Source organism: Ammodytes marinus (assembly GCF_949987685.1).
Source record: "Ammodytes marinus genome assembly, chromosome: 18".
Lineage (NCBI taxonomy): Eukaryota > Metazoa > Chordata > Actinopteri > Uranoscopiformes > Ammodytidae > Ammodytes > Ammodytes marinus.
In genome coordinates this window covers 17,851,930-17,923,438 of record NC_137222.1, presented here as the reverse complement: position 1 = coordinate 17,923,438, position 71,509 = coordinate 17,851,930, and the positions used below count along the sequence as shown (strand labels likewise).

Here is a 71,509-nt window from a genome sequence, read left to right as displayed (position 1 = left end):
ACTTGACATACCCTAAAAGTGCAAATATCTTATATTTCTTGGAGAGCTCTTAACTTTGGAATGCAGCAGTCATGTTCATCAGGGGTCCTTTACTGTTCTTAAAGATTTGAACAAAATGGCACCTTGAATGATGGTTACACCACTTGACAATTCAGGACATTCGCTCGCTCCCCAAATTATTAGAACAAATATGAAAGTTGTATTTAAATATAATTTATATACTCATAATGACCTCCATTTTAGGATAATGCCAAAATAGTTTATAGGATGTTATATTGAGAAATTCACTGTATTTAAGCAAGTTACATTTTGTGGTACGAAGTTTTGACGGTTACACCACTTAGACATTTTTGCCTTTTATCTCAAAATATTCTCTCAAAATTTAATAAAACCAAAAACTTTCTAATAGGGTCTCTAGAAATGAATATGTTACAGTAATGTGTAAGCTTTTTTTTTGTTTCCACATTTTCAAATTTAATTTAACCTTACGGACACAAAAAAATGGGCGTCACGTCATTGACCCATATATAAGTTAAAAATGTTACAATATTCACCTGCAGTGACTCCAAGGCTCCTCTGCCGGTCGAGTTTCGAAGGAATTTTGGACACTGAGTACATTTCAACAGCGACTTCTTTTCGGTATGCTGTAAAGATGAAATAAATATTCAAACTTTGGCTTTATCCAACATCTACATTATTTGCTTTTGAAGGGACTCAAATGTATATACTGTATATTAATACATTTGATTATGTATGAACAAAATTGTAACACAAAAAAAGCTATAAATGTTACAAAATTCACCTGCAGTGTCTCTAACGCTGTTGATTTTTACATCTTCCTCCATGATCGGGCATAATCGCTTCTTACCATAGTTATCTGGTCGGAATAAAACAAAAAATGCACATTTAAATGTTGCATATTTATTCAAATATTTCAGAAAAAAAACGTAATACAAAGAAAGAATTGCTTCAATGTGGGTAACCAACTGGCAAAGTTTCATGATGATATCGTTAAGTGTTTCATGTCTCTAATTATGCTTTCTATTTTGTGTAACATCATTATTTTCTGTATGATGTTTTTTTTCTTTTACATGTTGGAAATACATTTTAATCAAATCAAATTAAGTAAGAAAAATGAACCATATTTACCTGTGCCGTCTAGCCATTCAGCTCTCAGGGCTTCTATGGTGGATTTCAAAGCCTTGATGATGTCTTTTAGAATCATCTTGCACGGTGTGCATCTAGCGAAGTCGAAGCAGGTCGTGGAGGCTCCATCCAATGAGGATTGAATGGCTTTAGATATCACAGAGTTCACCTCTTCTGTGATGGATCTTACAAGGTTCTCTGTGTATTCCGGTTCCATGAAGACGGATGGCTCGCTGATAACCACCTCAAAGAAAGCCGTGCCGAAGGAGCCTTTCAAACTCTGTTTCATGGTGTCTTCAGAGATGTGCAGCCTCTCCCTGAGGAACTGAGAAGGGGACGTGTGTCCAAACTTCTTGGTCCCACAACACCTCTGGGCAGAGTGAGGACTTTTCCTCGGGGTGAAGTGAGCCGATTTGTTGATGGCTGAGGACAGATTAAGACAGACTCTTCCAAGGACGAAACCAACCGCCTGCATTAACATTTTGGCCAGTTTGACATCCACGTCCCTGTGGCAATACCCTTGGTTTATGTCCATTCGCTGCCTAAATAAGAAACAAGAGTGAAACAAAAGTGTTAACACCAAAACAAACACACACAAATGAACATTCCCAACTTGTCAAATACTGAAGCTTTGCCAGTGGCCCTACGCTTAGATGATGAGGCTCTTTGCCTAGAATCAGTTTTTGAGGTGTGCGACTGTTCCATAGATGTAATGGTTAAGTTGATGAATGGCTAGTTATCTCAACAGAAGATAATTAGTTAGTTTCAGCTTCAAAACCCCCAAAATATACTGCAACTAGTTGCCTTAAAAATTTGAATTCTCTCCACTTTTTCATCTTCACAGTTTACCATTCATTGTACAAAACGTTTGAACCATAAACTTATATTGTTCTTGTCTTTTTCCACTAACCAGAGCATCAGTATTTGATAAATTGCGAATGAGAATGTGTGGGAAATTCAAGCTTCTGTAAGATTTTTTAGTAAGAAACATTTGTTAACGTACTTCACAGTCAGGTGGCTGAAGAATCCCTGGACGATTGAGCAGAGGTTGTTCTTCAGGCCGGAGAACTGGGCTACTGCTGTTTCTCCATCGTTCTCTCTGAAACTTTCCCAGGGTGTTTCTCTGTGGCGGAGCAGCTCTGTCTGAATGGCCGGGGACATTGCTGGTACTTCTTCAGTTATGAAGTCCTCCTCTTCAATATCCACTAACACTAGCGCTTTGGGGTTCAGGTCTGCTTCTTCAGCGGCCATATTGTCCTCATTGTCAACTGACGAGGTGGGAGATGTCTCCTTTGGACCGGTTGTCTCATTCAGGGACTCAGTTTGGAACAGAGTCTGAATATGGTGGAAAAAGATTTTAAAACCATTTAGAAATTAGGGTTTGGCTATTGGCAATATGATACACATCATGATACAGTGCAGTATTGCATTATACTTTACCTCATTGTCCTCATTACCAACTGAAGGAGTCGGAGATGTTGCCTCACAACCAGATGTTTCCATAGTGTCGTCAAAATTAACATCATCATCCGTGAGCATCTGAGAAGCTTCAAGCTCATCTTCCGGGCTTTCTTTGCTGGAGACCTTGATCTGAATCACTCCAGTAAAAGTGTGGAACGGTATCTGAATATAGTGGAAAGAGAATTAAAATACCATCAAGAAATTGTTTGATAAGTAACCACTGAAGTAAATTGTTATTTGTTTATTAATAAATATACTGCTAATATTGTAATTTATTATTTTTTATATATTATTACAAATGTATGTTATTTTATTTAGTTTAATTTTTTTATATTATTTTATTTAATTTATTTTTTTAATTTATTTTTTAATTTTTATTCATTTAACTACAATTTAAAATTCACAAACCTCTTGTGGCTTAGGGGACAAGCCGGTGGCGGAAAAAGTTGAGCGGACTGCTTCGGTCTCTGGTGTGACGTCATCGTCCTGGTTACCACAATCAACGATCTCCAGACGGTCTGATTTGGTTTCATCCAATGAGACGCGAGGAGACGTAACTGCAGGACAGGGAGACACAGTTATAGGAGCAGCCGGGACCACACATTGTCTTACCTGTTCCTTCACATCTGCAGAGGAGGGTTCACTCTCCACTAGGACTTCTAACTCGTTGTCAATGTTGTCTGCACTTCCAGTGACATATTCAATCTGTTAGAAAGAAAGTGCTGAACTGTTAGATATACTTTTCACTATATATGATCGCACCAAAAAATATATATTATTTGTGCTATTAAGGCAGCACTAACAGACAATTTAATTTGAATGAATACAGGTTTACACAGTTAACTAAAGTAAAAGTCTCAATACCAGACGGTCAGAGTCAAGAGCGCTTTGAGGCTCCTCTTCCTCCTCTTCCTCCATGATGGAGCTCAGGTGGTTACAATGACGGCTATCTGGTGAGGAATCTTTATTAGATTCTTCATAGACCATGAGGATAGCAGACAGGTAACCCTCTGCTCTGGTGGCCTTCTTAGGGACAGACCTCCTGGTTTTCCTGCTGGAGGCTCTGGAGATTGGTTCACTGTCTCTTAGGCGTTCTGCCTCAGTGTCCGTTACCTCTTCAGTCTGATGGGAAAAGTGGCAAACTGTTAGATATCATTTTTATATAGATAGATCAAATCTCATATGTAAACTCTTGTTTTTTTTTCAAATCTCAAGTGTATATTTAGTATAAAGAAGCCTAAAATGGAAAAAGTTAAGTAAACTAGGCTACAAGAAAAGCTAAATCTTACTGAAGTACTTTTGTGTTTTTTGAAACTCAAATTCTGAGAAATAACTAATAACTGAAGCTCAAAAATCTATGTAATGCCATAAAAGGCACATTATTTCCGTTATATATTTAGTGTACTAGATCTATAAAGTAGTCTAAAATAAAAATACTCAAGTAAAGTACAAAAAACTAAATTGTACAGCACTTATAGGCCTATACATGTAAAGTAAATGTAGTTAGTTGGTTGATTAATACTGTACCTCTGTCAGTTGAGACATCTTATGGTTCTTCTCCAATATCTTTCTTTGTAATGATGACATCTTTGTCTTCAGTTTTGTTGATAACTCGATAAGTTTTGGGAACTTTTGGTTTCTGTGACTTATCACTTCAGTGTCCAGGACTGCAATGAAGCTTTTATTCCCTCAAAATGATGACATCACAGAGTTCTATTCTTTAATATGTCATGTTCTAAATAAGTCTGTTGCATTTTTCCCTTGTTTGTGTGTGTTCTAGAATACCAGTATTCTAATTTATGCAAATTATGTTATGATTTAAAATGGTTGTTTTTCACTTTCCCTGTATGTGTGTGTTCTAGAATACACAGTCACACACAAACATGGCTTCCTTTACTTGTGAGGACCTTAATTGACATACAGCTCTGGAAAAAAATAACAGACCACTCCAAATGTTCAGTGTATCTTGTTTTACTATGTATAGGCACATGTTTGAGTAGAATGGACATTTTGGTTTTATTATAAAAACTACTGAGAACATTTCTACCAAATTCCCTCCAAAAATATTTTCATTAAAGGGTAACTGCACCCCCTGTTTGAACTACTGCACGATTTTGAAAAATGCTTTCAGACCATGGATTCTGAATTCCGTTTGAGAACCTTTGTTTTTAAACATTCCGACATCAGCCTTTTCAATAAGTAATGTAGAGATGAAGATTTAAGAAAAGTATAATGTATAATGCATTCCTAAGCCCCAGCCCATACCCCACCCCAAACTCCTAACCTTTAGCTTATAACCCACGAAAAAAATTCCGTCGCGTACACGGTTAGACATTTTTGTAAACGTTCATACCCCTAGTTGGAATCGACATTTAGCAAATCAACCATTAGGGGGCAGCAGCGCCGCTCAGAGTAAAAAGTTTCTCAAATAGGAAGAAGAAGAGTCAAACAGTGAATTAACTGGAATAAATATTTTATAATAGGTCCATGGAAGAAACAGCTTTAGCAATATACATAGGCCTACTACCGTATCGATGGAAGAGGCTATTACATTAATCACAACATGTCAAACAAACTAGTCTCGTACGGACCTCCGGCACTTCTCTATTGCTGCCGTCTAGCTGACATTCTTCCCCATGTGATCCCCGCTTGTGCTGCTCGGTTGTAGTTGTACAGTATGTCCTTGTGCCCCGGCCGTGTGATTTCATAGATAGATAAATGTGTATGTAATTTCGTACCAACTCACAAAAACCTCTCCTCAAAAGTTAAGACATTTTCTAAAGTATTATGTCTTTTGTTTGTGTTTGTAAACAAATGTACAGTAAGTGAAAGTGAACTGTTGGCTCTGCGACCCCCGTGATCTTCGGTAGTAATGCTCCGTTCTGTCCGTTTGGTACGCATCCGCAAGCTTGCAGGATATGTGCAGAAATACGAACGTAATGTACACAGAGTAGGGACAGAAGTAACGTAGAGCATAAATGAGCCTTTACCATACATGGAACAATCCGGATTCTCTACGTAACGAATCCCAGAAATTTGAACAAGTGAATCGCGACTGGCTGCCCTAGTGTTTAGCGCTCTGCACAGCCACCCCAGGCGGTCAGCAGGGAATACGTCTAAATGCATGTAAGTCGTTAAGTTTGACACTTTAGTATGGTTAAACATGACTATAAATCATTAGGTAATAAAAGTAAAAAAAACATTATAGAGCCTCTTTAAACCACATGAGGCGCAAAAAGACAGTCTGTATCTCTTGCGCGGCACCAAAGAGATGGTATATAATTGTTTTTTAGAATGTTTGACAACTTATGCCAGAGACGTAAGCCAAAGTTTGAATCAGAAATGTTCTAACGGTCGTCCCAATGCATTTTAGAACGGAGAACAATCGCATAACAACTTAAGCCAAAGTTCTAATAGTCCAGGCATTATATAACCTGACCTCTCAAAAATTGCAACATAAACCATTCCAACTGTTTTTGACTCATGAATATGTAATAAATAACATACTAAAAGTCTTAAGGAATCCAAGTGGTGGAAAGTTATTTTCTAAGGAGTTTCTTAACCATACCTTTATGTCAATTTTCAGCTTCCTAAAGTACTGTTTTATGGTAGAGGGGATATGTGCAAAATTGTTAACCTTTTCAGAAAAGCTTGAAACTTGGTACACTTATACAGTTTGGGGCTCTGAACATTTTCAGATATTAAGCCATTGTAAAATCGAATCATGGTTGCCATGGCGACCATTTTACTTTCCGCCATAGCCTAATTATGCATTTTTCATCATAACTCCTGAACCAAACATAATACCACATAACTAGTGATGTCTAACCCTATGTTTTCATGGTCAGGGATTACTATGATACCACACAACATCAGAAACAGTTAAGGTTGGGCGTCCTTAGCTCAGTTGGTAGGGCGTCCCCCCCCCCCCCCGGGCCGGGCCCAGCAGCAGATCCGGGTTTGATTCCCGCCCACGGTCGTTCTCTGCATGTCACTCCCCTCTCTGCCCCATTTCACCTCTGTCTCTCTGCACTATCAATAAAGCATAACAATGCCCAAGAAATATCTTAAAAAAAACACATACATGTATTTGTAGAGAGAATAACTATTTTATCAACCAGGGATTTGCAGGGACAGTTGAGGGAGCAAGGGCTTATTATTTTACAATAGTAGCACGTACATTTCTGACTTAGCCCAGCATACCTACCAATTTATTTTGAATACCCACTCACACAATTGTTTAACAGATCAGCAGATCTCTACAAAATAATCAGTTCACACAGAGACATTGTTCTTCTTTAGTATCCACTAATGCAATCTAAAAGTGTTTTCACAATTTGCACGTTTTCTATGCTACTAGTTTCTGGTATAAGATACATTTACACTAATTGACTGCACCAAATATTGCACTCTTTTGTATTTCTGCACATGACAATAAATAATTTTAAATATTTTGGTGGTATTGTTGAAATAAATAACGCTTAAAAATTAACATCAACAACAAATTCTTCACACAAAAAAGAAAAAAAAGGCGGTTCTCTACATGAATAACCAAACCAACCTACCCTTCAAAACTATAAAGTTGGCCTATATTTGGTTGCAACATTTAGGCTTAGTTCATTCTGCTCTCATCACTGCAAAATTACTGAAAACATTACTGAAATCATTACAAAAAAGTTCTTAATCTTTGAACACAAATCTGTTCCTTCAGTTATTTCCAACTTCTTTGTGCCTTGTATCTTTCTTTGCATTAAGAACTTTTTAAGGTCTATTTTAATTTTTAATTTTTAGAAACAATACAGAAAGCAGGACCTTGGTGGTTACAATGATTAAAACAGGATGATGCTGCTCGTCAGCTTCATTGTGGTATCACTCGGCTGGTTGGTCAATTGGCCAGGTTTCTGAAAAACTGGTCAGACCTGGCTGGCTGTGTCAACCTGAAGACTTATGTCAAAGCCTTTAGAAGTTATAGTCCCCAAAGGGAAATTCTTTTTCACAAAAATGTACGTTATTGGGACAGAGAATTTAAACCTGTTTGTAGACTCAGGACAATGACATAGTAACTAGCCTGTCCTGTTCATAAGAATGTAGAAGAACTACAAAAGGTACCCAACCTGTTTTTTCATGGGGTACAAATACTTTTCACATCCACACCCAGACACAAGTAGCTTTTCTACTGCTTTTTAAATGGCCTTAAGCGGAGCCGCGGCTCTGTGTAAACACCCAACTTTGAATAGATATTGACATAAATATCTAGAAATCTAAAAATAAAGGTTATCTAGGTAGGTTCTTGGCTTCCAAAGACCATGGGCCCCCCAAGTGGCTGGGCCCTAGAAAGCTTTCACACTTTCTACCCCTTATGGGCGGCCCTGTCTGCACATACTGTAGATGTGAGCTGATTTTGTGTAGAGATTATGCCCTGATACTGCCATGAAAGGAAGCATTTCTGATATTGTTTCAAGGTAAAGTTCCCAATTCTCAGAAACTTGCTAAATATGTCTACCAATGGATTTTAAGGATTCAGATTTGCATTTGAGAAGTCATCTTATTCTGAGAATCACATCAGTATGGCAAGCCTTCTCTGCAGACATCGTCTATCAGCTTTGCATAGACTGCAGCAACTTAATTGACACCAGAGTTTTATAAACGATCTCCAGCAGGTATCATCTGCTGATGACATCTCTTCATCATAGTATTTTGGATCTCCTTGCAGCTAATGGGGAGTTACAACAAGTGCATCAGGCAGAATCAGGCAATTAAGGACTCTTTCAATACAAATCCCATCCAAACATCTTCCCTGTCATAATGTGCACAACGGCTGCATAGAAAATCATTATCACTTCCTCTTCCCAGCATCAACCATAACATGCCCAATGGACCCCAACAACTCATATCAGTGTGGAAGCCCCCAAGTCACTAACCTCTGGCTCAGCTGCTTTCATAAGAAAATGCCTTCCACCAGTGGTTGATAAAATTTGATGATTGGGGTGGAATTGTGGCAGTGGGCATGTTCACATAGGAACTTACATGCGGAGCAGATGCATGTAGGGTCACTACGTCTCATATCAACCAATGGGGTAAACACAAAGGATGTTTACCCCGGGTGATTGCCATGCTGTGCACATTGCATCATACTAGACCATGCTGGCCTTTGTGAGACAAACAGGATGGCAGTTTTCCATATGAGTTCCAGGTCTGCTGTCGGGTCATATGGTTCTGATCTCTCTCTCTAACTAATAAAGGCAAAAATTACCCAAAAATAACTTAACATTGTTATCTTGAAAACGTTTAATACATTTATGGCAAGAAAATGTAATCAAATGAATATTATGACTTCATAGGTAATCATTTATTTGCACATGCATTGTACCATATCTCTTGTTAAACAAAGTTGTCGGTTGATATGGACAGTAATGAACGATTTGTGTGGATATCAGAAAAGAATGTATAAATAAATAAAAATTAACATTGGATTCACCCTTAACTGTTTCTGATGTTGTGTGGTATCATAGTAATCCCTGACCATGAAAACATAGGGTTAGACATCACTAGTTATGTGGTATTATGTTTGGTTCAGGAGTTATGATGAAAAATGCATAATTAGGCTATGGCGGAAAGTAAAATGGTCTCCATGGCAACCATGATTAAATTTTGCAATGGCTTAATATCTGAAAATGTTCAGAGCCCCAAACTGTATAAGTGTACCAAGTTTCAAGCTTTTCTGAAAAGGTTAACAATTTTGCACATATCCCCTCTACAATAAAACAGTACTTTAGGAAGCCGAAAATTGACATAAAGGTATGGTTAAGAAACCCCTTAGAAAATAACTTTCCACCACTTGGATTCCTTAAGACTTTTAGTATGTTATTTATTACATATTCATGAGTCAAAAACAGTTGAAATGGTTTCTGTTGCAATTTTTGAGAGGTCCACCCATATTTTCTCACAAAATGCCTGTTCTATAAAGCAACATTCGAATAAGGAATTTTCAAATGGTCGACCAACTGACATGACAGTATGTCTGCGTGAGGTTGACAGACATTCCTAAAACCTTTCATATACATATTAACATTCATTTTACCCCCCAAATAACATAGTTACAAGGATTTAGTGAATTTGGGTTGCCAGGGCCTTTAAAAAAAGTGTGTGTGCTTCTAACTTCCCTGTGTTTCGTAGTGCATTCCAATGGTGAGGTGCATTGTACCAGCTATTCTTCTCCTTTCATATTGGTATGTGTGATTGCTCTCTTGAGTTCTAAACTGAATGTCACTTTTCTTGTTATTTTCTGCCATTCCAATGTGGGAGGACTACTAAAAACACATTTACATAATTAGTCTCAATGCAACTAGTTTCTCTGGAACTGTACTGAAAAATTATGTCATCCTTCTTATAGGCGCCAGATCTGAACAACGTTCAAATGGGGCATTAAGCTGTTGTCATTGTATGTGGATCAGATCTCCTTGCACCTTAAAATGAACTACACTGTGATATTGGTTACCTTCCTGTGCAAACATACCTGTGTTTTGGCATGTCTTTGATATAAAGCCTTTTTTTTCATCTTGTGAAGCACTTTGTACGATAGGTTTTGAAAGTGGCTATAATAAATGTAATGAACTAACTTACCTACAGCTGTCATATGTCCACTAAAAGGCACTAGTGGACATAGTGTTTAATATTTTATCATTTACAAATGTAGTGATGGGTTTAACCCATGATTTGCTTGGTAGATCCAATGCAAATTCCTTTTGTCGATAGCATTAAGGATTAATTTATGAAAGTAACAGACATCTAGCTTTACCCAGACCGAGGTCCAATCTACTTAAAAATACCATAATACACAGATCAATTTCAGTATGGAATAAACTACCAAAAAACATAACTTCTAGCATAAATAGCAAATACAACTTTAAAAAGTCTGCAAAAAACATCTGGTCCATATGTAATGTATACATTTTTTAAGTTTTAATTTATTTTTTGTAGCTTTCTTATCGTTATATTAGTAATTCTGATGTTTTTAAATCATAGTGTTGTTTGTTATTGTTGTTATTATTTGTCTATTTCAGTTTGACATAATGTCAAACAAGTGATTGTCTGTTGTCTATATTGTATGTTTCGGACCCCAGGAAGTCTAGCTCTCACTCCAGTGTGTTGCTAATGGGGATCCTAATAAATAAAATAAAATAAAATAAAATTAATGTGTTTCAATCTTTTATGAGGAAGGCTACAAAAGTCCTGAATCATGTGAGTAAAAGTATCTTGTTCACCAAGTTATTTATCTGTTTTGCACTAGATCATTTACCAAAACAAGCATATGCGTTTCTAAAAACTCTAGATGTACACAGTCACCATACAATGGAGAAAGCACAGTTAATCAAGTTCTTCTCACCTAGGAATGTTATACAATGACATTCTTACTGCGCTTGCGTGAAGACATGGGCTAGTCACCAAAGTGCTGAGAAAATTACCTTCAAGCAAAACAAAAGTATGAAGTCATATTAGCTTAGCTGGATCCTCGGGGATCAGCATACAGACATCAACACACTTCACACGAGACAACACTTCTCAAAGAGACTCAGTTACCTCTGGCACATTGATTATGAATGGATGCATAAACAGCTTATTTTCTAAAATAATGTGGCTGAATGCCCACACCACCAGCAGTAACCAGAAATAGTTTTTGGGGGCTAACTAAGCAATTTTCCAAAATGTATGTGCATTGACTTTAGCACAGAAAACTGCCAGTACAAGAGCTGACATGTATGCAAAAAAAACCTGGGGATGATTATAAAAGAGAGTGAAGCTACATCGCTGGAGTTAGTGAAGCACTATTGGACAAAGAAGGGTTTGATACTGTACACGGCCATACTTCAGCTGTGCGTAATGTGAATAATTCAGGCATATTATAACTTTTTATTGATGATTATGATCCAGCGTGCCATTTAATTTAGCTCATTAGTCATATTATGTACAGTATATGTTTAGGAAGAGCTGAATAACATTAAGGATGTCTGAAATGCACACCACATCTGACCATTAGTCCAACCCAAATGTGCCTCAGATAATCCCAAATGAGTTATGGAACAGTGAGGACTGAAGTATGCCATTTAATTAAAGGTGCAGTATGTAATACAGGTGTGTTTTGGCATCATCTAGTGGTAAATGGTCTACATTGCAACCCTCTCTTGCTCACCCCTCCCGTTTGGAGAATTTAAAGAAGCTATGCTGGCCTTCAAGGAAAGAAAGCTAGTTTATAAAGATTGCATCATCCACAGTCTCAAGTCATTCAAAAATATCAAGTGGTGAAGTGAATATGTATTTAATTATTCATTCTATAGAACTACTTAGTCTTCCAACAGATGACGTTCCGGCTTACACCCACTATATATAAAATGCATGGCTGTCTAACCCTGTCTAACCCTACATGTCTCTTTCTGTGACATCACAGAAAGAGACTTGTAGGGTTAGACAGTGAGACCATAAAACGCTCTTTCTGCCTTTTCTCAGGCTATGATCCGATTTCATTTTTTTTTGCACATTTATACTTCATAGGATCTCCGAGTTAAACACACCTTCATATTCCAACCGGTGAAGTAGGCCTTTAAGTTATCTGCTACTGTATAAACATGTTGGTGTAACATTGTGGCCTACATTTCTACCAAGTATGTATGTTATGTTAAGAACAATGGCTGTTCCCTTTACACACTGCACCTTTAAGTGGAAATGTCCAAAACACCTCATAGTTGTGTTCTTTGGGAAGACAATACAATTGATCTTTGTATGATACTTGTAAAGTTGATGGACAATGCTTTTGATCTCTTCCGGATTGTGGTTGGTTTTTCTCTGACCGAAACCTGGACCGAGACCATGTTTTTACACTGTCTGTTTCAGCCCTCCAAAAGGACTTAGACCTATTAGTCAGTGTTTCTGTGCATATGTGAACACTCCAAAGGGACTCAGACCCCTCTGGAACGACCCATACTCAGACCTCCTCTGGAGGATATCTGAGTGACATGCAGGAGGTGGACCACATAACGGAGGTTAGCAAGGTGCATGGCTGCCAACAGACGCTGAGGAGGGTGATGGGTTGGTGGGGCACTATAAGCTCCCTCTTGATGATCTCTCAATTTGGGCTGAGTTCAACGGGTAGATCCCAAAGCCCCGAAAGCCAGCCTCGGCATTGGAAGGGGACTGGCTTGCCATTTGAAATGACTGGCAAAAACAAGGTTATGTGGAGCCTCTTCATCCCACTCTATCTTGTGATGGTCCTCCCTTCCAGCCTACAGTGATGCTTGAGGATTTTGAAGAAGGCCCTGTCTGCTTGCTGGAGGTAGTGTCAGACATCGTCACCACAGTGTTTGGTGGACAGCCCAGGAGCCACTTTTCCTTCAGCCGTTTGCTCTTGAATATACTCATGGTGGTTCCATACAGACCAACAACATTGGCAGGTGGTGCTCTATCTGTTTACATATATCCAGGGACCATGAACCATGGTACCCCGACTTCAGCTACCACCTTGGAGTGGAGGAAGTGGTCATGCAGGCCATTTTCATTGCAGTTCAAAATATGGTCCAAATGTGATGTTTGTGTTGTCTGTTATTTACAATATGGCCATTGGGTGGCACTCTAATATTACCTATCAAACAGATACACAAGTAGGACGAAACTGTTGTCTTGCAGATGTTTGACCCAGAGGGGCAAGACGGTTTTTGACTGCAGAATTATACTGCATCACGCTGTGACGCTAATAATATGTTGGTGTAATCAATCAATTCTTATTAATGCACGGTGGAAATAAATGATTGCTTAAAAACAAGAAGACTGATGAGATTATTAACAACACAAGGGAAGCGACCAGGAACAAGTCAAGTGAGCACAAGCACGTCAGCCAGCTTACTCTTGGTCAAGCTTATCTCAGTAGCTCAAAGCATCAGGCTTGACTCCTTTAATTCGCCTTTTTCCAAAGCTACTTCACAATTTCTGCCAGGCTTCCTCCCAAGTGTGTGCTTGTGGAGCCCTGTTCCTTTGATTTTTTAAACTCTTCTCTGAAGGGTCGACTTTGGAACTTTTCAGGCTCTAACCTGCTTCCACTGGCTAGCTGTATTCATAATAGCTCTAACCTCACCTTTCCTCTATAGTCCTCTCTTTTCAGCTGCTGAGTGTGGCAAGCCACTTTCTGTATCTGTCCTTTAAATGGCATTCCCACATGGGCAAGCAATATAGGTTGTGATTTATTTTGACGAGGAGCAGTTAGTTATTTTTTCTGTGACTAAAAAACCAATGGGAGAGCATGGGAACCTACACAGAGCGTTCTGAGCAAAGGCTGAAAAGTGCACGAAAGAGAGAGGACTATTCCTGATGATCTATAGAGTTATCTATAGAAAAAAGAAAATGTATTAAATATGTTTTCTTTAATGAACTGAAATGAAGCCATGAAATGACTGCAGCGTTAACTGTAACATAACATACATCTAGTTATTGATGGAGTGCAAATAAAATACTGTATTCAGTAATATTCATTGCTATTAGTTGTTCCTGCAGTAACTCAATTACTGAACATGTTTGTAATGGTATCTGGCAATGTACACACACTGGCTATTAAGAAGCCTTATATAAAATCAGAATATGAAGAATTGTTTCAATATGAGCTCAAATCAAATCAGTTTTTATTATTGTAGCCCAATATTAATAGCCATTTGCCATAGTGGGCTTCACAGTCCAAAAACAACATGAAACAATTTACCCTTAGGCCCTAAGCTCAAGCTCAGGAATTGCTCCAAGCAGAAACAATATTACACTGGGGAACAAAATGTTGAGAAACCACAGGGAGAGTGACAGAGAAAGAGATCTCTCTGTCAGGACGGACATACATGTAATAGATGGCAGGTGTAAAGAACAGAGCAATATGAAAATAAAAAAGGAATACAATCATTGACAAAAATTGTACATGCAGATAGTAAAACATATGAATAGTATGAATGCAAGAGGACCAAATGAAGGACCTGCGCCACACCATCCCTTTGTAGGGAGACTGGATGATGAATCAATCACTAGCCTATGACAGTTACTTGGATATAGAATGCAGTAGGCTACATACTTCAGAATCTCTTTGAAGGTGAAGTAGAAAACACCCATCGTACCACTTAAGGAGCCTCAGGGGAATACAGTCATATGAAAAAGTTTGGGAACCCCTCTCAGCCGGCATTATAATTGACTCTGCTTTCACACAAAAAAGATAAAAGAGGTATGTCTTTCATTTACCAGGAACAGCTAAGTACTGGGATGTTTTCCAAACAAAGATTTTTTGAAAAGCAGTATTTAGTTTTATGAAATTAAATAAAATGTGAAAAACTGGCTGTGCAAAAATATGGGAACCCTTGTGGTCTTGCTGATTTTAATGCATGTAACAGCATGTAAAACTGAGGACTTTAAACACAAAATTGGTTGGATTATGTTGTTAAGCCTTGAACCTCATATAAAGGTCTGTTTAATCATGATAAAAGGTATTTTAGGTGCCTAAATGCAAGTTCCACTTCTCTTTGACTCTCTGCAGAAGTGAGACAGAATGTGATCAGCAAAACAGCTCCCAAAAGATCTTAAAAACAAAGATTATTCATTGTCATGGTTTAGGGGAAGGCTACAAGAAGCTTTCCCAAAGGTTTCAATTGTCAATGTCTACTGTAAGGAACGTTGTCAGGGAATGGAAGGACACAGGCACAGTTGCAGTTAAACCCAGGTCTAGCAGACCAAGAAAAGTACAAGAGCGGCATATGCGGCGGATTGTGAGAATGGTTGCACACAACCCAAAGATCACCTCCAAAGACCTGCAAGAACATCTGGCTGCAGATTGTGTATCTGTACATGGTTCAGTGCAATTTGCACCAAAACATCTGTATGGCCGGGTGATGAGAAGGAAGCCCTTTCTGCGCCCATGCCACAGATACAGTTGCATGGAGTATGCAAAAGCTCATTTAGACAAGCCAGCTTCATATTGGAAGAAAATGCTTTGGACTGATGAGAAAAAAATGTAGTTATTTGGTCTTTTTAAAAAGCAGATGTTTTGGTGCAAATTGCGCTGAATTGTTGAACGATGTACAGATGCACCATCTGCAGCCAGTTGTTCTTGCAGGCCTTTGGAGGTGATCTGTGGGTTGTGTGCAACCATTCTCACAATCCTCCACCTATGCCGCTCCTGTTTTTTTCTTGGTCTGCCATGCCTGGGTTTAACTGCCACTATGCCTGTGTCCTTCCATTTCCTGACAACGTTCCCTACAGTCGAAATTGACGATTGAAACCTTTGGGAAAGCTTCTCGTAGCCTTCCCCTAAACCATGACAATGAACAATCTTTGTTTTTCAGATCTTTTGGGAGCTGTTTTGATGATCCCATTCCGTCTCACTTCAGCAGAGAGTCAAAGAGAAGTGCAACTTGCATTTAGGCACCTAAAATACATTTTCTCATGATTAAACAGACATTGCTATGAGGTTCAAGGCTTAACAACATAATCCAACCAACTTTGTGTTTAAAGTAATCAGTTTTACATGCTGTTACAGGCATTAAAATCAACAAAACCACAAGGGTTCCTATATTTTTGCACAGCCAGTTTTTCACATTTTATTTTATTTCATACAACCAAATACTGCTTTTCAAAAAATCTTTGTTTGGAAAACATCCCAGTACTTAGCTGTTCCTGGTAAATTAAAGACATACCACTTTTATGTATTTTTTTGTGAAAGCAGAGTCAATTATATTGCCGGCTGAGAGGGGTTCCCAAACTTTTACATATGACTGTATTAGGGTGATGATACTAATGGAAAGGTAAACTAGTTAGGACTCATTCTGAACAGGTGACAGGTGTCACAGAATGACATTGACGCAGGTTCGCTAAGATGCCGAACAATATGATGTATTTAAGATGTGTCAGAAATATTCACAAACAGCACAGACTTCTTAATAAATTATTAATAGCCTGTTGATAAATAATAGCCCTTAATTAGTCCTTATTATTCCCTTTAACACATGGTACATACCAAGGTTGCTCCCTTTCCCCCTTTATTTCTGCCAAAGGGTTATAGCAGAATCTTGTGTTTTCCAATTATTATTATGTATGTCATTTGATTATTATTTTAGAAAAGTAACAGTTAATTTGCATATTTTACCAAATGAAAATATGTACTATTCTTTTTATGAAAGAATAAAGTTAAATCAACACAATACTTCAAAAACGTATTTGCAATATTTTCACTTTGGCATCATCTTTTATTATTATCTGGCATTTTGTTCTCAGTCATTTTAGTAAACATTATTGATATTGTTGTTTGGACCCCAATATAAAATATTTAAAGTCAACCCACAGTGAAATAAAGATTAAAGGAAGGTTATTCAAATTCAGATGTTTCTATTCAAAACGAAGGAGGAGAAATGCCTTGAATTATAATAATTTGGTTTATGGAAGATGAAATTGTGACATTGTGACACTGTTAGAGAATGTTTAAGGTATGTGTATATGAAATTTGATAAAACTGTCCTTATTCACAGTGTTCGCTGGCCAGGCGCACATGATCTGGGTTCCACTGTGATCTGGCGAAACACTCTGCAGCCTTCCTGTCACACTGACAGATGAACTTTTCACATTTGTTATTTCTTTCTGAAAAGATAAAGCAGAAAGCACTCTCAAAAAATGTAAGAAAACTGAGCATAAATTTGATTGCAACAGTAACAGTTTTTCTTCTCAACATTTATATCTTTATACTGTATAGCAAATGAACTCAAATATGAGATCAAGTGAACAAGAAAATCACGTTGTTTCAGTGTACTCACTGGTGCAGGTGACCAATTTTTTTTTTCTGTCACAGGTGTAGTCATAGATCTCGGTGTAAGGATTGTCCCAGAACGTCCAGCATACACGGAGAATCTTAGCATAGGCGTAACATTCATCGTGCACTTGGCAGCACCTACCGATCAAGTAAAAAAAAACAAGAGAAGATGTAAAGCAGACTGGACCATATTTTATAAGTCCTCTGAAATATGAGTCAGGGTTAGTGTATCTTGACCTGTCCAGATCATCCACGGGTGTGCCGGAGCCTCCCAGTCCACAGTAGCAGCCGTAGTCAGTAAAGTCCAGAAGAGGCGAGCTGTCAGGATTCGCACACTGTATAATACTTCTAAATTGGAAGAGTAATTCTAACTTCACAGTGGGGGCTGAAGCACAACAAGGACACACAATCAGAGTTATGTCCGTAACCCTGTAGAAAATATAGGTCTACACAGGAATCAATGGCACAGTGCGTACATACTAACTGCTGTTGTACTCACCAACAGAGAGGCCTGCGACCAGGAGAAATAGCGGCTGGAGAGTATTCATCCTTTGAGTAAGACGTGCAGCAGTCATGGAAATGGTCACACTCCAACATCAGTCAACATATCATACTACAGATGAACACTTGATCAGTTTATGTAGCCAACCTCTTGGCAGCACCTGCTAACTGCTTTTTGAATAAGTGAATAGGATGAGTTGTGATAGGTGCTTGGGGCGGGACCGTGTAAACTTGCAGGGCCAGTGTGTCCCTAATCCTACACGGGCCTTTGCAAACACGCAAGGGGTGCTTCAACATTCAAAGCAATAAAGCAAATGTTCCATTTCTACTTTGTCACCTTCCGCGTGGACTTTCTCTTTTCCCTCATAATTGTGTCGTCCCCTGACCACCACTTGTGTGTACCGCCACTGCTGAGTGACATCAGCTGGAATGCTTGATGTGGTCAGGTCATACACGTGGCAGGTTTACACACCCTGTGTCAAAAATGACTTACCTTCTTAAATTATGAGGATGAACCATGTTGGGCGTGTGTCGGGTTTAAAAAGAACCAAGGACTCATTAATACACGTATAAATAGACCGCAGTATATCAACTGATGTCTTTTGTTCTTAAAAAAACATTTTGCAATTGGAAAATATTGTGAAATATGTTCACGTCCTAACATGCAATGCTTCACCTACTGAGGTAAAGGTAAACATTGTAACAGCCTTGCCACTCTGATTTGAATGCAGCTTTATTTATTCAACATGTCTAATTGAGGTCAAGATCTCAAGACTGATCTTATAACAACATACATTACATGTATAAAATATTAAAACAACACAGTTCTGTGTCACAAAGCAGTCAGCACGCTGATTAAAACAAGCATACATAGTATTGCACATCTCTGTACATTGTTGAGCCTCCAGCCAGGGGCATCAAGGGTGAAGGAGTAGTATGGCCCTGGCATAGCATTGGAGACCATCATTCATTTATATACATCACTAAGAAAACCAGGAAAAATTTAAAATTGTTTATTTACAGAAACCAATCAAGAACACATCGAATACATCTTCTTAATCCAAAATAACTAAACTATGTATATGTGTATCTGTATGTGAGTAGGAGGGACTGCAGTAAAGGTCGGGGAGAGAAAGTCACATGGGCTAAATAAAAGCAGAAGCTTTGGAAGAAGCTCTGTGACTAAAGGTAATTTAAATTTAAAAAATAGTTTGAGTTTGTTACCATGGTAGACAATGTGCCAAGTTAGAAAGAGTGCATGCAGGATAGTTATTACTGTGAATGTAATTGTATTAACTGTCTATGGCAACGCTAACTAGCTGAGCTAAATTCCTCTGCCCAGCCCAGAGGTCAACTTTATCAGATGTTTTGTTTGGAAGATCCTATAGCAAGAAGAGGAAGATTTGCGAGGGGAAAGTTGGGAAATGTTCTGTCCGTGATCACAGCTCTTAGCTTGGTGGATCTTCTTCCTTTGAGGGTCAACAGCACCGTGCTAACTCGCTTTGTTCCTTTTTGTCCTCTGATGTTCGTTGGACAGACTTCAGTTTCACAAACAAACAGAGCACTGACATCTTTTGTGCAAACGAGTATAGACACACTAAATAGTTTTTGTTTGGTTTTTGTCTCTTTATTTTGTCTGTTTTTACTGTTCTGTCATTCTGTTTATCATTGTCTGAGTCTGTATTTATTTGTGCTTGTATGTGCTGATAGTGCTTATGTGTTTTGTACTCTATGTTCCCAAGTGGAAGACAAATTCCCCTTGTGTCAATAAAGGTTTATCTCATCTCATCTTGGTTGCAGAAGTGGAAGGGCCGGTACAGGAGAGTGACTCAATGGGCCGATGCGGGGTGTTGCTTTAACACAGGCTGCTCTGCATGGCTGGTTTGCACGGCTTTCTTGTGCAAGCCGTGCTTTAGGCCAGGATCAGGGAGAGGTGCTCTCTCTCCAAAACCAGTTCATGGAGAGATAAAGCCACTTTTCAAGCACTAAATGAGATGTCATTGATTGACAGCAGAGAGCAGACTCTGACCAATGGCTGCCAAGAAAGAGGACATCAAGGTGGGGCATCCGACTGCTTGGAGGTGTCAAGCCATTAAGACAGCACAAAGGCATCCTGGGGGAATGCTGCCTATGTGTTCCAGCGGATGAAAAGATCAAATGTTAGTTGAAGACATTTTGTGTTTTTGAAATCAGCACACTTTAAAATAAAAGTCCTACTGAATGAACCAGTTCAGCAGGGTATATACCAACACAGTCTCATAGGCTTACTCAAGTGTATGTTCAAAGTAATGATAATACAAGTAATATCTATCAACAAACTAAGTAACAATAAATAAGACTAACCATGTTTGGGCCACATTTCATTAACAGTGACTTTCTGGAGTATGCCAGGTAAAATGAATGAACAAGAAGGAAGGAGGGAAATGTAGATGGTTATGGGTTTCTCCCACCCATGACAGTCTGTTTGTGAATGTATGAGATCTGTGTAGGTACAATTTGATAAAACTGTCCTTTATTCACAGCGGTCGCTTGGCAGGCGCACATGATCTGGGTTCAAATGTGATTTGGCGAAACACTCTGCGGCCCTCCTGTCACACTCACAGATGAACATCTCACATTTGTTGTTGTTTTCTGAAAAAGATAAAGTCGAGAGCACTCTGAGAAGAGCTTCATTGATGTTGTCCCAGTAATAGTTTTTCTTATCAACATTTATATCTATACATGTGTTTTTTTAAGTTGTCTTTCACCCCCCTACATTTACAAAAAGGCATGTTACTGCTGCCTTTATGAGAAAGTAAACAAGCGTATGAGATCAAGTGAGCACGGAAATCCCTTTCTTTCAGTTTACTCACTGGTACAGGTGACCACCTTCTTTTGCTTGTCACAGGTGTAGTCATATATCTCTGTGTAAGGATTGTCCCAGAACGTCCAGCATACACGGAGAATCATAGCATAGGCGAAACATTCATCGTGCACTTGACAGCACCTACCCATTAAGTCAAACAAACAAGAGAAATTGTAAAGCAGACTGAACTATATTTTAAAGTCCTCTGAAATATGAAGCAAAGTGAGTGAATGCTGACCTGTCCAGATCATCCACGGGTGTGCCGGAGCCTCCCAGTCCACAGTAACACCCGTAGTCAGAATATTCAAAAAAAGGCGAGCTGTCAGGATCCACACACTGTATAATATTTCTAAACTGGGAGAATACTTCTAACTTCACGGTGGGTGCTAAAACACAACAAGGACACATAATCAGAATTCCATTCATAACAAAGTAGAAAATATAGGTCTAATCACAGCCACAGTGCGTACAGAAGAACTGCGGTAACACTTTACAATAAGGTACACAAAATTGTAGTAGCTACTACATATCTACTACATAGATATGTGTTACCTACTAGGTTTTTTTTTATGTTACCTACTACATATGTGAAAATGTGTTAGGTAGCACAAAAAAAAACCTATGTAGTAGGTAACACATATCTATGTAGTAGGTATGTAGTAGCTACTACAATTTTGTGTACCTTATTGTAAAGTGTTACCAGAACGGCTGTTGTACTCACCAACAGAGAAGCCTGCGACCAGGAGAAACAGCACCTGGAGAGTATTCATCCTCCTAGTAAGACGACCAGTCAGGGAAATGATCACACTCCAACATCAGGCAGCATATCTGCTGATCAACACTTAACCAGTTTCTGTAACTAACCGCTTGACAGCACTTGCTCATTCCTTGAATTCCCGTGAATATGTAAATACGATGATTTATGGCGGTATTGTGTGAACTCGCAGGGCCAGAAAGTACTTCATGGGCCTTTGTTAACATGCACGGGTGGATTCATCTCTAAAAAGCAAGACAAAGTCAAAGCAGAACGTGTCTTTATTTGCTTCTTGTGTTCCATTCCTAATTTGTCTCCTTTCTGTTAGACTTGTACCTTTATTTTCCCCTAAGAATTGTATCGTCCCCTACCCACCATTTTTAAGTACCGCCACAGCTGAGTGACATCAGCTGGAATGATTTATGTGGGTGGCTCATACACATAGCAGGTATACACAACCTGTGCCATAAATGACTGACCTTAATTCACATTACTCAGAAATATTCACAAACAGCGCATACTTTCTCATAGATTATTCATAGCCTATTGATAAATAGTAGCCCATAATTAGCCCTTATTCTTCCCATTAACACAGTCTACATATCAAAGCTGCCCACGTTGTCCCTTTATTTCTGCTTGTCTTCCTCATGACCTGGACAACTCCACGTAGTCCAGAGAATCATGAATTTGTAACACCCTGAAAAGGGGAGAAGTAAATAATCAAGCTCGACACGGTGCTCTCTCTGTCTTGGCTTTGACAAGAATGAGGAACCTTGGCTGAGAGCTCCCCCTTCTGGACTGGGTAGGCATAGTTAATCAATCACAGGTACTCAAACTGGATTTACGAGTCGATCACAGATCTAATCTTTTCTGGCAGGTAAGTATCTCAATACTCTTTTTGGATTGTTGAACTGAAGAGGTTCACATACTTTTGCACCCATGAAATTTGACTTTTTTGTTAGCAGATGTCTTTCGTTAAATTAACAACGCTAAAGTATAGTGTCAGTCAATAGTGAAACCTGAATAGACTGTGGTGGAACAACTAATCCTAAAAAAATCACAATAACCTATTCAATTTAGACTAAGTTGCACAAATGCTTATAGGCTACTAAATATAAAAGGTCATTTGGTTTATGGTGTTTTATTTTAAATAAAAGAAAGACAAGTTCCAAGAATGTTTGATGCCTTTGTAGAGATGGAAAAGATTAACTTGTATAGGCTATGCTGTGTATAATGGATGTATAGAGGCTACACATTGTGTGCAATAAAACAATAACAGCTCCTATACTTAAACCTGCAGCGTGTAGAATTTTGGCTTTTATTTCCTAGCAGATTTTGTAGAAAATAATTATAATTTCCATAAGTACGTTTAATTTAGCGCATAATTATTTATAATTTTTTTAGAATAATTGTTTTTTTTCTTAGAATGGGTCTCATATATGTCCATATTTCTCCATACTTTGGACCAAGGCCTTGTCACCGCCATTTTGGAAGTGTCATAGTTGGAATGTCATCGGGTGCATTGTTTAAAATTTAGAATTGTTCTTGTCCTTGAAGGCCACTGTAGCTTCTGTTATTATTCAAAAGGGGTGGGGTTACCCAGGGAGCGTTGCATTCTAGAACTTACTTGATGATGTCATATTACACACTGCACCTTTAACATGATCATCTTCAAATACAGAACTGATCAGTTATTATGATTTAAACCATTCCAAGAATGGAATTTGCAACATTTCTCTTTTTACCTCTAACAAAGTAAAACAAAAAAACAAACATAATATCATCACACAGCATACATTTACCCTGCAAACAATAGGCGACAATTCAATATCAAACTAAATCATGCCAATGATATAGCCTACAATAGGCCAATAACAAACGTCATTCAATACATGGGCAGCAAGCCCAAATAAGTGACTACGCTTTATAAACAAGCCCAACGTCGCTTATAAAAATCTGACATGCCACACTTGCAGGCAGGGTGTGGAAGAGAATACAATACTGGGCTGTCTGTATTTACTGTCTTAGTCCGCCTCCCAGCACCGCCCAAGTTGATTCACTTTTGGAATGTCAGGGAGGAGGCAGTTCAGCCCAAACTAGGGGGGTTAAGTTAAAAAGCTTATTTACCATCTTTCGACTTTGGCATCATCTATTATTATCTGGCATTTTGTTCTCAGTTACTTTAGTAAACATTATTTGTGTTAAAGGTTGACTTTGCAACATTTGCCTTAAAAATGTAATTCAATTATATTTCACACAAAAGTAGTCCAACTCAATCATCACCGTGAGCCGTGCAAGCAGGCACCAACGTTCTGTGGAGGTAGAGTACATCATTTTCCAGTTAGGCATACAGCACATATCAGTGTGTTAGCACCTGAGCTAACCAAAGCTAACCCCAGTTAAGGAAGTGGAGAGGCTTCTGCTCTGTGCTCTGGGCCCCATGAAGTAGCAGGGAGGAGCTTGGGTGGAGCTTAGACCTGAGTCTTCGGTTTACAAAACAATACCAACAAAGAATACTATGTAAAATGGAGCCAGAGAGAGGATTTCATTTATATTTTCATTACAATGTTGCATAGTCTGCCTTCAAATTGATGTGGCTCTTTCGACGCCTTTATGAAATATTTCAAATCAACCCACAGGTAAATAAAGATTGAAGCAAGGTAATTCAAATGTATATATTTCAATTTATAATTCAGAAAATAGTTCCACCCATTAACACTGCATCTGCAAAACTTGGCGGTTTGACTGTGGTCAAAATGATCAAAATATATTGGTATTTAAAAAAACACAAATTAAAAAGAAACAGGAAACAACAAAATGAAGTAATTAGGAACACATGCAATGACAAAGTTGTGGGAAAGAGCATACTGGAACAGCCGACACAGATATAACATTAAAAGGCAGAGTGTACTACTTTAGTACTGATTAGAGTACAAGGAGGAGACAAGAAAAGAAAAAGGTATTGTCTTCTATAGTAAATTGAGTTATGAGATTACCCTTGAATGATCAGTTGACAGCTTGTGAGGTACAATTAATGATGTTATCTTGTTTTTGATCAGGATAAAATCATAATTAGAAACCCAACAGGAGGACGTTGGCACAAGAAGGAAGGAGGAAATTATGGAGGGTTATTGGTTTCTCCCACTCGTGACACTCAGGATGTGTAAGGTCGGTGTGGATACCATTTGATAAAAATGTTCTTATTTGCAGCGGTCACCGGGCAGGAACACGTTCTCTGGTTTCCACTGTGATTTGGCAAAACACTCTGAGGCATTCCTGTCGCACTCACAGATGAACATCTGACACGCGTTGTTTGTTTCTGAAGAAGATAAAGTAGAAAGCATTCTCAAAGAAATGTAATCTGTGAAGAGCATCAATTTGATTGGAACAGTAACACAAGCTTTGTTTCAATTGACTCACTGGTGCAGCTGACCACCTTATTTTGCTTGTCACAGGTGAAGTCATACATCTCTGTGTAAGGATTGTCCAAGAACTTAGAGCACCCACTGTAACGCAACGCATTGCCGTAACACTCATCGTGTACTTTGCAGCACCTACCGATCAAGTCAAACAAACAAGACAAATTGTCAAGCAGATTAGGCCAAATTTAACAGTCCTCTGAATATGAAGCAGTGTGTGAATATTGACCTATCCAGATCATCCACGGGTGTGCCGGAGCCTCCCAGTCCACAGTAGCAGCCGTAGTGAGCGTATTCCAAAATGGGCGAGCTGTCGGGATTTGCACACTCTATCATCTCTCTAAACTGGGTGAATACTTCTGACTTCACGGTGGGGGCTGAAGCACAACAAGGACACACAATCCAAATTATGTTCGTAACCCAGTAGATATAAATATATAGGTCTAAGGTCTATATATGTCCAGTAAATATAGGTCTAATCACAGCCACGGTGCGTACATAAGAACTGCTGTTGTACTCACCAACAGAGACCAGGAGACACAGCACCTGGAGAGTATTCATCCTCCTAGTAAGACGACCAGTCAAGGAAATGATCACACTCCAACATCAGGCAGCATATCCTACTGCTGATCGACACTTAACCAGTTTCTGTTACCAACCCCTTGGCAGCGCCTGCTAATTCCTTTAGACTGGTAAATAGAATGATTTGGCAGGTTTGTATGAGGCTGAACAATGTTGGGTGTGTGTCGGGTCAGGTGCAAAAGTGTGTGTCGGGTCAGGTGCAAAAAGAACAAAACATTTTGCCACTTGAAACCTGAAAAAATATGCTTTGGTCATTCTCTCTCTCTCTCTCTCTCTCTCTCTCTCTCTCTCTCTCTCTCTCTCTCTCTCTCTCTATCTATATTTCCCCATAATCTGTGTCCACTTCTAGACTGTATTTATCTTATATAAACAGAAATGCCAAAACAAAGTTTTATATTTAAGTATGAAATCCCTCAAAGCAATGGGTGACTCTTAACTTCACTTTGTTTTGCAGTTCATTCCTGTGGTAAGGAGCATTGTACCATGCATGGAGGCGGGTGTAACTTAAAACACAATAATTATCACTACATTCGGTTTCACAGGAGTACAGCAGAGGATTGGGGTCGCAATAAATACTATTTGAGTTTAAAAAAAGAAAAAGTTCTTGACCTGAGAACCTGAGACCTCCAGAGAATAGACATCATCACCATGGGAACACAGGCTCAAGTAGCATGCCATTCCTGTTCCACTGGAACAAAGTATTCCATTGTTTTTTTGAAGAGGTAGTCTAGTTTTACGGAAATGAAACTGTTCATACAAGTATAGCATGCCATTCCTTTTCTACTGCAAACGGTCAGATTGCGAATCATTTTTGTAACTTAGACATTTGGAACTGCACTGACAAATGGCGTCATCCTTTTTATGGATGCACCAGACGGAAAACACTTTAATATGGGTCATTTATGTGTTGTCAAGCTGTTGTCGTTTTATGTGGAAAATAACTCCTTGCACCTTAAAATGTGTGATGCAGTGATATTAGTCAACTCGTCTTAAACAAACCTTTGTTTAGGATGTGTGAGTTGATAAAGGCCATGACTTTGGATAATGACAATATATAAACACACACACACACACACACGCACACACACACGCATACACACACACACACACACACACACACACACACACACACACACACACACACACACACACACACACACAATTATTTTACACAAGGTAAGAGCAGGGCTTCCCAAACATTTTCAGCTCATTCCAGCTGGTTGTACTGGTAACTCCACAAGGGCAGGTATTACTGTAAACCTGCATGCATATGTGTCTGCCAAGTAGACGAGGAAAGAGAAACAAAAACAATAGTGAAATCTATAAATAGATTTGTAACTACTTGCAATGTGGAAATGTGAGCACGTCAACAATTGTATGGAATAACAAGTAATCATCTTGTTGAAAACTAAGAACATAACATATTAATGAGATTACTCCATGGTTGGTCCTTATTCAAGAACAGACAGGGGTGTTTGCAAAAGAATATACAGATTTCTTATAGAAAAATAAATACATCTTGAGAAAATAATTTAAAATACCCATTCATGAGCACTGAGTCTCTGCAATTGTTAAGCTATTTCATTTGTATTGTTTTGCTAAGGAGGAAATATTACGTACATGAAACAAAATATTCCATTGTGTTTTGAAGGAATAGTCTAGTCTTATGGAAATTAAACTTTATCAGCTGATTGATATGAAGTGAACCAATCCAATCCAACTTTTTTTATAAAGCACATTTAAATACAACAGAGTTGAGCCAAAGTGCTGCACAGTCAAGAAGCCAAACAAGTCACAATAACAGAACAGACAACACTATATTACAAATAATTAAATCAAAAATAAATAAATGGTGAAATAAATAAAAAAGCAAAAACGCAGGTCATAGTAAATGCAGAAAGAAACAGTATGATAATAAAAAACCTTATCCTTTTTTAAAAGCCAATGAGTGAAAATGGTCCTTTAGACGTGATTTAAAAACAGGCAGTGTGTGGGCCATCCTTACATTTAATTTGTTTCATTTAACCTTTATTTATAATCGAGAGATCATCAAGGGGTGACCCTCAGGTACAATTGCATTGACTCAAACAAAACAATGCAAAGCAAAAACAACATGGAGGGGCGGCTTGTTCCATACTTTGGGGGTAATAGCTGATTGATCAAAAGAATATCAGCAGCAACAGTCTGTTACCCATAAACATAATAAATTAATTATCTAACATAAGTCCGTTTTGGAAAAGTATTTGACCATTCACAACCAAGTCGAAATATGATAATGTGTATCTTTATCAGTTAAAATGGACAAGTGCTTTTGGTTGACATGTTCTACATTTTATTGTAAATGTGTCATGTAGGATTAGTGTTGGACTCCGCACTGATCTGATTATAAGCTGTCAGGTAAGTTAAATGAGAGATGTACAGTAATAGTGTTTATTATCAGTAAAAGATAATCCCAATTAGAAACCCAATAGGGGTAAATTGGCACAGGAGGGGAGGAAGGGGTTATGGATGGTTATGGGTCATCAAAATCACTGTGTACTCCCATACAGTAAATCTGTCTTTATTTACAGCGGTCGCTCGGCAGGTGCCTGTGCTCTGGGTTCCATTGTGACACAGCAAAGCACTCGCCAGCCTTCCTGTCGCACTCACAGATGAACATTTCACATTCGTTGTTTTTCTCTGAAGAAAAAAGAATAGAAAACACTCTCTTGGAATATATATTACTGGAACTTTTATGAGCATATGAACAAGTTTATGTGAGCAAGAAAATCCCTTTGTTTTGGTGTACTCACTGGTACAGGTGACCATCTTGTTTTCCTTGTCACAGGTGTAGTGATACGTCTTGGTGTAAGGATTGTCCCAGAAGCATGTACATGCAGGATGCTTTAGAGCTTCACTGTAACACTCATCATGCACTTGGCAGCACCTAACGGATTGTGACGCACAAGAAACAATATTAAAGCAGACTGGACCATAGTTTTATAAAGTCCTCTAAACTGCTTTAGAGTGAGTGTATCTTGACCTGTCCAGTTCATCCACAGGTGTGCCGGAGCCTCCCAGTCCGCAGTAGCAGCCGTAGTCAGCATAGTCCAGAATGGGCCAGCTGTCGGGCTTCGCACACATTATAATATTTCTAAACTGGGGGAGTGACTGCCAGTAGTGATTCTGCTTGGGGGCTGTAGCAAAAGAAGCAAGCACAATCAGATTTATGTCGGTACTCCAGCACATGATATGTTTTTTTTAAAGACACGGTGCGAACAGGAGAACCACGTAACGCAGGTTATACTCACCATCACAAGAGTCATCATCAGGCACGGAGTGGGCTGAAGCACAACAAGCACACACAATCAGAATTATGTCAGTGAGCTACTCAATATAATATATGTCTATTCACATGTCACAAGGTGCACGTGCATTTTATAGTTACATGTATGCTTATGTTTTGGGTGTAGATTTATGTGCATGATTTTTAGTCATTTATTGCTGTATTTTCATCATTGCTGTGTTCTTTACCGCAAGTTTTTATGAATGAATGAATCTTTTTGAATGATAAAAAAAATATAAAAAGCCAAGTTCAACATAACACACACTAGACCCGTCCAAAAGGGATAGGAAGGAGCCAAGGCTTGTCAAGACCTACCCCCATTATCCTTCCTCTCGTGTTAGGGTCGCCAGCGACCCGTTTTGGATTTCAAATGCATAAAGGAACCACTTACATTTTGTTTATTGCATCAAGATTTCTTGACTTTGTCAGGAACCTCTATTTCAACAAAATAAAAAATGTTTCACTTAATTATAAAATGCTCTGGTGGAAATTATAACACTGGTGGTGTTAGGGTCGTTTTCGACCCGGTTATAGAATAAGACGTAAAAAACAATAACTAGAGCCAAAACTGAAATCATAAGTGCACTGTCAGCCAACACAATGACAGTCAGCTCCTCTCCCAATCATGTGAGCTCTGGGGGAGTTCTCATTTTGACTTGTTTTGCCTTTATACCAGCATAAAAGCGAAACAAACAGACGGGCATATCCAGACATGTGAGGTCAATTCAGTAGACTTGGAGACTTGCAGAGTGCACATCTCCTATTTGCGGAATTCAAAAATGAGGAGATTTACAGTGTGCCAAGTTCTGTCATGTTTTTGGTGAAAATGGTCACCTGATTCTAAAAATAAGAGGTGTCAGGTCTGCCGAAGCACTAAGGATAGAAAGATAAACGTATTGTGCTTTACCTGCAAGAAATATCTCTGCAAAGAACACTACAAGTGTTGCTTTTTGTCACACATCTGTACATACACACATACACATGCACACAGAGACTTTTACTCAGTTTTTTTTACTAGTTTTGGAACTAGTAATTGATTTCGATTGGTTTGATTTGTTGATTGGTTGTTGTTTATTTGACCTTACAAATCTATATTTTGTGTTGTGACTTGTTCTGGTTTTGATTGTGTGTTTGTATAATGCTGAAATAAAAGTTGTTTTGCTCTTTTCTGAAATAAATATTTATGGGTCGTAATTGACCAGTAACACCATAGATGTTAAAAAAGTCAATAATATTAATATGAAAAAATAAATAAAACAAATTTAGTTAAGAAATGTGTTCTCATACCCCTCAGTAATAATCAGGTAACACAGCAACCAAATATTTATTTATATGATTCTCTTAAGGTTCATTTTACCATTTTTTTTATTGAAATTGAGGTGCATACTGACGAAAAAAAGGCCCAGGTGCCTACACCAAAAATATTAAAAACAATATTTTCATGGATAAGGAAGCCTAACAAGGTAACCAAGAGATGAGAAACAAATTGGATGATAGATAATTGTTTTTAGTGTTTTTTACAGCTGATTTCAGACAAGGGTCGAAACCGACCCACTAACACCATGGATGGTAACAGAAAGTTAACACAGGAGGAAGGTTATTCACAATAAATAACTGCCAAATAAATTAACAATACACTTACACTTTTGTATATTACAAAAATACTACTGCAATGTGTGTCATAATGTTATTAAACTATTGAGGGGGGAAAAAGCGCCATTTGTATTTATGTATTTCTTTATCACTTCAAAAACTTTTTCTTGAAAAAAAAAGTAAATGCTTTATATCTATGGCCTACTTTGTTTGATATTTTTATCAAGAACATTCTACACAACCACCCCAGAAATAGAAATATACACATAGGCCTACTTGCAGGATTGGTCCCAGCATTATGCTGTTTGAAATTGAATTTCCCTCTTTAGTTAAAACCAAAACCCCATTCTCTATTTGTGAAGTTTCCAGGCAGCAGTTTTGTGCAGTATATAATTCAACCAGATCCTTAAACTTTAAGAGATAGAGTTGTCCCTTTATCTACAGTGTGGAATAAGTGCTGTATTAGGCCTAATACTCACCAACAGAGAGTCCTGTGGCCACGACAAACAGTGCCTGGACAGCATTCATCCTGTAAGACAACCAGTCACAACAAACTTCTCACTCTAACATAAGTTCCTCTTTATGTTTCAAGATGTGGAAATTGGGACATACCCCCGTGTAACTTCTCATATTACAGTTTAGGCAACGTGGAAACTCCAAGACTGGTGCTAGCCTGAACCCCTTTCAGGGAAAGTAGATAATGTATCCTTTATTTTATTACAGTAAAAATAACATTGGGCCAGTGGAAAATGTGTGTATCCTGGACTTTTTCTTATGACTTACAAAAGCGTAGATGCATGACACTAGATGTCTATAAATACAATAAGAACATCCAGAGGAAAGCCCGTTAATAATGAAACCATTGTGACTCTGTAGCACAGTGTTATGTCCAGTTTAGTCAACGTGTTTTGTACATACATGATAGAACATGTTATGAGAGAACTTTGGAGGAGCTGGCCTTTGATGACTCAACGGTGAAATCATCATTAGGCAGAAAGCCCCCTTTTTATTTTCCATTCCTACTGTGTCACCTTTCTGTTATGGACTTGTTCCTTTATTTTTCCCTCAGGATTGTGCCAACCCCCGACCACCACTTTGATCAGCTGGCATTTGATTCATGTGATTACCTCATGCATGTCACAGGTTTACACACCTTGTGCCAAAATGACAGTGTCTAAACAGAACCACAGACTCATTAATACAAGTAGAAATAGACTATATGAACGGATGGTTCATCAAAATGATGCAAAATATTTTGGTCAGAACAAGTGTGTATCCAATGCTTTACCTACTGAGGTAAATTACAAAACATTACATGTGACAGCCCATAATAATAAGAACATTGATTCAAAACATGAGAAAACACTTTGAAAACCTAATTTATAAGCAAGTCAAACAAAAATCCCTCCAATTTATGAGCCAATATATTTAAATTTTTTGATTAAGAGAAAAAATGACATACATGCGAAAAAGCATGCTGGGACAGCCAACACAGACATAACATCAAATGACATGAGTATACGCTTTACTGTACTGGAAAGAGGTAGACCATGGTGCCTTATACGTATGGTGAATTGAGTCAATACTACACCCTTGAATAATCAGTAAACAGCATGTGAGGTAAAAAGGAGAGATGCGGTTGTAGCAGTGTTTATTGTCGGGATAACTTCAAAATTACAAACCCAGCAGTAGTAATTTGGCACATGGAAGAAGGAATGATGGATGGTTTGAGGTCACTCCCATACAGAAAGTGTTACACTCTGCCTGTGCATGTACTGTTTAAGGTCTGTGTGGCAGTTTGATAAAGGTGTGCTTATTCACAACGGTCGCTGGGCAGGTGCTCGTGCTCTGGGATCCAAGGTGCCTTGGCAAAACACTCTGTGGCCTTCCTGTCGCACTCACAGATGAACATCTCACATTCATTGTTTTTGTCTGAAAAAGATAGTAGAGAAAAGTAGAGATTGGTCTCTTTGTCAACAACCGTTTTCAGTGCACCAGTAACAGTTTATCTCATCATTCATACCTAAAAATCAGTAGGTTGTCCTTAACAATAGCCTAGCTAAAGGTATAGTGGCCCGGAAAAGGAAGAAAAAGGCACATCACTGCAGTTTTCTAAGAGCAAAGGAACAAGCCTTTCAGACCAAGTGAGCAGGAAACCCTGTTTGTTTCTGTGTACTTACTGGTACAGGAGACCTGCTTGTTGTCACAGTCCCAGTCATAGAACTCGGTGTAAGGATTGTTTATGATGGGCCAGCACTCAGAGTGTTGCATAGCGTCACTGTAACAGCTGTCGTGCACTTCGCAGCACCTACGGGTCAAGACAACAACAACAAAAAGACAGATTTTTAAAACAGACTGGACCATTTTTCTTTCTTTCTCAAGATGCATCTGAGTATAAAGCAGAGTGAGATAATCTCTACCTATCCAGTGTGTCCACGGGTGTGCCGGAGCCTCCCTTTCCACAGTAGCAGCCGTAGTCAGCATAGTCAAAAATAGGAGAGCTATCGGGCATCGTACACAGGATCATCCATCTGAACTGGATGATTGCCCTGTAGTCCATCGAGTGGGCTGAAGTATGACAAGCAAGCACCATGAGAATTATGTTCGTACCCCAGTCTAAGATATGTCACAGCCACAGTGCATACAGATGCCACAGTGCGTACACGTGCACTGCTTTTGGCAGGTTGTACTCACCAACAGAGAGGCATGCAGCCACGAGAAAGAGGGCCCTGAGGGTATTCATCCTGTGAGTAAGACAGTCACCAATATGGTCTCACTCTGATATCAAGCCCTCTTTATATATCAGGTATGGGACCTTAGGACCTGCCCTGCCAGCTGTTCATACTGCACAGGGTCACACGCCCAACAACGTACGCCTGCTGTCTGTGAACGTTTGCGAACACTGTGCCTTATTGCTAATAGTGTTTGAAGTTCCGTCTAGACTAGAGTTGTTCGGCGTTTGGGTTAAAGATTGGAGTCAGCGATTCTGGAGAATGCTTGTTGTCAAAATCCCTTGTTGCCAAAATCAGTGAATATTTTCTCACGACCTGTCAGTACTGTGTGTGTGCTGAAAACATCCAGTGTTAATACACAGCCTAGACTCTGTAAACGGGCATGTTACTGATGGGCCCCCTTCATTTACGAACAGATGAAGAGAGCCTAGGCCGTGTATTAACAGCAGATTTTTTTGTAGTAAATATTGAGGAGATATTCACTGAATATCTACAAAAAGTTATTTTGATGCCAATCGCTCCACAGAATCACTGACTGCTCCTTTATTGGTACAAGTTATGTTTAATACCTTTTTTCGCCCCATTTGTTTTTGTTTATTCGTTTTCTGGAATTCCTGTGGAAGAACTCACCTGGCATGCTAATATCTTTGACCCCCAAGGCCCAAATATACAGTATATCCAGGATGAATTACAACCAGCCAGGCCTCATTGCTCTTACTCAATGGCCGACCCTCACTGGCCCTGTTGTAAAAAGCAATGGTGACAAAGAGGTGTCAACATAATTTTGGCCACATTGTGTATTTCATTATTCTTGATTTTTTTTCCCCCAAGGATTTTACTACAGATACTGGTCAATTACAAACATCTGGAGACTATATGTCTGCATCAGAATGCAGAACAAAAATTATTTGTTTACTAAATACAATTATTAATATAGCAGATCAAGGAACTCTCCGATGGATATTTTAATCTCTGTTTATAGGCAGAAAGCCCCATTTTTATTTTCCATTCCTACTGTGTCACCTTTCTGTTATGGACTTGTTCCTTTATTTTTCCCTCAGGATTGTGCCGACCCCAGACCACCACTTTGATCAGCTGGTATTTGATTCATGTGATTGCCTCATGCATGTCACAGGTTTACACACCTTGTGCCAAAATGACTGTGCAGTGTAGGGTGGTTGTCAGGTCTAAACAGAACCACAGACTCATTAATACAAGTAGAAATAGACTATATGAACGGATGTCTTCAGATGGAGAAAATGATGCAAAATATTTTGGTCAGAACAAGTGTGTAACAAATGCTTTACCTACTGAGGTAAATTACAAAACATTACATGTGACAGCCCATAATAATAAGAACATTGATTCAAAACACGAGAAAACACTTTGAAAACCTAATTTATAAGCAAGTCAAACAAAAATCCCTCCAATTTATGAGCCAATATATTTTTATTTTTTGATTAAGAGAAAAAATTACATAAATGCGAAAAAGCATGCTGGGACAGCCAACACAGACATAACATCAAATGACATGAGTATACGCTTTACTGTACTGGAAAGAGGTAGACCATGGTGCCTTATACGTATGGTGAATTGAGTCAATACTATACCCTTGAATAATCAGTAAACAGCATGTGAGGTAAAAAGGAGAGATGCGGTTGTAGCAGTGTTCATTATCGGGATAACTTCAAAATTACAAACCCAGCAGTAGTAATTTGGCACATGGAAGAAGGAATGATGGATGGTTTGAGGTCACTCCCATAAAGAAAGTGTTACACTCTGCCTGTGCATGTACTGTTTAAGGTCTGTGTGGCAGTTTGATACTGGGCTGTGCTTATTCACAACGGTCGCTGGGCAGGTGCTCGTGCTCTGGGATCCAAGGTGCCTTGGCAAAACACTCTGCGGCCTTCCTGTCGCACTCACAGATGAACATCTCACATTCATTGTTTTTGTCTGAAAAAGATAGTAGAGAAAAGTAGAGATTGGTCTCTTTGTCAACAACCGTTTTCAGTGCACCAGTAACAGTGTATCTCATCATTCATACATAAACATCAGTAGGTTGTCCTTAACAATAGCCTAGCTAAAGGTATAGTGGCCCAAAAGGAAGAAAAAGGCACATCACTGCAGTTTTCTAAGAGCAAAGGAACAAGCCTTTCAGGCCAAGAGAGCAGGAAACCCCATTTGTTTATGTGTACTCACTGGTACAGGAGACCTGCTTGTTGTCACAGTCCCAGTCATAGAACTCGGTGTAAGGATTGTCTAGGATGGGCCAGCACTCATCGTGTTGCATAGCTTCAGTGTAACAGCTGTCGTGCACTTCGCAGCACCTACGGGTCAAGACAACAACAACAAAAAAGACAGATTTTTAAAACAGACTGGAAATTTTTTTTTTCTTTCTCAAGATGCATCTGAGTATAAAGCAGAGTGAGATAATCTCTACCTATCCAGTTTGTCCACGGGTGTGCCGGAGCCTCCCTTTCCACAGTAGCAGCCGTAGTCAGTATAGTCAAAAATAGGAGAGCTATCGGGCATCTTACACAGGATCATCCCTCTGAACTGGTTGAGTGCCTTGTAGTCCATCGAGTGGGCTGAAGTATGACAAGCAAGCACCATGAGAATTCCGTTCGTACCCCAGTCAAAGATATGTCACAGCCACAGTGCATACAGATGCCACAGTGCGTACACGTGCACTGCTTTTGGCAGGTTGTACTCACCAACAGAGAGGCATGCAGCCACGAGAAAGAGGGCCCTGAGGGTATTCATCCTGTGAGTAAGACAGTCACCAGTATGGTCTCACTCTTGATATCAAGCCCTCTTTATATATCAGGTATGGGACCTTGGGACCTGCCCTGCCAGCTGTTCATACTGCACAGGGTCACACGCCCAACAACGTACCCCTGCTGTCCGGGAACGTTTGCGAACACTGTGCCTTATTGCTAATAGTGTTTGAAGTTCCGTCTAGACTAGAGTTGCTCGGCCTTTGGGTTAAAGATTGGAGTCAGCGATTCTGGAGAATGCTTGTTGTCAAAATCCCTCGTTGCCAAAATCAGTGAATATTTTCTCACGACCTGTCAGTACTGTGTGTGTGCTGAAAACATCCAGTGTTAATACACAGCCTAGGCTCTGTAAACGGGCACGTTACTAGCTATGATGGGCCCCCTTCGTTTACGTACAGATGAAGAGAGCCTAGGCCGTGTATTAACACCAGATTCTTTTGTAGTAAATATTGAGGAGATATTCACTGAATATCTTCAAACTGTTATTTTGATGCCAATTGCTCCACAGAATCACTGACTGCTCCTTTATTGGTACAAGTTATGTTTAATACCTTTTTTCGCCCCATTTGTTTTTGTTTATTCGTTTTCTGGAATTCCTGTGGAAGAACTCACCTGGCATGCTAATATCTTTGACCCCCAAGGCCCAAATATACAGTATATCCAGGATGAATTACAACCAGCCAGGCCTCATTGCTCTTACTCAATGGCCGACCCTCACTGGCCCTGTTGTAAAAAGCAATGGTGACAAAGAGGTGTCAACATAATTTTGGCCACATTGTGTATTTCATTATTCTTGATTTTTTCCCCCCTGAGGATTTTACTACACATACTGGTCAATTACAAACATCTGGAGACTATGTCTGCATCAGAATGCAGAACAAAAATAATTTGTTTACTAAATACAATTATTAATATAGCAGATCAAGGAACTCTCCGATGGATATTTTAATCTCTGTTTATAGGCAGAAAGCCCCCTTTTTATTTTCCATTCCTACTGTGTCACCTTTCTGTTATGGACTTGTTCCTTTATTTTCCCCTCAGGATTGTGCCGACCCCCGACCACCACTTTGATCAGCTGGTATTTGATTCATGTGATTGCCTCATGCATGTCACAGGTTTACACACCTTGTGCCAAAATGACTGTGCATTGTAGGGTGGTTGTCAGGTCTAAAGAGAACCACAGACTCATTAATACAAGTAGAAATAGACTATATGAACGGATGTCTTCAGATGGAGAAAATGATGCAAAATATTTTGGTCAGAACAAGTGTGTAACAAATGCTTTACCTACTGAGGTAAATTACAAAATATTACATGTGACAGCCCATAATAATAAGAACATTGATTCAAAACAAGAGAAAACACTTTGAAAACCTAATTTATAAGCAAGTCAAACAAAAATCCCTCCAATTTATGAGCCAATATATTTTTATTTTTTGATTAAGAGAAAATATTACATAAATGCGAAAAAGCATGCTGGGAGAGCCAACACAGACATAACATCAAATGACATGAGTATACGCTTTACTGTACTGGAAAGAGGTAGACCATGGTGCCTTATACGTATGGTGAATTGAGTCAATACTATACCCTTGAATAATCAGTAAACAGCATGTGAGGTAAAAAGGAGAGATGCGGTTGTAGCAGTGTTCATTATCGGGATAACTTCAAAATTACAAACCCAGCAGTAGTAATTTGGCACATGGAAGAAGGAATGATGGATGGTTTGAGGTCACTCCCATACAGAAAGTGTTACACTCTGCCTGTGCATGTACTGTTTAAGGTCTGTGTGGCAGTTTGATACTGGGCTGTGCTTATTCACAACGGTCGCTGGGCAGGTGCTCGTGCTCTGGGATCCAAGGTGCCTTGGCAAAACACTCTGCGGCCTTCCTGTCGCACTCACAGATGAACATCTCACATTCATTGTTTTTGTCTGAAAAAGATAGTAGAGAAAAGTAGAGATTGGTCTCTTTGTCAACAACCGTTTTCAGTGCACCAGTAACAGTTTATCTCATCATTCATACCTAAAAATCAGTAGGTTGTCCTTAACAATAGCCTAGCTAAAGGTATAGTGGCCCAAAAGGAAGAAAAAGGCACATCACTGCAGTTTTCTAAGAGCAAAGGAACAAGCCTTTCAGGCCAAGAGAGCAGGAAACCTCATTTGTTTATGTGTACTCACTGGTACAGGAGACCTGCTTGTTGTCACAGTCCCAGTCATAGAACTCGGTGTAAGGATTGTCTAGGATGGGCCAGCACTCATCGTGTTGCATAGCTTCAGTGTAACAGCTGTCGTGCACTTCGCAGCACCTACGGGGTCAAGACAACAACAACAAAAAAGACAGATTTTTAAAACAGACTGGACCATTTTTCTTTCTTTCTCAAGATGCATCTGAGTATAAAGCAGAGTGAGATAATCTCTACCTATCCAGTTTGTCCACGGGTGTGCCGGAGCCTCCCTTTCCACAGTAGCAGCCGTAGTCAGTATAGTCAAAAATAGGAGAGCTATCGGGCATCTTACACAGGATCATCCCTCTGAACTGGTTGAGTGCCTTGTAGTCCATCGAGTGGGCTGAAGTATGACAAGCAAGCACCATGAGAATTCCGTTCGTACCCCAGTCAAAGATATGTCACAGCCACAGTGCATACAGATGCCACAGTGCGTACACGTGCACTGCTTTTGGCAGGTTGTACTCACCAACAGAGAGGCATGCAGCCACGAGAAAGAGGGCCCTGAGGGTATTCATCCTGTGAGTAAGACAGTCACCAGTATGGTCTCACACTGATATCAAGCCCTCTTTATATATCAGGTATGGGACCTTAGGACCTGCCCTGCCAGCTGTTCATACTGCACAGGGTCACACGCCCAACAACGTACGCCTGCTGTCCGGGAACGTTTGCGAACACTGTGCCTTATTGCTAAAAGTGTTTGAAGTTCCGTCGTTGTTCGGCGTTTGGGTTAAAGATTGGAGTCAGCGATTCTGGAGAATGCTTGTTGTCAAAATCCCTTGTTGCCAAAATCAGTGAATATCTCCTCACGACCTGTCAGTACTGTGTGTGTGCTGAAAACATCCAGTGTTAATACACAGCCTAGGCTCTGTAAACAGGCATGTTACTGATGGGCCCCCTTCGTTTACGTACAGATGAAGAGAGCCTAGGCCGTGTATTAACACCATATTTTTTTGTAGTAAATATTGAGGAGATATTCACTGAATATCTACAAAAAGTTATTTTGATGCCAAGCGCTCCACAGAATCACTGACTGCTCCTTTATTGGTACAAGTTATGTTTAATACCTTTTTTTGCCCCATTTGTTTTTGTTTATTCGTTTTCTGGAATTCCTGTGGAAGAACTCACCTGGCATGCTAATATCTTTGACCCCCAAGGCCCAAATATACAGTATATCCAGGATGAATTACAACCAGCCAGGCCTCATTGCTCTTACTCAATGGCCGACCCTCACTGGCCCTGTTGTAAAAAGCAATGGTGACAAAGAGGTGTCAACATAATTTTGGCCACATTGTGTATTTCATTATTCTTGATTTTTTCCCCCGAGGATTTTACTACACATACTGGTCAATTACAAACATCTGGAGACTATATGTCTGCATCAGAATGCAGAACAAAAATAATTTGTTTACTAAATACAATTATTAATATAGCAGATCAAGGAACTCTCCGATGGATTTTTTAATCTCTGTTTAATGTCTCTGCCCTGACTCTCTGCTCTTAAAAATATAAATGTATGCAAGGCTTATGCAACAGCTTTAAATGCTTCAGCCATGTTGAAAAAAAATGGGGTTAATGGGTTGGACAAGTTGTGAAATCCTGGGCAGAATGCTTGTAAATTACAATTCTTCCCTTGTAGAAGATGCAGTACTATTCCCAGGTATGAAGGGGAAATGAGTATCAGTTTCAGTAGTATACTGATTTTCAGTTTTACAGAATGAGTCAATATTTTGTAATAGCTGTGGAGACACACTGACCACATCCCTCTGTGTGTGTACAGTGTGTACCGTATCTGTGAGTTTGCATTTACAGCTTCAAATACAATCTGCAAATTCCCAATGCACGCCTTATGTACCAACACATGGAAATTCCCAGGCATTTAGAGGAAAGGTAGCCTGGCTCCGCCCGCCTGCCTACTTCCGGCCAAATTTCATTTTCCCTTCAGTAGTCAAGGTCTTAGTCTTCTGTACAAATGAAATGAAGTACGATGGTCTGGTAGCACCAGGCTAAACGTCACGTGCTGTACAGTTTCTTTTGAGGAGAATGTTTCAGCTAGTCATGCACATATCTGGGAATTCATAATAGTGAATTTTAATTTGGCTCTAACGATTACTTTTAGCCTGGGATTGTTATTATTATAAGTTAGTGGATATATTAATGATATGGGTAAATAATATAAAAACAGTTTGGTTTAAAAAAAAAAATTAAATTAAAAAACTGATTTCATGAATGTCTTTACTCATCATAAATTGTAATTATAATGATCCAATGATCTCTCATTCAGTTACTTGTTTGAATTTTAGCAGCATGCTGGAGATAATGTAACCTTTTAAAATGTGTAAATTAAAATCTAAAAAAGTCACAGATGAATAGCACAGCAAACAAAACCAGTACAGACCAGTGTGCCCTTTTTATTCATATGTTTCAAATTTCAAATATTGACTGTTATAAGCTTAAACGTCAGCCGATCATTGTTGACCTAAGGAGCCACAGTGTGATCAAAAATAAAACAAACTGGCTGGAAGAGTTTAACTCGTGTATATATATATATACTTTCTGTGTTTTTTTTTTGTGTTTTTTTTTTCATATGTAGTACTGATGAATATATTTTGGCCTAGGCATGTGTGGATGTACGTGTACATATATGTGTATATGTATATGTGTGTATGTATATGTGCATGTGTATGTGTATATGTATATATATATATATATATATATATATATATATATATATATATATATATATATATATATTATTTATCATTACTATATTTTGTTGTTTTTGTTTATTTTACTTATTCATTTATTTATATTGTTTACATTTATAAAAAAAAATGTTTGTAGGATGATGTAAATGTAAAAATAACTCAGAAATACTATATGATCCTACAATAAAGAAATAAAGAAAACAAACTGCATATGAATGTTTAACTCAATTTTGTAATACAAATGTTTTTCAAAACAGAAAACACACACCAGCATGATTTAACGAGTCAGCAATGTTTATGATGACACTGCAACATATTTTGAAAGCCTAGCATTTTCACATCAACAAATACATCTTGACCATTGCATGTCAAGTATACCTCAAACAAAAAGGAGATTGTCAGTTTCTACTGGCCAATAGCTTATAGACGAATATATTTATCATCATGGTCTCATTGGTTATATTATACCAAGGTAACATATTTGACAGTGACACAGTGATTTTAAAATATATGCTACAGGTCACACCTTCAACTTAAAACACATTTATGCATTTCAGATTTCATGAAATTCACAGACCATTAAACAACACATGTTTAACTAAATATATAAATAAAAATAATCTTAAGTAACAGTACGGCTCCTTCACATGATACTAAGCTCGTCCCTCCATTGGTACGGTTGTCACCAGTGTTGGTCACGAGTGTGTTGGTTTACTTTCTGTTTCCTCTCTTACATCTACTTTCGTCAACTATACATTTTTTTGAAACATCCATTTTACAATAAATGGTATAGCTGCTACTAAGGAATGGAAATGTTTAATTGCACAAAGCAATGATGGCACATTGAGCGAGCCAGCGGGAAATAACCACCTGGTGTGATTTTTCATTTTTTGAATGGATTAAAACTGTATGACAGAAGAAAAATCAACCAACTTCTTCAATAATATATCCGTGTGAAAGACTACTAAACCTGCGTACAAGTTCAAAAGAGTGATCATGCGTTGTGTGATGCATGGTTGGACTGGAAGCGTGTACATACACTGTATGCATATTCTACTTAAAGAATAAATGTTCATCATCATAGTGCAAAGTTAGTTGAGAATTTTAGTTTTTTAAGTTAAAATCAAATTAATTTTCTCAAAAACTAATAAATTAATTGTGTATGGGTTTGGTCTCCACCATATTATCTTAGTCCTAACACACTGCACGGAAACAGTTTCCAATCTTGACCAAGTCTTAACCCCGACACTGCTGCTAACTAATAGAAAGAGAGCTTATAACGACCAAACAAAACTACATCATCAAACAAAGTAGAAAATACATTAATGAATATGTCAAAAAATGATAGAAAATATCTAGTGTGCGCTGTGTGATTATCACTACATAAAACTCAAGATAATCAGGCAAATCAAAACAGTGGATGACTACTGCAGTGCATTTTTGTGATTTTTTTGACCTGAACATTCACATTCTTGATTTTAATGCTGATGTCTCCTCAGTCATGGGAAACACTACAGCAATCTCACGTTTCTGAGGACTGATTTCCCCACAGTTACCAATCCTCCACATTCCGTTTATGTCTGTTTCACAGACACGTCATAGTGTCCTTACTCATTATTATTGCCTCTCTATGTGTCTACTAAGCAAATATGGTGTTGTTGAAAACTACAGAGGGCAATCAGGGGGATTAGGCACCCTACCTACTGAGCTAAGGGTGCCCATTAAAATGACCTCTTGAAGCAGATTTGTACTTCTTGAAGTCAGGCTAGAGATTTACAAAGTGAAAAGCAATGTGGCCTGGATTCACCTGCTCTCTCATTGTTACGGATAATAATATGTTGTACACTCAGTGTACAGTCAACACGCTCGGACAGGATTAAAAAGTCAGTCTTGAGTCAGATGGGTTTATACAGCAAGGTGGTGACATACTTCTTCTTGTAGCGATGCGTTGCACTGAGCACCATCACTCCATCCTGTGACAGAAAAGATCAAATGGAGGACCAATTTAAAAATAAAATGTGTGTCTACAATAAAATGCATGCTTGCAGCTGAATGGGAACAATGATATCAGACATACCATGTGCTGCTGTGTCATAATTATGTAAACCATAGAGATTAGTGGGAGGGCCGCATACTAATCTTGACTACAAGCAACACTCACTAATCCCCTCAACATTCAGGCACCATAATGTCTACCAGACAGTAATATTATTCCTGTTCTTATTTTCAAATATAAACTCTCAGACCTATCCTTTAACGGTGTTTCAGCAGTAAACCACTGGAGGGGTTAGACTGTGAAGTGTTTTGTTTTATGGATATGATGAGCAACATCAGACAAAAAAAGATCTGCTGCTACCCAATTGCTGGTGCTTTTTATTAAAAATATGGACACACAAATGAACCTTTTTGAATTGCAAAGTTTAAAAAAAAAATATATATATATATATATATATACATATATATGTTCTGTATATAAATGTCCTTAATTTATCTTTCCCTGTATCTTTTATTTATTGAGTCACAGTTGTTAAGCTCCCAACACTTGAGTCACTTGCAGGAGAGTGACACATATTAGAAACAAAAAGTACTATTGCAGCTGACGTGAGCTGGGAAAAGTCTGTAACTGACTAACTATCTGACCGGCTGCCAACTGATACTGGAACAAGGGATGGAAATAGACGGCACAGAGTGAACGTTGTGAATTCTGACACAGCTGTATATTTATAACTTGTATATGTACATTTAGTTTTTTTTTTCTGTCAAAATTGTGTGGAAAAATGGCAAATTATCTGTCTCTCAGCTTCCCTATTGGCAGCTTGTTATCACTGTCGGCACTCCACAGATACACTGTGTTGTGTAAGCTACTGGACATGCAGTTGCACAAGTCATTTGCTTAAACATTTTTTTTTTTTACATAGATGGTCAAGTGTCACTGCAGAACATTTTCCCACATTTCAGCAGCCGCATTGTGTTGGAAAAAAAAAAGCAAATTCAAAATGATTGTTTGTGTGCTATATTCAGTCAACTTGAGACCTTACCTTAATGGAAAGAGCATAGAGGTGATTGAGCATGACATGGTTGGGTTCTGGGAGTAACGCAGGGTCACACTGGATATAAATAGAAAGAAGGGATGAATACAAAATATTAACACACCACATTATCTTTGTGTTTGTCATTCCATGTGCAATATTCTCTCCTGGGTGTATTTCCAAATTTCTATTGTATCCTGCATCTCTTTAAAAACATTGCTTGTCTCATTTCACGAACAGATTTTGATCAATTACAGATTGTGTAATTGTTTGAGGAGCTTTTTTTTTTTTTGATTGAACTATTATACATTTTTGATTGGTTGTTACACTGCATTTCAGGTTAATGTATATCAATTATGTGACAAAGTAGTAAACACAGAACTCAATTATTTCAGGAGAATCTACAATGGAGTGAAATATGGCCAAATTGAAATGCATTAGAGCTACTCACAGATATGCCAGTGTCTTTGTTGAGGATGACCTGTAGCAGGTGAGGTGGGAGTATGGGTGGAGACTTGATCTTCTCTTCCGGTTTAGGGACATAGGCGTCCTGATGGTACGGCCCGGGAGGGGAGCTGGAGAAGTCTAGTGATGGGGGGGAAAGGAGGAGAGGCAGGGCAAGGGTGGACATTTTGTTTTTATTCTGAGACAGACACATAACTTTAACACATTTCCACAGACCTGAAGTGAAGTTTAAGGTGGAGTCAGTGATTTAGAGAAGGTTTGTTGTCAAACTAGTACAGGCAGGTAGCAGATCAGTGGGGATTTAATAACATGTGATCTTGACAACAAGCATTCTTCAGAATCGTTGACCCCCCACCATTGATAACAGCTTGACATGTTCACCAGAGTTACCAAAGAACAAATAAAACAGAACCTGCACCACTACACATCACTCACCTGACATGTCGGAGCATTTCTGCGAGTCTACCATTAGAGCATCGAACACCTCAAAGTCAGTTTTCTTCACATGGATGACATTGTTGACTGTCCCAAGCTGACTGGTTACAATAGGCTGGGAGGGAACATGGGACAGTCACATTCAAATATAAAGCCAAGTGTGAACCAGTCGTATACAATGACATTTCTTAGATGAATCTTGTCATGATGAGATTGATTCAACAGTCGTTCTATTTCATTTATTTCCAGAATTTCATTCAGGATAGATTAATATCCAAATGGAGAAGCCTCTACGGGAACTGTACTAAGATACAATCACAACTGTCGCATCTTGTCCAGTTGCACCCTGAAGCTGATCAAAGAGCCTTTTATGACAAGAGGTGATACTGAGAATAATAACTGACCTCGGCCGGGTCGTGGGTCCACATGCCATCCACGTAAAACTTGTACTGATGCTCCCCTTCTGGTAGATCAACAATGGCCACAAAGGTGTTCTGACTTTGACGGATGACAAGAAAGAGTTGTTAAATAATGTTATCCAAGTTGTATGGCATAACTTGTAATGCAGTCATTATTACAACATGATTTCACAATACACCGAGATTAGTACACCCCCGGCCCTCACCTTCTAATAAGGGGAATATTGTTGGCCCAGTTGTTGAAGGATCCAGAGATGTAGACCTCTTTGCCATCTCCAGTCCAGCGGAACACTGTCGGCCGGTCTAAAGTCAGCGCTTTGTCTTCTGCTTCCAAGTCTTGCTGCCATGCGAGGAACTCCTCTTTCTCTGAAGGAGCCTACAATAACCAGAAACACCTTTCAATTCTGTATTTTACAAATGCACAGGGGCATGGGCACACAGGGGAAACAGGTAACAAACTGTCTCTGAGATGGCAGCACAACTTACTTTTATGTCTTCGCCGTGGAACATATCTGCATCCTCCGGGCTGTCCATCAGGATTTTGGGCCTGTCTCCCTCCTTGTTGCCTCGGCTGTCCCTCCGTTGAGCCTTCTCCCCGTGGCCCAGGGCAGCCCTTTCACTGCTTGTATTACCCATGGTGGTGTCTCCTTGTAGGCTGGCACAAGGTCACTGCAAGTAAAGGAGTTTGAAAAGCCAACCAGCAACTCAGACAAGAACTGCACAAGATCTTACTTTGAAAAAAATAAGAACTGTTCTAATAGGGTCATTCATTATTAATAGCTGCGACCGGAGTACTGGCAGCAAAGCTGCTTTTTTAAGATCCCATCATCACTCAGGTTGAGATAATGTTCTGTAAACCTCGGGCACTACCAGAACGTTCAACTTTACTAGCTAACGTTGAACGCAATATGATGTTGACATGATGAGCCATTAAAGGTAGAAGAACCCCAGCCAAGGCTAACATTACTTTAGCTCATCTTAAAGCCTGGAGTGCACGGAATTGAGCTATGTTGCTAACATTTGAATGGGTTATTATAGTTTGATTGGCATGTAACCTACTGGGTGATTGGCATATTTAGTCTCAGTTAACGGTGCATGAATGGCAACTGGAGCTAATGCTACTTGGTTCAGAAAAGCTAACGGTGGGTGGCAGATATCATCAGTGCGGTTGTCCCGTTAACTCAAACAGTGCCACCGGCTGCGACACAGAAAATAAAAAAAAAACAATTCAAACTGTGAATGAGCTCAATAAACAGAAATGTGAGGTAGTCGTTCGGATTTTGTTACCTGACAAGGTCTTGCAGCGGTAGTTATCCGTTTTAGCTCACGAGACCCATTTAATCGGAGCAGAAAAACAAAACATTAGCTTGAGCTAAACAAACCAGCCCCCTCGGTATGCGCACGCGCAGAAGATAATCCACAATATATAAAGTTAAATAAAAAAAAGGGTGTACCCGATTTAAAACTACCGAATAATCATACAATACACAATGTCAACATTGCACTTATTTTAATCTAACAATATTATATATGTGGCAATATTGCCGTATCTGTATGATGATATTTGTAATGTCCCTGGAAGTTGTAAAAGTATGTACTCAACACTAGATGGAGACGTAAGCCAAGTAGCCTACAGCGACACTGCACTGTATGAAAATGCAGCAATATTTTGGTATCATGAGCTGACAATCAGGTGGCCCTTAATATTTAATGTACGGCTAAAATCTATTTTGTGATAGGCCTTTGTCATGAAATACAAAATGTTGTCTTGGCACAGGGAAACATAGGATAATCGTCGTAGGCCTATTGTGTAATGAGGGTATTGTGGTCTGTTCTTAATACTGTGCCACTAACCAATGATGTATCCTATTTCAGATAGCAACAGTATTGCAGCTTCATTTAGCCAACTGAAACAGCAGCTTTGTGCCTTTCTTGACATTTACTGTGTGTCCACCTGTGTGTCATCAAGTGCCATTCACAATAAAGGTCTTTAAATGGCCTTTGAACTATGAAGGTCCAGCATGTAACAATGGCTCAATCCACTCCTCACTTGCCTGCTAGTTCTGTAATGCATTTTAAAAAGCAGACATAATAGAGATGAGAAGCTGCAGTAAATCACAAATCGATCTGTCTGGCTGCCCAGTCAGCTCCTATGACAGTGCCAAACCTTACACTGCTGTGGTCCCCAATGCCCGGACTCGGAGCATTAATGCTGAGTAATTAGTCATGTTACAGTTTTTTCCGATCGCTAAACCAGAGTGGGCACAACTGGAGCGACATGTGCAAAACTCTAACTATTCTGCACTACCACTACCAACAGTCATCATATGAACAATCCTCATTGAGATAACACATAGCCCTTACTGTATTTCATCAGAAATTACAACTCTATAGGTATTCCTCCAAGCATCCACACTCTCACTGCCACTCTTCTCCCTCCACCAACCTTTCTTCCCTGGTCCATTTCCCCAAAAAAATGTGAGATTTCAAGTCTTAAGCAAGACACTGTCTTTAGTGTTTCAATTGAAATTGCAATCTGCAGTGTTTGAAATGCACTAGGCTGACAACCATTCTGTTTTGAATGTGTGGTTTACAGTTGTGACAGCAGTATGTAAGCATTTGAACAAAGTGATGGAAATCCACAGTGTTGTCCAGGTTATGGTATAAACCATGAGTGTGAAGAGATTTGAAAATGTTTTTTAAGCAATGAAACACGAGCTAGGGCTTGGTCCACATGAACTGCTGCTTTGCATAGTTTTGTTCGAGTTTTGCACATGTTGCTCCAGTTGTGCCCACTGTGGTTTAGCAATCGAAAAAAAGTTCCAATTAAGTGTAACACGGAAAGGCCTACACATGAGCCAGCATGCATGATAAGAAGGGCTCTGTGAGCGACACAACTGATGGGGTGTATAACCAAATCAATGTTATTAGTTACATCAGTGCTGGACAAGTTTACGTTTGGCTGTGTTCTCATTTAGTGTCTATTTCCTGTTGTTGGTTGGAGTTAATCAAAACTGTTTCTTATGCAACACAAGCATTGCATGTTGAACATTAGTTGTTTTCGCCCTCAGCAAATCCTAACCGCTTTGATGACAGTGTGATAGGGGGGCATTTTCTATCCAGAGTCTTTAGTTCTTTCAACTTGATGGAGTATTGAGCCACAAGCTGAAAATGCATCTATCCAACTAATGATGTTCACCACCAACAAGTCTTCAGTATGTGTGTGTGTGTGTGTGTGTGTGTGTGTGTGTGTGTGTGTGTGTGTGTGTGTGTGTGTGTGTGCGTGTGCGTGTGCATGTGCGTGTGTCTGTGTGTGCGTGTCTTTGTGTGTCTGTCTGTCTGTCTGTGTCTGTGTCTGTATGTGTCTGTTAAAGCTGAAAGCTTGGCACATAATGAGGAGCTAAATAAAAAAAAGAGTCCAGCAGAGCTTTGTGAACTGAAGGGAGGTAAGATTCTACTGGACCATTTAACAACAGAAGGCTCTATAATCCAGAATGTCATAGCAAACACAGTCCCAAATTATGGGCCCGGTCACAGTTGGTTGCAGTTACACAGATGTCAGTTCACAGCGGGTGTTCAATTAGAAAGATTTAATTTTTCCCGTCACAGCCTCTCTGCCTTGTAATAACCCCGCAGCTTATGTTGTTGCTGCCTTCTCAGATGGTATCTTATCAGGGAGAAAAGTATGTGAAACACTGTGAGAAGTGTAAAGAAAGAGACTGTTGTTGTTAGATGCAACAGTTCATAAGTGAATGTCTCATATAGATAATTGAGTACAAGAGATAAACCACTTTCACAATTTCAATATTTCACTAAATATACATTTTTAAAATTCTAATATTTTGGGAGTGTTAGACGACTGTCCCAGAGCCAGACGGCTGTAATTGTATCCCGTCATCCATGGAGACAGTGTGGACTGTGAGAGTGAACTTGGCTGGGCTGCTGGAGGTGGAGGTGGGATGTGATGGTTTTCGCTTGCATGCGGAGGTGGATTTAAAAATGGATTTGGAGAGTTGGGAGTAGGACAGTATGGAATGTTGTTATAGTTTTGATGTGCTGAAAAATATCTCTTAACATTAAATTATATTATATTTGATCAATATTAGATATTTTGCCATTGCCAAATGAGTCGCGAGTGACACAATGTTCATTAAGCCAATCAGCTACACAAAACTCGCAGGAGCTCAGAAAAATCCCAAGAACCGCGCATGACCTTTTTCACTTGTTGTTTCACTGCAACAATAAAAACCTGGATGTACAGCATAAGGTATACAATCCATGTGAGATCACTCGAAGGCTTACCTCATTTAGATTCACCGACAGTGTTGTTTTTTCTCATGTGGGCAACAGACGTTATGCATTATTGCTTTCGGCCAAAAAAATAATAATGCCGAAGCCCAAACTAAGAGTCAAAGTCTCATTAGAAATCCTGGATTTGGCTAACAGACCAGGGGCCTGTTTCAGGTAGCTGGTTTTGAGGCAACCCAGAGTTTGTTCGCTCTGAGTTGGTGGAAACTCTGGGTTTTCCGTTTCAGGTAGCAGGTTCAGTGCAACCGAGAGTCAGTTACTGCGGCAACATACGCCGTGGGTCTAACCTGCTGGATAGGTGGTTAGACCTACCCGAGTTTGTTTTCACTTTACGCTGCAGCTCCGACTGAAGAAAGAGTGTCACTGTCACACGCGTCCCTGTACAGTTTGAAGCAAAATCACTCCATAGAAATCTCCATCGGGATGTTTTTATCATTTCCTGATGATTTTACGTTTGACCAATCATTTATCTGATCAGTAGCCTTGTTCTCAGCCCTCGGTCCGTTCATATAGGCGGCCACCTTACACATCGTGACATGCTCTACATTCAGATTAATAAACCTATTTGTAGCCTATTGTATGTTTTTTAACGTCTGTGCCACTGAACAGATTTATGTCAGGTGGATTCATGTAACGCTGCGGCTGCACGCGATCGTTGTAGTTCACTTGTGCGATCCTAAAGTCACAGACAAGCCTCGTTAAATAGCCTAATATGAATATAAAAATTATATAATAATTTAAACTGTGATCGCTTGAGGAAAATGGATCTGGTAATAAATCAATCAGGCTCTTCAATGGAAACTGTCACCTAATGTGTCTTGACGTTAATGTATTTCACTCCCCATTTAAAAGAAGCAACAGTCTGTTCTGTTTACTGCACAGTAGGCTTTAGGCACTGTAAGCAATGCTGTGCCGCGCCAGCTTTATTACTTTACAGCTGATATGCGTAACTTTTTAAAATAGACTATGGCTTCTCATACGGAAGAGAAATGATTATCTTGACAAAAAATGTTTGCTCTGTTTTTTTCTGAATTGCCGAGGAGATTAGATCAGAGTTATGAGACAATATCCCGTTAATTCTTCTCCATAGGCTACCATAAGCTCATTCGTTAATATTTCTAACTCTAGTGGGAGGAGCGGAGATTTATTTTTTTCTTTTTTGAGAAGTGGAGAAGTGGGAGGATCAATCATTTGTTTCTTCTGTTTCCATGGTGAATCATGTTATCAGCGATCCATTGACGATGGCTTTTATGCACACGCTCCACCCAGAGTGAACACGCTCAGAGTTGATAAACCCAACGCTGATCCACTGTTCTGAAACCGAAAACCCAGAGTTGCTTATCAACCCTGCGCTCTGAGTTAACCAACTCAGAGCGTATGATTAAACCCAGAGTAGGCTATGTAAAACCAGCTACCTGAAACAGGCCCCTGTCGATGAACTCTGTGATGACTGATGTGCTGACATTTTACCGTGGCTCCGCTCTGGCACCTTTTCCCCAAGGCCACGATGACCATTCTGCCACTGTTGTTTACCATTCCTCATCCATGTTGAATGGAGCCATCACACAACAGCTGCAGCCACCTGCACCACAGCACCTCAGCCAGCAGCTGGCCCTGATACACTGTGTGTACCACCAAACAGATAACCTTTACACTGTCTGCAACCGTGGATTACACATGGGGGGCGATGACGCACAAACTAACACTTGTTGCCTTGGCATATGACATTTTCAACAAATACCATGCCAATCAGAAACCCATATTGTTGGATGTCAGTCCGTCTCTACATTTCATTCTTACATTCCCGAACCAGTCTGTGGCCCCAAGGGCATTGGTTCCTGCTGAAGACTTGAACCTTTAAAAACAGATCCCAGATCTATCATTGTATTGGTTGTGTAAGTCTAAGTCACTTATTAAAACTGTTTGAGACTGGACAAACATTACTTGTTAGAATGGACACTTTTTGCTCTATTAACTTAATATTTTAGTACAATCAGTCAGTGTATATGAATTTGTATAGTATATAGTAACAGTAATGTACTGTACCTAATACATTAAAATACCTCCATAACATAATTTAATTTCTATGAAGATGTTATAAAAAAAAACATGAAAATGACAATGACAAAAAAAGAGATGGGGACATATACGTATATTTATGTCTGCTTTTTTACTTCTTAATGCACTGCTGATTTCATACCTAAAAGACAAAGACATGACCTATATTCACACTGGCAACAAGTCTACTTTATCTTCAAACCTTTTCAACGTTTTCCTAATCCTGTAACGTTCACGAGGCTTTCGTTTTGAGACACAAGGCCCAGAACATAAGCTTACTATCCCGATAGACATAACGGCTGCTTCACAGGGCTTAAAACAGGCTCTCTCATTATCGCAAGGTCATTTGTGAGGCTATTTGGGAGAGTCCAGCTTGGACCAGTTCAGAGCTATCAAGTTTAACATTTGATTTAGCATTTACTGTGGTGATTAGCCCGGTCAAGAGCACTGTGATTAAATCTGTTCTGAAACAATTACATAACATCCTCATTTAAACCATCTCTCTCTCTCTCTCTCCCACCCACTCTCTTTCTATATCTGTCTCCCTTTTATCTCAATTCACTGTTTTGTCTATGTGTGTTTTTACTCTTTCTTTCTACTGTGTGTGTCTGTCTCTCGCCCATTCGTACTGTCTGACCTTCAGTGTAAAACTTGCTACTGCCAAGTTCTGTTTATATTCTTTGTTTTACTGACGGATAAAAAGAAAAGCTTCAGGGCAGCAGATGCTTTGTAGCTAAACTGTCTGACTACTACAAGTAATTCTGTATTGTAACCGTATTGTTCTTCTTAAATCTTGACAAGCCCTTGAGGCAAAGCTCTGTTCAAACCACAGTTTATGTCCAACTGTCTCTCTGACAAAACCCTCAGCTACTGAGAGTGTGACCACTTGGCGGTATGAGAAACTCTCCTTTTTAAATCAATTGTAGTCGAGTGAAAGGTACAGTGGTCATGGGAGCCAGGGTTTATTTTCTTCTCAAGTATAAGCTCAAGTAACATTCTATGAAATTGTAATGGTAACATTTTCAGAGAAAGCCCTTTTCCCCCTGTGTAATTTATAATCTGTGTCATCACACTTGATGAAGCTACTCCATTTCTCCACGTCTTCTGCTCCAGCCACTTGGAACACTGGGCAAACATAATCATACTGAGAGGGAGCGAATAACTTGCTGAATGTTAAACAAGTGTAAATTCGATGCTATTGACCGTATGCCAATCCCTAAAAACCAGAGTTGCATTTGCTCCTGGCCTCTCAACCTTTGCGATCGTGGAAAGAATGGCATAGATGAGGAGGCAGGTTCAAGGGCAAGGGTTAGGTCATTGTCATGAATAAATACAATAGGAGTGCAGCACAAACAAGTTGATAAAGCAGGCGTCTCATTCCTCACCGATGACACAAGCTGAAATGAAGCCTGATGCTAGCAGATTGTTAAAGCAGCTGTAGATGCAGACACCAATGTAGGGGAGAACGGGGTAATTTGTCACACGGGTAGGTTGTCACAATCATTATATCTCAGAACCAGAAGGCGCTGTCTGTGAAATGTTGGTCACCGACACCCCAGAGAAGGAAACAATAGAGCAGGAAAAGGCAGTTAGCATGCAAAAGAAAAAAGGGCAACAAAATCAAAACAAACCCAGTGCATCCCAAACTAGACCAGCTGCCAAGGCTACATTAAGTTATGTAGGCCTATTTGTCAACTTGATAATGCAATTAAACTTTCAAATTTAGTTTTACTTTCTTGCCTTCTTTTTAATATTATTCCCATTAAGATAACATTGTGACAAACAACCCCATAGTGTTTGACAACTGACCCCTTGATGGGGTTGGTTGTCACAATGTGTAAGGGTGTCTTTGATGATTAATTTCTTCTTTATTACAATAATATAGAAAAAGTGAGGGGTACACATTTCAAGCCAACACCTTAAGCTTCAATTTAATGTATTGAAAGATGTTTAATTGATGAGCAATTCTCACTGGAGTAAAAAGTGTGCCTACTTACCCCGTTCTCCCCTACACCGTTAAAATAAACACAGAGCATTGCTCATTTATTTAGGGTAGCGCTGGTTAGCCCTTCATTTCTGATATATTTCTGACCTTGCCTCAAGCCCTGCTCCATAATGTTCTCAGATAATGAATGCTGGAACTTGAGGCTTGCACAAGGTCAATGATGGCTAGTTTGAGTTGTCTATGCTATGCAATGGTATGTTAGATATGTTGTCCAAATTAATGATTCAATACAAATAAACTAGCATTAACTTAACATTAATTTAAGAATGTACTGTTATTTTGAATGTATTGCTATGCGGAAAATCGTATTATTATAATTGATTTCATCAATTTCGTCCAATCTGATGTATAATGTTTTCTCTTTTGCATTCATCCTTTTAAAGAAAAGACAGAAACCCACGATCCTCAAGAAGGAGAGTAAATGCCATGCATTTATTTCAGCACTGAGCCATTTTCCTCAGACAATCAAGATTCACGTCATATCCATACTAAATTCACTACCTGGCATAGAACCTTCAATACACACACTACATGGAGTTCTACTTGTTACAATTCCCAGTGAGTCTGAGCATTTTCAAGTGCATTTAAATGATGTCATAATCTGTAACATAATAGATTTTCTCCCACCATTTTTTTCCCACAACAATTCTTAAACAGCGGCTCCTGCGTACTAACAATCAGCCATTGACATGTTCGCACAGCATCGCCCAATGTCTTTCATTATTTAAATACTGTGATTATGTCACACACAGGAGTCCATCTACATCTCATTCCCACGGTGCAAATAATGACACTAGAACAGGAGGGCAGATGTTTCCACCATGTAAAAGTGCAGCTCAGAGCACAACAGGAACAAACTGTACTATTATGGCAGTATATACAGGTCGCTTACTGGGTTAGCTTTTTTAATTAACGTTCACTTAACATCCTTTTTTCACAGTTAGTACTTCAGAGGAATACAGATTAAAATGGGGGGGAGAACAGAGGATATATCAGAGGATACAGGAATAAATACAGCCTTTTTTAATGCATAATAATAACAATAATTTATTCTGGTAATAGCAGTTTCTCATATAATATTATGTAAGCGGATACTAGCTTTCATTCCTGTTTGGTATATTATGTTCTGATAACGGCAGTTGCACGGTTAATCTCCTCCCAGAAAAGCCAATCCGCTTGTCAAACGGCACCAGTAATACATAGTTGCATGTGCCTCTGTGTGGTGCGATTAACATGTTAATGGTGGATAACACAATCCCATTACCGTGTAGCGTGGAGCTTTGATTAGGACATGATGAGACCCAAAGGAATGAATACTTGAAAGAGTAACAGCCCTGCCACACTTAACAAACCCGCATGGAGAGGTGTCAGGCCTATGTTGTGAAGCAGGAGAATTGACGAGTGCAGTATTTTGTCATTTTAATACACAGAATGAGCATCCTAGAGGGGCCTTGTCTGAAAGTGTGCACAATGATCCCTACACTCGAAAAACGTTTTCAGAACTGTATGACTGGTTGTGAGTAGGTGGTGGTTGCCTTCACTATCCTCTCCAGTCTCCGCTCACACATTTGTTGGTGTTTTTTTTTTTTTGGAGTCAGGACCCATGACAGCTGTTATGGCTGACGTCATGGGTGTGTCAGTGAGCGTGGGCGTTGTCATGGATGATTGAGGAGACGCAGAGGAGGAGAGATTCTGACGATGGCTTGATGTGTGCTGTCTCTCTATAGCTTCGTCCAGTTTGCTCGGTTGTCATGGTGTCAACGCGTCTTATCTGCCCATCTGTAGATTGTATAGGGCACACCCTCTTTCTCTGGCCCTCGGGGTTCAGCAGGACTATAGAGGCAGACGGATGTGCATGGCAGAGCTATTGGGCCGCGCGGCCAAAATATAGATGGCACTCTCCTTTAAAAAGTCTGCCCAAGTCACCGGCCTGTGGAATATAAAAGGAAGAAAAATCACTCTTACAATGTGTTTCTTTTAGATGTATGGCTGCAGTTTGAGGGTATGGGTAAGTTTGCAAACTGTGGGCAGGGTTAGACAAGGTAAGCAAGGATATAGAGGACAATAATGAAAAGGCTATTGGTTGTTTATAGATTCTATATTTTTCAAATGTTCAACACATGTCACAGAAAGACCAAAGCCCAACAATTAATTCAATCTACTAAGTATTGCCTCCGAAGCCAAAGCCTGATACAAATTATGTGTCTGTGGCACAATTAAAAATACATTAATGAACCACACTGTTGCATTCTGTTAATTGTTCCTTCAAAACAATAACAACGCATTGTTTACATTTATTTGAGTAATATTTGTCAAAAACTACAGTGCCCAGTTACATAGGCCTTCGACTATAAGGAAGTATGTGGTAACACTTTATAATAACTATCCGTTGTAACTCGTTAATAGATCATTAGTAAACTCTTAATTAATGATTTATTAATGATTGTAAAGTGTTTGTTAGCAGTTTGTTAAGGATTTATAACAATGGTAGATAGTTAATAGCTTTGAATCAATTGAATCAGTTCATCTGGGAGGTAATCCGAGATTAATTGATCACGTCAGGTTCAAGTCCATGACATGCACAGTGTGTATTGAGTTTATTTAAAAATATATGAAAATGGGGCTGCCCTCAGTTGCCCATGCACTGTGTATAGTCTATAGCCTATTTCAGCCTCGTCCGTATCTCGGATTACCTCCAAGATGAACTGATTCAATTATTAAGCTATTAACTATCTACCATTGTTAAAAATCCTTAACAAACTGCTAACAAACACTTAACAAATCATTAATTAAGAGTTTACTAATGATCTATTAACGAGTTACAACGGATAGTTATTATAAAGTTTTACCAAGTATGGATATGTTGCACAAGTTTAATGGTTGATGTCTTTGTAGCATCAAATGGGCCCTTTGACACACTATGGAAGCTAGAGGGTACAGAAAGACAAACTTACACAATGTGTTTTTGTCTTTTTTTTGTGGAATGTATGACAATCACACCAGCCATTTCCTGTTCACACTCAAAGAATGTAATCCGATATTCATATTTTGTGTCTCGCTTAGGAGAACTACACTAATTATGTAGATGTCTGGACATTATTCCTCACAGCATGTGCCAATCAACACAATACAATACATTAATCATGCAGTCAGATAATAATTTGGCAGTATTTAGCCTCTGTTCCTCTGTAATTTGCCTCCTGCTGTTCTGAAAATGTAGTTATAAAAACAGGGTTTGTCAGACCTCTGTCTAAGCATGTTAATTGGTATTCGACTTAATACGACTCTCTTGTGTGGCTCTCTTTGTAATTGTGGTTCCCTTTTAGTCGCTGTCTGAAGTGCTGGTGCATTAGTGGCAAAACTGGCAATCATCGCTCAATTTTGTAATGGGGCGTGAAAGACAGTCTCAAAAGTCCTGATATGCCACTTCATTTTGTGGGTAACAGAGAGAGTGTGGGCTCATTTTCAGGTTCAGTGTAGCCTGACACAAGGAAGGTTGTTGCTGTCTAGAATGCTGTATTTTAGGTTGCTGCCCATGACATACTCACTGTCTTTAACCACTGCAGGGCCACGATAGCCATGACCTGATTGTATGTAAATGTCAATGTTAAAGAGAGTGTGCGGGCCTGCCTGTTACAGGTACAAGTTGTTGAGAAGAGAGCTTCAGCAAATTGATATGTACTAATAGACTGTGATATAGCAATGTGTCTTGTATAGCTTTATCCCCCACCTCACACACACTCACTAGAAATATAAGAGGACCAACCTGCTGTCATCCGACTTGCTCCGTTCACTGCCAGAGCTGGCTGGACTGCTCTCACATATGGGGCCAACGTGACTTATACTGTGCCAAACGATGAAGAATAAAAGACAGAAAGGTATGTGTTAGATAGTGAGTTGCAACGATGTTTAATGAAATGCCAATAATTTTTTTTCTTGTGCTGAAATAAAGGGAAAACTATGAAAAACGTTTGAATGCACCCTTAATTATTTCATCATTCCAGCTTTTAAAGGGGCTCAAACCAAGGACATGTTTTGATCCACATCAGTATTTCCTAAATTCTTACAAAAGGAATTTAATTAGACTGATAGAATTTGATTATACAGTATAACAAGTATGTGTTGGTAGAGGTAGACAAGCCGCCCATACTGCGGTGGCACAAAGACAAGGTGATTTACGTACATGTGGCCAATGGTGAGATGGTGATATCATATGCCAGTCCAATGATCTCTTGCTAGCTTGGTAGTAAGACATGTTCATATGTTCGAAATCTTGCACGTTAATCACGTGTTTCAGATGTTTCTTAATTTATGCATTTAATCAAAAAATCACAGTTATTGTATTACATTTTTAGCTAGCAAATTCCTGCTGTGTTTTAAAGCAGTTTCCTAACCGTCCCCCACACTGCTTTCTGTTCAAGTGGGGACTGGAGACTATGAAGTTACAATGTGCGCTGGCAACCACCAACCATGACCAATTCAAACATCTCTGTATCATCTTTTTACTGTCAGCATAAATGTGTTCAGTTCCACTCTGCCTCTGCAGTAATGGCGGTGATGCAGGATTAGCATTGGCATTGTTTTGAAGACATAATGCACAATTGTGATGCTCTCTTTTTACCCCTTAGAAAGACAGCGGTGGAAGATACTGAATTCACTGTCCAAAAAAACAACTTAGGGGCTTTACTAGGGCTTTCAACTGCATCAGTGCAAAACAAAGCTAGTGAGTGGAACTTGAGTTCCAATCATTTTGTTAATCTGTTGTTTTTAGTCACCCAGTATAAATATTTATATAAATATATTCTTTCTTTATGATGCTGAATCAAATAAAAAAATATGGAGCAAGACAGTGTCACTTTACATTACTCCAAAAAAGAAAATAACTGTCTTCCACAACTACATGAGTGTTTGATCTTTTGGAGCGAAAATAAGCTCCTCCAATGAACTCTCTGACGGATGGCTGATTTGGAAATACTTTTGAACGTAGCAGATTTTCCTGACTCCTTTGATATTTGCATTTAAGTCTAAATGAAAAAGGTTGCATTTTAGTGTGTGCACTTACAACCCTTTTTTGTCCAAGTAGATTGGTAAGTGAGCGAAGCTCCCCTACAGATTACAAAAGGCTTTCTTTTGATCCCAATAATTAGAAGCCAGCATGAATCTTATCAATGCTTCAGTATAGCAAGACCTTAATATATGAAGGGCTCACATTGTGCTCATTAAACTACATTCTGAGGATGCATGCGTCATCTATTGCTGTATGTTCGGAAATAGCTCCTGTTTTAAGTTAAGAGGGTTATCTCATTGTTTTTTAAGAGCGAGGGTATTATCACGAATCAAATCCAAATGGAATGGGTTGTCTGATAATACTTGAGGTTGGCCGCTTGCTCGAGGGTGTTGAAGGCGCCGGGGGGGAAGGGACAAGGAGACAAGCCATGCGGTGCTGAGTCACACTCACCCACAATTCATAGGAGAGCAGAATCCCATGAGTCTGTGGGGAATGCAGCATGTTGAATAGGTGAGAGGGATGGAATGGTACAGCACAGGAGAGTACACAGCACAGGAGGTTATAAGCAGTAACAAACACATGCACAGACATACATACATACAGTACACAAACCCCAGTGGTTGATAGTACATGATCCAGTATGGATCTGAGGTATTTTCCATTCAATGATCCACTGCACTCCACATAGTTTACTTCTTCACATTTATTTTTGTACTGACTGACATTTTAGGAATGTATATTTAGATTTTACATAGAGGCCATGTGGTGAATTTATTGAATATGATGCACCGTTATTGATTTAACTATCCACCAGTATTTAAGTTGTTATATTGCCTCATCTTGAAAACACTGAAACAGTGAAACACTACTGATGGACACATTGTGGTTTAGCAACTGTTACGTGACTACAGGATCTGAACACACACACACACACACACACACACACACACACACACACACACACACACACACACCTACCCACATGCACACACAATTTCCCACAAAAACACACAGTGACTACAAACAAATTGAACCTCATCAGAGTCAATTAGAGCGTATTCTCCTTTCATTATCACTCTAATGAGGTCTGTCTGTGAGCATACAACTGATAAAGGAGCAGAGGAGCATTTCTTTGTTAGCCAGATTGGGACTCCTTATTGCATTTTCTGCCATAGAAAATAATAACAAGCAAGTACAGACTACAGGGGGTGAACACAACCGATGTACAAAGCAACCCAGTACAATGATCATCCAGTAAAGAGTGCTTTTTTTGAAGGTTATTATGTTCTGTTTGTGTCAAGATCTTGTCAGAGCTGGTTTGAACTCCCAGATCATTGTAGATAATGTACTTTGTGGTGGAGTTGCACAACATTGAGTTATATTGTGAAATATATATATAATATTTGATCTCTCCTTTGATCCAGTATCAACACAAAGCTTCACAAATGTAATATTTGTTTCAGGGGTTTTGTAATGGTTTGCCCTATAGTGTGCAGTGATCATGTTACTGCGTCCATACAGTGATCTCAGCCAAACAAAGATCAAACCGAGTGTGCCCCATGAGTATTCAAAAGAGAATTCTATGCAAAGGCAACTAGATTCATTAATCTTATACATGACAATTTTCTAAAATGGAGGTAAATAAAAAAAAACAGCTCAATGTGGAGATTGGGACCAGATCGCCAAATGGCACCAAAGAGTGTCGGATTTGTGCGGCATGACCTTGAGTCATGGGAATTGTAGTCAAATCACAAACCTGAAGGTTCATAGATTTTTTTCATAGTTGTATTCTTATTTTGCACACTTCAAAGAGGACGTGTGACATAATAAAGAGCTGTTGCAATTGAGCAACAAACAAAAAACTCATGACGTCTGGCGTTCCTTTTATAATAAGTGAATCACGTAGAAGGACAATAATTGGGGTGAAAAGCGGCGCAGGTAGTGCACACTGGGTTTTATAGCATTTCCTCCGAGAATAGCCAAATCCTGCTGCAACTGCGCCATGAGTTACCCGAAACAGAGTTGTACAGCTAAGCAATGAACTGAAACTCTCATGCAGTATAAGTCTCTGTGAAGCCGAATCAGGTGTTAAGTCTCAGTATGTTCATCACTATAGGAGTGATAGTTTTCCAATTGTTTTTATTATTTTTTATGCAAACAAGGATGAAGCAATTCATTATCTATTTGCCTAATTATTGAAACTGGTTGTTGTATTGTTTTAAAATACATAAATTAATGAATAGGCTTTAAAAAATTCATATACGTGATTTGTTACAATTATGTAAGCCTCACTTTAGTGGGTGTCATTCCAAATTACAGGACGTAACAAAATTATTTCATTTTAAGTTAGACTTATTTCACTCTTAGAATTCATGCTGACAACATAGAACAACATAGGAATTATGAAATGTGTAGTAAGATGTAGAGAGACAGTATGTTGTTCCAAGTTGACAATACTTGACCAGCAGCTACATCATTTCATAAATTCAAACTGTTATTTGGTAATCATGTTTCTAATTAGCTATTGAAGGGCCATTAAAGAAGCATTATAAAGTCACGGCATGATTATTGTCTGAAAAGTGGATGTATGAAACTCAATTAAGTTGTGTCTCAGAGGCAGCAGCAAGTTCTAAACAGTTTAACTTGAATGTTTCTCATTTTTTACTTGGGCAAGTAAAGCAGTGAGTCATCTGCAAAGCCATGAAAATGGACACTGTTTCTGTGTAACAAAGAAATGTAATATAATGAGGGCAGAACACAGCTTGTTAAATCTTGTGTCTCGTAAGCTCAGTCTAGACATGGAATACATGACATTTTCTCTAAGTATTCTCACTATTATTCTAGGTTTAACTTTAACTATGTAGGCCTACTGTTGGAAATAGAACTGACCGGATCAACTGAATCCCCCTTTTTTTTGTGCTTACCTCACGTTGCAAGACTGCGAGTCTTTGCTGAGCTTGTGGAACCAGGACTGCTGGGCCTGGCGACATTCTGCTCTGGTGATCGCTGCGTCTTTGTCTAGTCCCAGACCCAGAAACTCTGACCGTGCATTGTCTCTCTCCTTGGCAGTCAACAGGCGCACCAGTGAGTTCTAGGAAAAATAAGATAACATAGTTAAGATTAGGTGCTGCAATGTAAGGGCCTATAGGAACAGATATGTGTGGGGCAGAATGCTTTGAAGGTAATAATTCTCATCACGCATGGCACTGTCTGGTATAGTCTGCTAACACTGCTCTACCCCCTGCTACCAAGGAATCACACAGTCCACAAATAACCAATTCAATCTCCTGAGCCAAAACACAGCACGATAATTAAACCAAAGTGTGGTGATCAAGTGAGAATAAAAATGAATTATTCAGTCAAGTGGGTGCAAACCAATTATTGTGTAGCATCTGCGCCCAACACTTTCTCTAAAACTAACCTCAACATAATGGTTTCTTAGACCCGTGTTCCTGATTTCACTACAATGCTGTTGAGTGTATTTTCACCAGCCAGGGGAATTTCTTTACCGGGCACTTAGCCAACAAGCCTTGAAGATACCTTTTCTCAATTTGTAGAGTTAAATTTAAGGTTCTCTTAGCCTGCTATAAAGGTGCCAAATAGCACCCTAAATATCAACACTTCTTCTTAATTAACTCTTGCTTGTATTGCTGTAAAGCAGGTCTTGCTTAAGTTTCAAGGCCAGGGATTTGATTTGATTTGATTTATTAGGATCCCCATTAGCAACACACCGGAGTGAGAGCTAGTGGGAGCAGGATAATTGGTGATTTCCAATGGGGGACATTGTATAGTATTACAATTATGTTTGAAGTATACTTAGTTATACTTATTTAATTGTTTTTCTCTGATTATAATACGTTACCTCAGTGCGAAATTTCCTCAACACTACCAGAGACTCAAAGTAGAGGAAATCGGGCCATTCGATGTGACCTTTCTTCTCGGGATCCAGGGATGCAAACTGGGCCAGGACTTCCTCCTCTTGCTCATCGGTGAGGTCCTTGTCAAACTGCTGCTTGGATGCATGGTGGCGGTACTGCAGAAGCTCATCTGACACCAGGCACGACTCTACACAGAGGTAAAGGAACAATTCATCACATCCGAGCTAATTAGCCCCGAGCAGTCTACCAGATATAATTGACTTATGGTGAGTCATCCTCTAACAAGACAAGACCGCCTCCAATGTATTGCCCTACATCCAAGCCAGGGTGAAAACCCACACATTTGTAAGTGTAAGGGGAAATTATGTTATAACTTCGACTGAGCAATACAATATGGAATTGAAACAACTCCTGCATGTATGATGCAGTAGACCTGTCTGTGAGTTGAATACATTGCTAACCAGTGCTCATCGATGAGCCAAATGAGTTTTTCCCGTGTTTTGCTCATGTCTGACCCACTGTCTTGATTATCTAGCACACTGTACACGCGTTGTGCAAGCGCAGAAACTGGATTTGCTTCAGGATTCTTTATTTTTCTGATCATTATTGTCATTCCCCGAGCTAACAGTAGGAATTTGGGATTATAGAGCCAACCCAGTGATCAGTGGATGATCCCATTTTACCCCAAGAGCCGCAGGTATTTTGTTCATCATATCGGTGTGTGCGTGCATGTGTGTGTGTCCGTGAATGGGCGTGAGCATGAGACAAACTATGTCAAGCGTTGTATAAGTGCAGTCCATTTGCCATTTATAAAATATAGCACTGACTCACCTGGGATGATCTTGCACTGCTTGAAGTTCTCCATGAGGCTGTACATCTCTTCCTCTGTCAGGAGTAGATTCAGATTATCCTGCAGAAAAGGTGCAATATGAGGGCAGGGAAATTAAAAGTGACGCCCACACAATTTATTTCATAATCAAGTGGTAAATGACTTTGTGTTTAATAGGTGAGTGGGCTTTAATTGTATGGAGTAGGTCCTAAATGAGCCCCCTGTAATTAGCCACAAGCATCCATAAGTATTGGATTGTGATTCCATTGCAGCAACTAGTCTCTTTATAGTTGAAGCGAGTAAAGCAAGGGAGATGTCTAATTCATTGTGTGTGCCACGAGGCTTTCGCACATTTCCATATAATGAAAAACTAATTTAATAGCGGAATATTTGCGATGTGTTTAACTTTTGCTAGATAATAATATTATCATAGTATCTTTTTTTTCAGTTCAATTCATGTGCCCTGAACGATACTCTCCTCCTACTCATAACATTAAATTAAATCATCTGCTCAGTGCTCACTTAAAATGCACAAAATAAGGATTTAAATTATATATTTATTGAGTATATCAAAGTGTTATGTAAAGAAGAACCCAAGGCGATTCATCAGAGTTATGGAAAATTGAGAGACATGTTTGATGTAAAGACGCAGACATCAGCACAACCCACGGGCAAGACCAAATCACAGGAGGCACCGACTTGAATGTTTGCATTTATTTGTTGTAAATTATTTATCAGTTAGGCGGCGTGGTCATTCGCGGATGATTCAGTTGGGATTATTCAGGGGGGAGTCAATTCCAGTTTGTTTACACAGTGCTCCATTACATTAACAACCTTTCAAGGCTTTGTAAAATCCACATTAAGACAATTCTAAATGGAAATGCACAACCGCCCACCCTTAAAAAATTAATGGAGAAACATACCCTTAGCCAGACGCAGCAAATACATGCACAATTAATGAGGGACGTGTACTGGGATATATAACGGGGAAATGTTCAATAAACAGATATGTCAGTGTCAACCGACTATTATCAGAAAACTCCAAGATGACTTGATAAGATGAGAAGTTTGGGGAGCTGATTAAAACATTGCAGAAACATGCCCTCGCCCACACACTGGCCCTGACTGAACTTGTCAACCTCTTACACAAATGTTTGAGTCCCCCACCAACAAACAAGGCCACATAAGTCCTCATTAGATCAGCCACTGGCAGCTGAATGTGTGTATGTGTTTGTGTGTGTTTGTGTGTGTGTGTGTGTGTGTGTGTGTGTGTGTGTGTGTGTGTGTGTGTGTGTGTGTGTGTGTGAGTGTGATGTCCTCCTCTGCACTTTTTCAACCTGTCACCAAGATCACAGTAGCTGTCGTCACCTCGCTGCACTGCTGTCTTCAGTATCTGCAGATCAAGAGTGTGTACTGTGTGTATGTACACAGCACACACTCTTGAGCACAACCCAATCTTTCCTGCCAATATATGTACCTGCGTAACTTACTTCATATTTTAAATTTACAAGCAGACTCATAACTGGGTAAATAAAACGAATAAGACTTTAACAGGACTTTTAAACACCTTTATCCGATCTACTTCACACTCAAATCGGTACATTAACGGACAAGCGAAGTCGGATAAGAACCCCTAGATAACTCGTTCATTGTTGGCATTCTCTCTGCATGTATACTGGGATCGGATATCGCATATCTCGTTCTGCGCTTGCTCGAGAATCCCTGCCGAGGATTTCACAAGGAAGTGGAAGAAGACAACGTAAAAAAATAGTAGGGTTGTTGCCGGAAGGCAACCGGAGGTGGCTCTATAACCACTTGTTGAAAGGGCTACCGCGCTACCAAGCATAGTGGAGACAGCCGTGCATCGGACATTTATCGAATATTTGAAAGGCCATGTATACTCAGACAAGTGACGCGGTCCTTTTCAGTGGCAAGTTCGGTATAAGTGATAATCCAATCCAGGTGTCCCATGGAAACGCACTGACTGTGTCCTTGTTAAAGATTTGATATATCATTCTAATGAAGTGGAGCTATTGCCAGAGTGAGAAGTGCCTGAGCTGATTGAGAGCTGTAGTCACAGACAAGCCAACAGAGGGCGGTTGGTGTAACACTGAAAAAGCCTTCATGCTTTTGTTCTTCTCTCCGTATTGTTGTGTCCTGCAGTGGCTGCACTCTGTACTGCTGTGTACACTCACAAAAAGGCCATTGAAAAGCTAAACATGAACAGGTTTCGAAAAACGGACAGCCAGGTTGGAATACAATACATGACACAGAGCTGAAGCACCACTGATGACAATGGCTTCAAATCTATTCGGTATCAACGAGCAAAATACATTTCACTGCCATTATTGTGGGACATGTATCTTAATAATAAGGGAGAAGCATTTTTCATGAACAGTATTATGTCAACGCCAGCAGATCACTTCCAGCCACTGGTGTATTCTAGTGCCTTTGGTTCCAATTCAGCCTCCAATGGCATTATTCAAAATTGCCTGCTGTATCAGTCTGTATTATCTTTCATCCAACATACCTTTGAGTTATTATTATTATTACATTTTTGATTACAGTGCTCAGTGTGCTGCTTCTTATTAACATTATGATTAAACTAGTAACCGTGTATTTGTTTGTGTCCATCATCCCATTGTAATATCTGTCTGCAAAAACAATGAAACTGTCTCAACATTTATATAATTTTATAAGTGATTTACGACTGTATGCCAAAACCTTATGACAGCATCTGGAAAAATAAGTTATCTGAGACACAAAAGGCCCTCTGGGGGAGAAAGTATAATAATAACAACATATTCTGATCTGGCAGCTTGCATAAATCATTTCAAACTGTCCTCCTCAGAACAGTGACAGCGTGGATTCTGCGTTCCAACAGCTTTAAATAACCCATTGTTAGACTCTGTGCCAGATGAGGTTTTAAAATATACATATACTGTATGTATTTAATTGAATTCAAAGCGGCAAGAATATTCATTTCTATGTGAACAACGAATCAGATGAGTGTGTGATTGAAAGGTGTCGTTTGGATATACATAACCAAGAGATTATTTCATATAAGAGGAGAATTAGTGCCCTACACTGCAGCTCCCCTGGTTTTCTATGGAGCTGTTTTAGTCACTTTGTGCCGTCTGTTTTGCGAACAGCGCTCTCATTAACCTCATTTTCAGCTGAAGCAGAGGAACATGTGTTGAGTGGAACAGCTCCAATAATCATGTATACTGGCTTAGCGGAAACATTTTGCATCTGAAAAGTGATAGGTATTTCTCAGGGAGCTGCTGGAGACACACCAGACCGAAAATGAGAGTGACTATGGTGGACATAAAGGGGACTCAAAATGAATCCTTAACTGTCTGCTTTGTATATGCACTCTTTAGAGGGGACTCTTTATGAGTTATGAGTTTTGTTCCTGTGTCTGATTGGCTGCCATTGAGCGTTACAATGCAGCCGTTTGCCTCCAAGGCTGACTGTACTGTAAATCCACATTCAAGGAAACTCAGTCCATCTGCCAGCAGCAGTGTCCAGCAGCTGCATGAAATGAAATGTCAGATCATGCGACAAAGGGGAGGATTTGGTGGTAACAGCTGACTGACATGTTCCAAGAGAATTGCAAAACTGGCATCTTTAGCTATGAAAACTGAAAGTCACATTTTAATTAAAACATTCTCTCTCTCTCTCTCTCTCTCTCTCTAGTCTCCTTCCGCCCCCGTTCCTCCTGAAGCAAAAGGAGCCAGCCTTTAAAAGGGGCCTTTCAGTGTCCACCGTCAGATTGTGTGAAAACATCCCCCTCCGAGCGCAACTCTGGCAAGTGATTTTGCTTCCCAGAGCTGACGAAAAACAGCCAAGCCCCTACTCCACTCTGAAGGGTCCTCCAGCAAAAGCACTCTTCAGCTGTTCATGCCTGCGTGAAAAACAGATTGCATTATGCCTCTAGCGGGCCAGTGATCACCAGAGTATCATCAGTTTGGCATTGGCCTTGCATTTCTTGTAAAAAGCTGGGTGTTTGTTGTATTTTTTTAAAAGCACTGAAAACAGTTATAAAAAAAAAGTATTTGAATTTGAGCAATTTTCCCATTGCAACAATTGCAGTTTCATTTGGGCAGATAAGAACACAGCAATCATACTCGGAGCGCACCAAAAGCGCACCAAACACGCCTACCATGACTTTGTTGAAGAGGTGGTGTCAGTGCGCTTACAAACCAACTCTGGGATGAGGAAGACAATCTACTTCCTGTAGTTGTCCTGCATGGAAAATTCTGACCAATTGTAGAGTAGTTCACAAACTATAGGTGTTTGCTCCTACCCCAGACACATCTGACCAAAGAGTGAAACTAATGTTTTCACGTGGCTTAAGCCGCTGCATTTTTGTTTGCTTCTGCCCAGAGGAAATATGTGTGAAAAAGAACCAAACGTGTTGAAAAACGAAACAATGTATCAAGTGAACTAGAAGTGGACTGCCAGGTGTGACAACGCTCTGAGAACAGCAACATTGGATTTCCCCTTCACCTGCATGGTCACCTACATTTACACTTAGCCAAAGACGGGTTTGTGTCAAGGTAGCTAGCGGGTAGCTCAGCAGTTGAGTATTGTAAATGGCCACAATATGTTAATTAAACATGGTTGTTGGAATCTCCCAGTGAAACTGTTTACATATATGATAGTTGTAACGCTAAGCACCTTCAAAGCTCTGAATCAGGACTTAAGCTTCAAAGCACACTATGTGAAATCAACATTAGTGGAAGCACCTACTACCATATAATGCTGACATTAGGTAATGTATGATGTTTTATATCAGCAGTATGACAATGGACTAGATTTAGGACAATCTTAGCATTATTGAAGTGAGTTGACACAATAAACCATGTTCTCTGTAGCGTGGTGGTTAAGCCGTTGTATTTAAAAGTATAGTAAAGTCAAGTAGAGTAAGGTTTGCTGCTGCTCTTGGAATGCCTGCGGCGAGGAAGCTATTTCAGTGTATCTGTGTCAGAAACCAGATGAATGGTGACTTTAAAAATAGCTGAATCTTGAAAACAAAGAAAAAGCTCAGTCTGAACTTTGTAATGCAATGTTAACCTACATGGTGTATTTTTTAAGTATAGCCTATTGTCCGTGCGTGTGCTTTTATAGAATGCATACTTTGTTGTGCAGCGAGTGATGGAGTGGTGTGCGGTGCAGGTGTGCGGGCTTACACAATAGTAGCAGCTCCAGCCGGTAACAGTGTGGGCTGTGTCTCTCATCTCCTGCAGGGCCTCAGCTCGCAGGTAGCCCAGCTCACTCAGGCAGCCGTCGTGAAACACCCGAGTACAGATCCTGCAGGGGTACAGGTCGTCTGCCGTCCAAACCTCACACACCTCACACATCTCATCTCTCGGTGGCTGAGGAAAAAAAAAACAGTGGGTCGCTCAGATTGTTACATTCACATGAAGATTTTTTTTTGATGCAAACTTGATCAATAGTCTTAAAAGGTGGAGTCAGCGATTATGGAGAAGGGCTTTTTATCAAAATCCCCTTACGTCAAAAGCAATCAATATCTCCTCACGATCCGCTTCTTCCTGTCCGTGCTGTGTAAGTGCTGGAAATAAATATGTAGTTAACACACAGCCTAGGGTCTGTAAATTGGTATGTTAATAGCAGTGGGCCCCCTTTTAAAAAAAAAACAGTTTAGAGAGCCTAGGCTGTGTATTAACACACAACAAAAAAGTTATCAGCGCACACACAGTATGGACAGGTAGCGGACAAAAAGTGATTTTGACAACAAGCGTTGACTCCACCTTTAATTGGACATAACAAACATGTACAGACAAGAACTGATTTATCTTCTGTCCGTCAAAGATCTAAAGGTTGGGAGTGTGGTTTGATATTGGGAAGGGTATTGCGTAGTAGTGTATTAGTAGTCTGTGTTGTGTTCCTTGCCGGTGGGTTTTGAGAAAGCACCTTCTTTGACAAGAAGAATGATATCTGTGACTTTGGATGACCTGTTCATTTTCAAGCTTTTCTCCAAGTTGCCTGTAGACTCCTCTTTACAGCCAGGAAGACCCACTCAGCTGTCAAACCAGGAACAATGACTGTACAATGCCTGACTGGTTAACCACACAGAGACAGTGTCAGCTTCCATTATTTCTATTTTTTATCTCTATTTCAGCATCGCAGCATTGGCTTTCGGCTCTGTGGACACATCCACGGGGAGACCATGTCAAATTTCCTCGGCCACTGCTTATCTTACAGTCACGTCTCACCTCGTGTGACCTGTTGACTCCCTCTTACATCAAGTCCCAGTCAGAATGTAATCTCAGCTTCAGCAGGAATAGAACTGGTGGACACGGTCATTCATCAACTTCTGAAATGCCGTCATGTATCAAAAAATTCAAGACCAACAATTCAATTGGATCCACAGGGCTCTATTTTCTTTTCATTATGTCGCAGTACTTAATGTGTGTTGGGTGGTAGGCTACAACACCATGCTGACATCATGTGGTGAAGCACTTAATGAGGAGAATACAATTGGACTCACAATTGACCCTTGAGGTACCCCACACTTGACATAAAATGTTTCTAATGGAGAAACAGATCTTTCAATGTGACGGACAGAAGGGAAATCAACGTAAACCAAATCAACCCACCCACCATTGGCTTTAGCCTGGCAAAAACATCACATACTATTGCTTTTACTCTTGAGGTTTGATTTCAGCCTTTTCAAAAATTCCCCAAAGCAACATCTATAATTTTACAAGGTGGATGCTTTCATTTCCACACATTTTGTTTAAGTGCAGAGAGCCACCAGACAATGTGTACTCTGTGCAAAATAGAAAACCCGATGTTCTCGCTTTTCCTGTGAACTCAATCCCCTTGTTAGTCAGCATCGCCCTGGATATGGTCACCTCTCTGAGCCAGCCAAAGCCGCCCGCCCACGCCAGGCAAACTGTGAAGAGTGCTCGCCCATGACAACAACACACCTCACTGCTAGTGTGGAAACACAAAGCCCTGCAGAAAGATATTTCTAACTCGTGCTTTTCCCACCTTCAACAAGGGTGTAGATAATGCTTATAAGTCCCTTTACAGCATGGCTGTTTTATCATAATGGCTACACCTCAAGGGGAATAAAAATAGATAATATGCCACTGTTGCCATGGAGATTCTTTAAATTCTTGCAAACATGTCTTTAATGCCATGACTTGGGAATTTATTATGCGTTCCGTGGGTAAAAAATACATTTTATATATTCCTTATTAAATGACACCCTGGCCATGAATCCTCAATGACACATGCTCTATCTAGGCTTATCGATTAATACCTGCTCTTTGATGTCCAGCTCCACCTCCACAGGCTGGTCATCATCTGCTTCCCTTTTGGGCCTCACGAAAGCCGGAGGCGTGAGCTGATGGCTCTTGTCGAGATCTTCTGGCTCCACTCCTTTCCCGTCCCGTAACCTGGACCAGGACTCCTGGTTGATCTTACACTCGTCCCTGACTGGGGCAGAGGCCTGCTGGGAGGTCGACGGACCGGCCCCACTGTCTGTTTGGTCTTGCTCCGCCTCCTCTGTGTTCTTCTCATCAGGATTGGCAGGGCCTTCATCTTCCTCTGCGTCTGCTTCAGCCTGTTTGGCTGCAGTGTCACGGTCCTTAACGACCGCCTGGAAGGCAGAGACGACGGCGGTGCATTTTTGCACCTTCTCCACCTGCTGCTTCTTTGACATGAGCACTCCCATGGCTGCAGACAGACAGATGGAGGGAGAGAGAAAGGAAGAGAGAACGGTTACACCAGTACCCTGCATTTGCAATTTCCTATAGCCCTGACTTACAACAGTCAGTAAATGACCAAGATTAAGCCCCTGGAAAGCAGGTACATTTTACCTCCATGTATAGTTCAATAGTCATGATCTAATAACCAAACAATATAAGTTAAACTAAAGAGTATATGAGTAATTGAGTATCAATTATTAAGAGATAAGCTTTCAACAGGTCAGGTTTGTCAGTGTGGTCTATCAAATTTGATTGACAGTACTGGCAAAATATGCAAAACAAATCCCATAAACGCATAGAGACTGTGATAAACCCATAAAAGTACATTGCATTATTTCGTATTCCCAGTTGAACTTCGAGAGCGTAAAACTAGTAAGAGAAAGACAAATTAGAAACATTTCTCGTGAAATGTTCTAACTTTGGCAGATGATGTGTGTGTTCATGTGAAA

The 71,509-nt window shown here is 39.6% G+C and overlaps 9 protein-coding genes across 9 annotated transcripts; all 9 read right to left on the bottom strand.

Moving 5' to 3' along the window:
* Window positions 1–17,131: 17,131 nt before the first annotated feature.
* On the bottom strand, window positions 17,132–17,967 carry LOC307265071 (phospholipase A2-like; the record flags this gene model as incomplete). Its single annotated transcript, XM_080046641.1, has 4 exons — window positions 17,132–17,250; window positions 17,424–17,557; window positions 17,657–17,804; window positions 17,919–17,967. 4 exons carry the CDS (start codon window positions 17,965–17,967, stop codon window positions 17,132–17,134), a joined length of 450 nt encoding a protein of 149 aa, XP_079902767.1.
* A 2,465-nt stretch (window positions 17,968–20,432) lies between these two features.
* On the bottom strand, window positions 20,433–21,535 carry LOC307265070 (phospholipase A2-like; the record flags this gene model as incomplete). The annotated part of the gene is made up of 4 exons (XM_080046640.1): window positions 20,433–20,551; window positions 20,773–20,906; window positions 21,004–21,151; window positions 21,487–21,535. 4 exons carry the CDS (start codon window positions 21,533–21,535, stop codon window positions 20,433–20,435), a joined length of 450 nt encoding a protein of 149 aa, XP_079902766.1.
* Window positions 21,536–24,180: 2,645 nt separating this feature from the next.
* On the bottom strand, window positions 24,181–25,560 carry LOC307265389 (phospholipase A2-like). Its single transcript, XM_080047108.1, has 4 exons — window positions 25,460–25,560; window positions 25,168–25,315; window positions 24,940–25,073; window positions 24,181–24,838 (listed from the first exon to the last, which is right to left on the bottom strand). The coding sequence occupies exons 1-4, from the start codon at window positions 25,497–25,499 to the stop codon at window positions 24,720–24,722; spliced, it is 441 nt and encodes a 146-aa protein (XP_079903234.1). The 5' UTR covers window positions 25,500–25,560; the 3' UTR covers window positions 24,181–24,719.
* A 1,796-nt stretch (window positions 25,561–27,356) lies between these two features.
* Window positions 27,357–30,972, bottom strand: LOC307265387 (phospholipase A2-like). The gene is made up of 5 exons (XM_080047106.1): window positions 30,918–30,972; window positions 28,811–28,843; window positions 28,543–28,696; window positions 28,313–28,446; window positions 27,357–28,199 (listed from the first exon to the last, which is right to left on the bottom strand). Exons 1-5 carry the CDS (start codon window positions 30,964–30,966, stop codon window positions 28,081–28,083), a joined length of 489 nt encoding a protein of 162 aa, XP_079903232.1. The 5' UTR covers window positions 30,967–30,972; the 3' UTR covers window positions 27,357–28,080.
* A 1,279-nt stretch (window positions 30,973–32,251) lies between these two features.
* LOC307265069 (phospholipase A2, minor isoenzyme-like) lies at window positions 32,252–33,807 on the bottom strand (the record flags this gene model as incomplete). Its single annotated transcript, XM_080046639.1, has 4 exons — window positions 32,252–32,370; window positions 32,619–32,746; window positions 32,859–33,006; window positions 33,801–33,807. The coding sequence occupies 4 exons, from the start codon at window positions 33,805–33,807 to the stop codon at window positions 32,252–32,254; spliced, it is 402 nt and encodes a 133-aa protein (XP_079902765.1).
* A 1,197-nt stretch (window positions 33,808–35,004) lies between these two features.
* On the bottom strand, window positions 35,005–36,566 carry LOC307265068 (phospholipase A2-like; the record flags this gene model as incomplete). Its single annotated transcript, XM_080046638.1, has 4 exons — window positions 35,005–35,123; window positions 35,370–35,497; window positions 35,611–35,758; window positions 36,560–36,566. 4 exons carry the CDS (start codon window positions 36,564–36,566, stop codon window positions 35,005–35,007), a joined length of 402 nt encoding a protein of 133 aa, XP_079902764.1.
* A 1,195-nt stretch (window positions 36,567–37,761) lies between these two features.
* LOC307265067 (phospholipase A2-like) lies at window positions 37,762–39,308 on the bottom strand (the record flags this gene model as incomplete). Its single annotated transcript, XM_080046637.1, has 4 exons — window positions 37,762–37,880; window positions 38,127–38,254; window positions 38,369–38,516; window positions 39,302–39,308. 4 exons carry the CDS (start codon window positions 39,306–39,308, stop codon window positions 37,762–37,764), a joined length of 402 nt encoding a protein of 133 aa, XP_079902763.1.
* Window positions 39,309–41,174: 1,866 nt separating this feature from the next.
* Window positions 41,175–46,615, bottom strand: prkab1a (protein kinase, AMP-activated, beta 1 non-catalytic subunit, a). The gene is made up of 8 exons (XM_080047324.1): window positions 46,517–46,615; window positions 45,716–45,898; window positions 45,436–45,605; window positions 45,215–45,308; window positions 44,811–44,925; window positions 44,362–44,495; window positions 43,920–43,988; window positions 41,175–42,854 (listed from the first exon to the last, which is right to left on the bottom strand). The coding sequence occupies exons 2-8, from the start codon at window positions 45,863–45,865 to the stop codon at window positions 42,777–42,779; spliced, it is 810 nt and encodes a 269-aa protein (XP_079903450.1). The 5' UTR covers window positions 45,866–45,898; window positions 46,517–46,615; the 3' UTR covers window positions 41,175–42,776.
* An 8,818-nt stretch (window positions 46,616–55,433) lies between these two features.
* phf24 (PHD finger protein 24) lies at window positions 55,434–71,026 on the bottom strand (the record flags this gene model as incomplete). Its single annotated transcript, XM_080047240.1, has 8 exons — window positions 55,434–55,530; window positions 57,367–57,444; window positions 59,059–59,091; window positions 61,533–61,699; window positions 62,471–62,673; window positions 63,318–63,396; window positions 68,511–68,696; window positions 70,613–71,026. 8 exons carry the CDS (start codon window positions 71,024–71,026, stop codon window positions 55,434–55,436), a joined length of 1,257 nt encoding a protein of 418 aa, XP_079903366.1.
* Window positions 71,027–71,509: the final 483 nt, after the last annotated feature.

Coding starts and splice junctions, on each gene's coding strand:
- LOC307265389 (XM_080047108.1), bottom strand. CDS start 25,499: ATGAATACTCTCCAGGTGCTGTGTCTCCTGGTCTCTGTTG. Junction 25,316..25,459: donor GTGTCTCCTGGTCTCTGTTG/GTGAGTACAACA, acceptor GTTGTGCTTCAG/CCCCCACCGTGAAGTCAGAA. Junction 25,074..25,167: donor CCCGTGGATGATCTGGATAG/GTCAATATTCAC, acceptor CTTGATCGGTAG/GTGCTGCAAAGTACACGATG.
- LOC307265387 (XM_080047106.1), bottom strand. CDS start 30,966: ATGAATGCTGTCCAGGCACTGTTTGTCGTGGCCACAGGACTCTCTGTT. Junction 28,844..30,917: donor GGCCACAGGACTCTCTGTTG/GTGAGTATTAGG, acceptor GTTGTGCTTCAG/CCCACTCCGTGCCTGATGAT. Junction 28,447..28,542: donor CCTGTGGATGAACTGGACAG/GTCAAGATACAC, acceptor ACAATCCGTTAG/GTGCTGCCAAGTGCATGATG.
- prkab1a (XM_080047324.1), bottom strand. CDS start 45,865: ATGGGTAATACAAGCAGTGAAAGGGCTGCCCTGGGCCACGGGGAGAAG. Junction 44,926..45,214: donor GGACCCACGACCCGGCCGAG/GTCAGTTATTAT, acceptor GTTCCCTCCCAG/CCTATTGTAACCAGTCAGCT. Junction 44,496..44,810: donor GAAATGCTCCGACATGTCAG/GTGAGTGATGTG, acceptor CCCCATCACTAG/ACTTCTCCAGCTCCCCTCCC.